Here is a 72,089-nt window from a genome sequence, read left to right as displayed (position 1 = left end):
TTTCAAGCTTCAACTGAGAACTGTTTTCTTCCAAATTCGTTCCGATTACTCTGAAAACCAAAACCAACGATTTACATAAGTCATAACACATCACACAAGGCAAATCATGCCCAAGAACTGGCGAGCAAAGTGCAAAAGCTTAAAACGACAGGTCGGGCCGTTACATCCTCCCCCACTTAAACATACGTTCGTCCTCGAGCGTGCCTAGAGTTGTTCCAAAAGCCAACCAATTGCTGAATAACCTCACCATGCACATACTCAGGGGAGATCCCACGTTACCCTATCTCACATAGGTTCGATAACACAATATAACTGAAATTTCACAATACATCCTAGTCTATAAACCATAGAACCACATTTCCTCTTCTAAAATCATCAACACGATCAGAATCTCACATTTATGCTGTGAATAAGTTCGAACAAGCTGTAACAAACCATATATGCTATCTCCGGTGCAATCACATGATGTACCACATAACTCAACACTTGTAGTGATAACTTCTAACCACAACAGCTGCACACAACATCCACATACCGATAGAAAAACTCTTATCAACTAAAGTCTCATCCCAACAATTTCATATACTGCCAATGATCACTAAGACATGCGGTAAGCCATAACCATTTCCCAGATCAACCATTCATGAAACCACTCCTTCCTTGGCAAATACCACAGCAAATTTCCGAACCGAAGCTCGATACTATCCTTCCAACATGCTGAAATCGCATCCGTTTGTATTTATTAATGATCCCCAACGATCTCCTCTAATCCAACACATTACTCTGGTGACATGACACATCCATGCAGACCTAAGCCACAACTTGCACAATACACACATCAATACGTAACAGTCCGAACATACTCAAATCATGAAAATGACTCAAGTGAAAGAGTTGAACCTCAAGTTCACTAGTACCACCACAACACAAGACTGAGAACCCGTCTCACATCATAGGAATAGAACACACGAATCTAACTTGTAAGGTCATACTTCCACATAACTTCGCTGCGAGGTGCGATCCTATCCAACACTGCTCCACATGAGCCACCTTAGTCACATTGCTCGAAATCGACAACCACGCACAATTCGATGTCTGGAACCAAAACAAATCATCATACCCACTGTGAAACAATTGACATACATTACACATACCCGAAAGGACATAAGCAACACACCATCCAGCGAGCGATACCCAGTACATTTCCCGCTCGAACTCCACTATGAAACCCCAATGGAACCGCAGCACATGTGCCTATAACCAACAAATCATAACATCTCGCAACACAGAAAGGTAGCTCATGGATATCCCTAGATTACTAATAAGCTCAATAACAATCGAATCAACACACCCCTCAATAGTACAATTCAGAGCCAACCAAACCGGCTCAAATTAGAACATGCATCCATATTGACCTGCCAACGAGCTCCTTATCACAAAAAGCCTGGAGTTGCTCTTCAACTCCTTTAACTCTGCCGGTGCCATACGATACAGTGCCCGACATCAAATCAATACCGAAATTAATAAAATTACCCTACGACATGCCCGGCCACAAGAAACATATCTGAAAAGTCCCTCACCACTGGAACTAAATCAATGGTAGGAGCCTCTACACTGACATCTATCACGAAAACCCAACTAAAAAAAACAATCCTTCCCAGCCGTCCGTTGGGTCTTCAAAATATAAAACCACTTCAATAGGACATAATCCGTCGAACCTCGTCACTCAATCCGTGGCATTTTCGGCATAGCCAACAGCGCCGCCTTAGTGCAATAGTCCAAAATGACACAACATGGAGACAACCAGTATGAACCCAATATCACATCCAAAATCTAACATACCAAGTAACGAAAGATCCGCTCGGGTCAGCAAATCCCCAATAATCACTAAACAATGTCGATACACACGAGTCACAATTACAACATAGCCTAAATGTGAGAACTTCCCTGACTCTAAGTCCATATGGCACATGACTCAACACACCTGATCCCAATTCCGCCGTCTGAATGCATACCGCACCTCAAATACCCAATCATTCCACGAAAGATACTCTAAAATTCCTCTGTGTCACCAAGCAAACTCGAATATCAACAGTCGATCTAACAAGAAAGCGCCGCAATTCCACCGAAGTAACATCAACTTAATCACATTGCCTTTTCTGAAACATATACCCTCGTCAAATCACTCCTATTTAGCAATACCATTTCCTTAATCACCTGGAGATCATCCCCCTAATCATCTGAAGTTCATTTCTCTAATCATCTGAAACTGCCCGTGCTGCCTAAGAATTTTATGACTTTCCGTTCAAAATTGAATCGTAACCTTACACACGCAAATCTCAATCCTCCACAACATACTGCATATACCATACCATCCTAGGATAATATGAGAACTTCATCTCCATTCCGAGCCACAAACATCTACGAACTCAACTAGTCAAGAACTTTTCATTGATCCCATTTAGAAGAAAATCACTATGCATCCCATGTTCCTCATGCCCATAGAAAATATACATCTCCAATCGAAGTAGAAACCATCAAGAACTCTCTGAGTCCCCCTTGCACAAGCCAGACCTGCCAGAACTGAATCCTTCTAACTCGACCAAGCTACGCAAGCCATCAAAACCTAAGAGCATTGCCACCAAATACCTGTAGTAACTCATTACCCCGTACACACCCAAGGAACTAATCATATCCTTACCATACCGATCCGGCCTACTACCCAGCTATCCCATCTATCCGAGTTTCCTTTTGATTTATCTTCAACTTGATATCCCCTCTTGCTGTAGCACCACAATTCCTCAACCTAGACTTACCACACGAGACCCAAGCATAAAACTACACTGTCTAAGGCTCATAAGCCGTTGAGTACTCTCTTAAATGTTTCCAAAAGCACCAGGTTCAAAATACCTACCCCGAAGGGACTTACTGCGAATCTGGAACCACTACCTTCCTAATACTGACATATAGAATCCCATAGTTAATGTAGAAAGTACCACAAGTCTTGACATCTTCCAAATGAAAACTCAGTTTCTAGCCATAAGTACAACTTGAAAGCTTCCAATTATTGCATGTAGAGTTTTGAACACAATAGGACCATACTCTAGAGTCATCCACTCTACTCAAACCGCAGTTAGATTGATTAAACGAACCAAACAACCTGTGCTTCACTAGCACTCCGACACTGCAGAGTGTGACCTCATTCCAATATAACCAAGAAACTTCCTGCCCTATGCACCGAGCATTCCTTACTACCACAACTCAAGTCATTCCCCAATTCTCGTACACCCATAAAGCATAACATAGGCTTTATTGAAATTTCCTTTACTTGAGCCATAACTGATTCACAAATACGCCTCGAGCTGGAACCATTAGAGCACATAACCGTACAATCAACTATTCAATAGCAGACTCCCCCACTTGGCTCGAAGCCATAGATCAAAACACGCACCATAACTCATAACACATACACTTTATTGCTACCATAACACCATAGTGAGATTAACTCAATCCTTCATAAGCTCGTGGCACACAAACCATCTGGTACTTCATATCTTTTACAAATCCCGCATTTACCCTTGTAACAATTAAACCCACTCTCTTAAGCGACCCAAATTAAATTCACACATATGTTTCACTTGTAAATGGGATCTTCTAACAGACAACATAAAGATCACACAACTCTAGAACACTTCGCAGGAGATAACCCACCTGCTTCGCTTTAAACTAACTTTTATGTATACCTTCCACCGTCATAACCATTACGCAGTCACTTAGTCTTCCTTAGTCTGAACTCATACCTCAACATGAAATCTATTCCACTCCCAACAAGGAGACATGAAAAGATTCTTCACATGCCCATAACTCGGGCTATAACTCAAATCAAGACGGAAATCAAGCACCTAATAGTTCTTCTATCCTCCAGCAGACCTTTCTCGTCACTTCCAAATCATACAAATACATCTCGCAACACTAACATTCTCATTACATAGCCATCCAGCTGTCACTTCCACTAATAGGAAAAAATACCGAACATATAAATTCAAAAGCACTTGCTCACACAATCAGCACCTCAATGCTCAAGCTATAGGCAAAAATCCGGCCTCAAGTCCTCCAGACTGGCCCAACATCAACACACAGAGATCGTATCTCGCCCCTCGATCAGGGAATCACAAGCCATAAAGGCACATTTGATACTGAGTGCTCATGCGCACATACGAACACGTGGAAGGAATTCAAAGAGTTACATTTCAAGGTGAATAAAGGACGCACGATAAGAATTCAAGAATGTGAAGTTTTCCTAAAGGTTCTGCAGCCTCTCGAGAATAAATACAGATGTCTCCGTACTGATCCGCGAGACTCTACTAAATCTGCTCATGACTCGTGAGACCTATGTAACCTAGGCTCTGATACTAACTTGTCATGACCCTAACCCCGAACCCGGTCGTGATGGCGCCTCTCGTGAAGACAAGGCCAGCCAATTAAACCCAATTCAACTTTTAAAGCAGTTAATCAACATAAAAATAGTCTAAACATGATTTAATAATACTGAATAACGGAAATATCGATAACAATGCGAAAAGAAAATCCAACCCGACACAGCCCTAACCGGGGTGTCACAAGTCACGAGCATCTACTAAGGTATAAATACAACGGAAAGTCTAAAGTGTACAAATATAGACTAATGACTGAAGAGAGAGATAAGCAGTGCTGCGAACGCCGGCAGCTACCTTGCTAAACTCTGATGACTCTGCCTCTGATCAGCCAAAACCCGCTACCGGGTGTACAAATACCTGAATCTGCACACAAGTTACAGGGAGTAAAGTGAGTACTCCAACTGAGTGAATAATAAATATAAATAATGGCTGAAAGCAAGAAAACATGTAAAAGCACAAAACATTCTATACCAAAGCAGAAAAATCACTTAAAATAGTAAATCAGTGAAGAAGGCAAGTAAAATCCCTTTTTAACAAGTAAAACAGGTAATTGGCAGGTAAATAACAAGTAGAAATCCTCCCCTCGGGCAAAGTATTAATCACTCGGAACAGTACCAACCCCTCGGGCTCACTCTCAGAACAATATCAGCCCCTCGGGCTCACTCTCAGAATAATATCAGCCCCTTGGGCTCACTCTCAGAACAATATCAGCCCCTCGGGCTCACTCTCAGAACAATATTAGCCCCTTGGGCTCACTCTCAGATCACAATGGGTACCCGCGCTCACTAGGGGTGTGCAGACTCCGGAGGAACCCTTACGGCCCAAGTGCAATATCAAGCCATCTCATGGCATCTCTCGGCTCTCGTTCTGACATCACTCAAGCCACCTCATGATGTATAAATGTATCTCAGGCCCTCGGCCTCATATCACTCAGTGTATCCTCACATCTGTCCCTCGGCCACACTTAGTTAGAAAATCATCACAAGCCCCTCGGGCATTTGTAAAACAGTAGTGCTCAGCCCAAAACATCGTTTAGAAATATCATTTAAGTCTCAAAACTGAGTAAAAGTGGCTGAACTGTAAAATAGTGGAAAACAACAGGACTGAGTTCAAGTAATAAATCAATACAGTGAGGAAATAGTGATAAAAATCCCTGGAGGGTTCAAATAGTTGGCACGAAGCCCAAATATGACAATCAACCCAAACTGTGATGATACCAAACAAGTTTCAGTCAAATGCGCTATAAAATCATCAATCGGGATGGACCAAGTCACAATCCCCAATAGTAAACGACCCCACGCTCATCATCAAGCATGTGTCTCACCTCAATATAGCGCTACGATATGCAATCCGGGGTTTCAAACCCTCAGGACATCATTTACAATCATTACTCACCTCGAACTGGCTAATTCTCTAGTCCGCGACGCTTTTGCCCCTCGAATTGGCCTCCACGCGCGTTGAATCTATCCAAAATCAGAACAAATACATCACAATATGCTAAGGGAACAAAGCCCAAGTGAAAACAATCGAATTACCACAAAATTCCAGAAATTGGTCAAACCCGACCCTCGAGCCCACATCTCGAAATTTGACAAAATTCACAAAACTAGAATCCTTATACTCTCCCGAGTCTAACCATACGAAAATTATCCAATTCCGATACCATTTGGTCTTTCAAATCATCATTTTATATTTTTGAAAGATTTCACAATTTTCTTCCCAAATTCCATCCCAAATCACGAATTAAATTATGAATTCAATGATAGATTCATATACTCTAGCCAAATCTAAGTTAGAATCACTTACCCCGATAAATTTCTTGAAAAACCTTCGAAAAATCGCCAAAATCCGAGCTGTCTAGGTTAAAATATCAAACAAAACCCAAAACCTCGTATTTATAGGGTACCCCACAGATTTTCACCTCCGCAGACCGCACAAAATCGACCGCGGTCCGCACAAAACCAGTGCGGTCCTCACAAAAACGACCGCGGCCGCACAGGCTTTCCTCTGCAGTGACAAGCTTTAGTATTTTGGCCATAACTTTTGCTACAGATGTCCAAATTACGATATCTTTACCTTTCCTGAAACTAGACACGAAGGGCTACAACTTTTATTTTAAATTATCTCAAAATTCCTTGTATATCAAAAGACATGAGCTTTCGAAATAGTACCAGCGGAATGTTCTTCACCGTGGCCGAACACCATTTTATGCGGTCCGCACAATACCTACCGCGGCCGCACACCATTTTGTGCGGTCCGCACAGCAATCACCGCAGACGCACACCATTTTGTGCGTTCCGCACAACACTCACCGCAGACGCACTTCATTTTGTGCGGACCGTGCGGGTGAGTTTTGAGGCCTGCAACCCTTCTGGACCTGCTACAGCTATGATTTTCGGCCTAAAACATCCCGGAACCTACCCGAAACTCCATACCAATTGTACCAATACATCCCATGACATCGTTCAAACTTGTTCAAAACTTCAGAACGCTCACAACATTATCAAATCACCAATTTAACATAGGATTGAAGCCTAAGAACTCCAAGAACTCTTAAATTATGCTTTCGATAAAAAAATCTATCAAATCTCGTCCGAATGACCTGAAATTTTGCACACACATCCCAAATGACACAACGAAGCTAATGAAACTCTTAGAATTCCATTCCGACCCCTATATCAAAAATCTCGCCTATCAACTGGAAAACGACGAAATCTTAATTTCGCCAATTCAAGCCTAAATCTTCTCTACAACTCCAAAACCCATTTCGATCGCGCTCATAAGTCAAAAATCACCTAACGGATCTAACCAAATCATAAAAGTTCCGACCCGAGATCATATACAAACAAGTCAAATCTTGGTCAAACCTTTCAAATTTCAAGCTTCAACTGAGAACTGTTTTCTTCCAAATTCGTTCTGATTACTCTGAAAACCAAAACCAATGATTTACATAAGTCATAACACATCACACAGGGCAAATCATGCCCGAGAACTGGTGAGCAAAGTGCAAAAGCTCAAAACAACTGGTCGAGCCGTTACAAAGGATAAATAGGAATTTTTCGAGCTTGGTAGAATCTTTAATTCTTTAAATCGTGGCCGGGGGCCGGTAGGTGTTATTCATGCTTGGTCGAACTTATCTTTTATTAATCTCAACCGAGGGCCGGTGGGTGTTGTTCGAACTTAGCCGAACGTGACCTTGTCTTAGTCGTGGCCGGTGGCCGATAGGTGTTGTTCGAGAGGAGTCAAACATAACCTTTTCATAGTCGTGGTCGAGGGCCGATATGTATTATTTGAGCAGAGTCGAACATAACCTTTTCGTAGTCATGTACGAGGGCCGATAGGTGTTGCTCGAGCGTGGTCAAACATAACCTTTTATTAAATTGTAGTCGAGCGCCGATACGTGTTGTTCGAGTGTGGTCGATCACAACCTTTTGTTAAATCATGGCTGAGGGCCGATAGGTGTTGTTCGAGCATAGTCGAACATAACCTTTTATTAAACTATGCCCGAGGGCCGATAGGTATCGTTCGAGCGTGGTCGAACATAACCTTTTGTTAAATTGTGGCCAAGGGTCGATAGGTGTCATTCAAGCATGGTCGAACATAACCTTTTGTTAACCTGTGGCGGAGAGCCGATAGGTATTGTTCGGGTGTGGTCAAACATAATCTTAACACAAAAAATGTGTCATGATAAACGTAAGTTTCTTATTACTTCGATGTTGTTGCTTTAGTTACATACTTAGAGAGAGTTACAGATTTTGGGTATTGACTAGCGTCCCAGTCTACCTAGTCCCTTCATTGTTTGACTTGGAGATTATCGAGGAGTCGGCCAATGAAAGAGTAAAACCAGTCCTCCCTTGCGTACTTTGACTCGAAGTGTTCCTTTCACCGCCTCAATAAAAAACTCTTTGAGGAAACCCAAATAGGGCAAAACTCAAGTGAGGGAAAAAAGTACGACTTGGGGGACACTTTTTCTCTTAGAAGTTGAAGTATTTGATATGGTTGTCGTTCCAATTGTTTGGTAATTGCTTTCCTTCCATTGCCTATAATTGGAATGAACCCTTGTTTGCTTTGGCTGTGATTTTGTATGGACCGTCCCAGTTTGTTACCAGCTTGCCTTCCCGTTGGTCTTTGCTCGCTTGAGTTTTGGCTTTGAGCATGTAGTCCCCAACTTTAAGCAGCCGGACCTTTGCTTTCTTGTTGTAATAGCGTTCCGCTTGCTGTTTTTTGGCGACCATTCATATGTACACCATTTCTCTTCGTTCATCGATTTCGCGAGAAGTAACTTAGGCTGGGTTCTCTGACTTCGACCAGTATTATTACCTAGGCCCCATAGACCAAATAATAGGGTGTCTCTCCTATGCTCGTCTTCAGAGTTGTTCGGTACGCCCATAATACTTCTAATTAGTATTTCTGGCCACAGTCCCTTGGCGTCTTCGAGCATTTTCTTCATGATGTTTAGTATAGACTTGTTGGAGGACTCTGCTTGTCCGTTACCCACTAGGTGATATGGGGTTGAAAGTATCCTCTTGATATGCCATTTCTCGAAGAATTCAACGGTTTTCTTTCCCATGAACTGGGTCCGTTGTCACAGCTGATCTCCTTGGGTAGGCGGAATCGACAGATGATGTTCTGCCATATAAAGGTGATTACCTCTTGTTCCTGTATTTGGGCGAATGCTTCTGCTTCCACCCATTTAGATAAATAGTCAGTTAAAACCAAAAGGAATTGTACGTTACCTCGTCCTGCTAGGAGGGGGGCCACGATGTCCGTTTCCCATTTGGTGAATGGCCATAGGGAGGTGACCGAGTGGAGGTTTTCTCCTGCTTGGTGAATCATTGGGGCATACTTTTTGCATTGTTCGCATTTCCCCATGAAGTCAGAAGCATCCTTTTTCATGGTAGACCAATAGTATCCCACCCGTATGAGGCATCTCACGAATGCTCAATTGCTGGAGTGAGCACTGCAATGGTCTCATGGACTTCTTCAAGAATATATTGGGTCTGGTTTGGGCCCAAGCATTTTGCCAGAGGGCCACCGTAAGTTCTCTTATACAGGTCGCTATGGAGGAGACTGGATTTGGCTACTTACATTCTTAGTTTCTTGGCTTCTTTTTTGTTGTTTGAGAGTGTGACGTCCTGTAAATAGGCAATAATACAATTGCGCCAATCCCAATTTAAGCTTACGGTTCTTACCTCGATTTGGTCTAGTGATGAGTTGAGGAGGTGGACTACACTTTTATCCCCGATCGTGATGCTTTTGGTAGCTACGGCTAGTTTGGCGAGGTCGTCCGCTTCGACATTCTACACACGTGGGATCTGGTCGAGCTGACATTCGTCAAACTCAGACAATAGCTTTCAGATCTAGGTCTGCTATTTTTGCAACCTTTGTTTCTTGATTTTGAAAGTCTTTGTGACTTGGTTGACTACGAGCAGGGAATCACAGTGGAGTTTCAACCGCTTCTCCCTATACTTAAGTTCTAGCCTCAACCTTGCAATTATGGCCTCATACTCGGCCTCGTTGTTAGTCATATCTGGGCACCTTATGGACTGGCGAATTACTTCGCCTGTACGGACCTCGAGTACAAGTCCCAGTCCAGATCCTAATGCATTGGATGCGCTATCGGTGTATAGGACCCGGAGGTCTTGTGTTTGGAGGGAAGCTTGGACGACTTCCTTTTTTATTTTAGGCATTATCTTTGCACTGAAGTCTGCGATGAAGTCAATGAGAACCTGTGACTTTATCACCATTCGTGGCTATGATATTGTGCTCGCTTAGCTCGATGACCCACTTGACCAGTCTCCCCGGTATCTCGGGTTTATGCAAAATGTTCCTCAGGGAAAAGGTTGTAACGACCTAGATAGGGTGGCATTGGAAATAAGGTCTAACCTTTCGTAAAGCTACGACCAATGCCAGAGCCAGTTTTTAGAGGTGAGGGTACCTCATCTCGGTGTCGACGAGTGTTTTGCTAATGTAATAACTGCACTTACTACTACTTCTGAGATGACTAGATAGACGAGGAAGTGTTCCCCAAGTTCGGGCTTTGAAAGCAGAGGCGGTGATGATAGGTATGCCTTCGGTTCTTGTAGAGCTTGGTGCACTCGGGAGTCCATTTGAGACCGTCATCCTTTTTGAGCACGCTAAAAAATTTATGACATCTATCAGACGACCGTGAGATAAATCTCGATAGGGTGGAGATTCGATCAGTCAACCTTTGGACGTGCTTCTTGGTAGTCAAGAGTTCCGGTATCCCCTCGATAACTTTGATTTGGTCTGGGTTGACCTCAATCCCCCGCTGTGACTCTAAAAGCCCAAGAACTTGCCGGAGGCTATGCAAACATGCATTTCTCCGGGTTTAGTTTCATTCTGTACCGTCTTAGTATGTCAAAAACTTCCTTCAAATGATCGATATGGTCCTCTACCTTTATGGACTTGACCAACATGTCATCTATATCTACTTCCATGGTCTTGCCGAACTGGTCTTTGAACATCTTCATGACCAATCTTTGATATATAGCCCTGCATTCTTTAGCCCAAACGACATGACCCTATAACAATACGTTCCTTGGTGAGTGATGAACAATTTTCATCCATAAGTATTTTGTTATAGCTTGAGTATGCGTCCAAGAAACTTAATAACTCGTGCCTGGTCGTTGCATCAGTGAGTTGGTTGATGTATGGTAACAGGATTGAATCATTCAGAGATGCTTTGTTCAAGTCAGTGAAATCCACGCACATCCTCCATTTCCCATTTTTTTCTTTTTGACCATCACTATGTTGGTGATGCACTTAGGGTACTTTGACTCCCTGATGGAGCCATTTTCAATAATTTCTCCACCTCATCGCAGATGGCATCATTGTTGACGAGGTTGAATTTATGCCTGACCTCCCTTACTGGGGAGGGGGAAGGGGTAGAATAGGTCGACGTTTAATTTATGTGTGGCAATCTCCCCGTGGATGCCCGACATATTTGCATGGCTGAAGGCAAATAAATCTGCATTAGTTATTAAGAATTGACTAAATTACCTAGTTTTCGGAGTTTGCAGCCGATGTAGGCCTTTTTGCTATAATCACTGAGGTCCAATTGAACGGGGTCGAGGTCTTCTATGGTCAAATCCTCAGCCTCAACCATTTTGGGATCCACGATGATGTCCCTGGTCTCTTCTTGCGCCGACCTTGGTCTTGGTGATTTCTATGCCTCTTTTTCCTTGTCTTTTTTCTGTTGGGTTGTTATGCTGTCTAACGCAATGCGATAGCACTCCCGAGACACATGTTGTTCTCCGCGTATGCTGAATATTCCCCATTGTGTTAGGAATTTAAATACTTGGTATAGGTTGGAGGGGATGGCTCTCATGGGATGTATCCACTGTCGTCCCACTATAGCATTGTACGCGGTGGCTTGGTCCATGATGTGGAATGTCCTCTCCAGCGTCACGCCGCTGACCAAGACATGGAGTGTAATTTCTCCTAATGTCCGCTCGACTGCACTATTAAAATTGGTTAGTGTGATGCAGTGTGTCACTATATTATCCTCGCGTTTTATTGGGTGAGGACTCGGGGATGGATAATGCATGCTCTACTTCCATCGTCCACTGACGAGCATAAAACACAACACAAAAAATATTGCTTGCTAGTCAAAGATAGTATAGTAAAATATCGTCTCCACATGGATTGGATTAAAACAATATTCAAGTATTTTTCGGTTTAATTGCTAGAAGGATCAACACTTGAGTTAAATGATTATGAACTATGTTTAACTACTAAAATAAAGCAATTGACAATTGACTACAAATAACTAGAGATTAACAGAGTTGGTTTCTTATCAATGTGAGGAATAAGAGTTTGACAAGATAGGTGCAATATAGATATTTGGGATTTAACTTTAGTTTAATTCACTCTAATGTTCTAATGATTCTCATGAATTCACTCGATGATTAGTTCAAATGTGTAGTCAAGACTCCTCTCTCGATTAAATCTTAACTCTACGAGGTGAATTAATATAAGCACTGTGAAAGTATGCAAGCATTCGTTAATGGATTAGTCTTTAGGAAAATGTATCTCGACTATTCTCCTAACTTGATTTAATCAACAATTCAACAAAGCTCTTTCGATTACTTAAGAGAATCAATGAATTAAATCAAACAAAAAAATGCAAAGATAATCACCAAAAAATTCTCTTTCGATTAAATAGACCGGTGAATAAAGTTGATACAATTCAAAACTCCATAAACGAATTCAAGCAAGAACTAGAGTTAAAATCTACAAATATTTATCAAACTACCATATCCGTGAAACCCAAAGGTAAAATACTTCATAATCATGGAGGAAGTCATCGCAATTATAATTAAAGAGTAAGGAAGCATAAATCTAACGTTACAATCCAAACTCCCATATTGAATTGATAGAAATATGATGATATCATGTGTCTTGTAGCCTCCAATGTCTCCCAAAGCTTCCAAGGTCCAAAGTCCCTTAAAAAATATCTTTTTGGTATATTTATACCATGTTGGAGTGGGCCCGGACGAATCTATCCTTTCCAAGCCGAAATAGGAAAAATACTCTAAGAAATTTGTACACGCGTGCCACCCCATGCGGGGTGCTAGTGGGAAAGTTCAGAGAGCAACTTCTGATGGACATCGATACAAAAGCACTGTCGTGCCGCCCCATGAGTCACCCCATGCGCCGCCCCATGCGGTGCGGATGTGCTATATCCAAACTTGGCTCCCAACTCCCGAATACGATCCCGGTTTAATTTTTTGGGCTTTTACTTAGACATCAAAGCTCCATATTGTTCGAATTAGTTCCAAATTATCGTTTTTACTCGAAATCACTTCATGCAAGACATAAAACATATAATAAGTGCAATAAACTAACATTTAAGCTCAAACACAAGTAAAATACAATAATTGGAGTGCAAACTAGGACTAAAACACATGGTTCTAGCCTACCATCAACACCCCACACGTAAACCATTGCTCGCTCTCGAGCAATCAAACTATACTTCACATAGAGACGACCTTCTTCTCAGACAACTCCCTAACACATCATGCCAAGAATATTTAAAGCAGACTAAATACCCTATCATGACATTCTAGCCTCAAGACTTGACTCAAAAACACCACGTATTTTTCAAAAACCCGCTCACTTATTTTAACATAGAGGCCAAAGACATTACCTTTCCTTCGCAAATCATGTTCCCTCATACCAACGATAGAGAGTAGTTCCACACACACTAAATTTCAAGAACAAATAGGAACTCAAGATAAAAAGGGTTAACTTACTCTTAGAAATCAAATTCACGCGCCACAAAGAATGCACCATATACTTTGTCACGACCCAAATTTCATTAAAGGTCGTTATGGCGCCGGACACCACTGTCAGGAAAGCCAACACTAAATAATCAATTTAGTTCTCATTTTAGTATTTTTGAAATCATGATTTTTCTTCAATTTAACTAGTAAAAGATGGACTTTATAGAATAAATAATAATGTTTTAACAATTTCAATACTGAATAACCCGTAATCATCCCAAAACCCGGTGTCACAAGTGCATAAGCGTTTACTAAGAAATAAAATAAAATACAATAGCTGTCCGGAATACAATTTGGACAGAAAGGGAAATACCAATACTTCGAAGGAAACTCTACTAGCTGCGGGTCGTCTCGAGAGATGGAGCTCACCTAAATCTCCATATAAACCATGTCGTTGCGCCCACTAGGCCACTAGACATGCATGTGCCTGTGCAACAAAAATGCACAGCAAGTGTAGTATGAGTACGAAAACAACACGTACCCAGCCTAACCTTGAAAAAGTAGTGATGAGAGATCGACTTTGACACTTACTAGTGGTTCAATAATATCATAATATGAAGTTCTAATTTAACATGATATGTAGAGATAACAACAAAACACAGAACAAGAAGAGAGCTGAACAATTCTTTCATTTTTATTAAGGAATCCCAAAACACTTCCTACATTTATAACAAATGATCTCTCAACGATGAATTTATACAAATTATAAAAAGGGTTTCGAGTAATATTATCATACATAATTTCCACCGAGGACTTTCGGCCCGATTCAATATAAATATAAACTGTGCACTGTCGAGGGTCGAACAACGCGAATCATAGATGCATCTATTTCCCCGCTTGCGAATCATACATGCGACGCGGTCCCCGCTCGCGAATCATACATGTGACACGATCAAATACAAATTTAAGAAATTACCCCGCTCGTGAATCATACCTGCGACGCGGTCGAATATAAATTTAACATTTAAAATCATATCTCTTTTTTAATTCTTTTAAAAAATGAGAAAAATTCAGCTTGCAGCTTTTTAAGGAAATTACCCCGCTCACGAAACATACATGTGACGCAGATACACATAGATTTCTTAAGCTATTATAATATTCCTCAATTCTTTCGAAAAATATTAAATTCTTCAATTTCAACTCCTTTTAAGATATTTAATAAGCAAAATCAATCTCGCTCCCTCTCAAGGCAAACAATGAGCATAAATCAATAACAATATCAACAAGGCATGATGTAAGCCTAAAACTACCCAGACATAGGCATAGCTAGTAGCTACGTACGGACTCTCGTCACCTCGTGTGTACGTAGCCCTTACAAATAAAATCACATAATAATTTAGTTCACCTATGGGGTTAATTCCCTCTCACAAGGTTAGAAAGGAGACTTACCTTGCTCCGAAGTTCCATAACAGTCTCCCAAGCCCTTTCGACGACTCAAACCGATGCTCAACACTCCAAAACTATCCAATAATTATGAAAACCCATTAATATACGCTCGAATACTCATTATAATCCAATTTATAACAATTTCTAACCCCGATCGAAAAGTTGATTAAAATCACCCATGGGCCCACATGCCCAGATTTCAAAATTTTTTGAAGATAAACTTTACCCATAATCCCACAAACTCAAATATATAATTTGTCTTCAATTCCATGCCCAATTTCGTGGTCAACATCCGAAAATACCAATTTCTAAAATCCCAAATTTCCACTAATTCCCCATGATTTTTATGTTAATCTCCAGATATAATCCAAGTATTTAACTTACAATAGGTGGGATTAACTTACCTCCAAGTTGCTAGGTGGAAGCCCCTCTCATGAAGCTCCAAAAAGCGGCCAAGAATGGAGAAAATGAGCAAGAATGGCCGCTAATTAATGCATTCTTCCCAGCGACTTCCGCACCTGCAGACTCCTTGCCGCTTCTACGCGTCTGTTTTTGTGGTTCTGCTTCGCACCTGCACCCATTCCCGCTTCTGCAACCTTTTCGCTTCTGCGCTTGTGCACATGAGGTCAAGGCTCCGCACCTGCAGTCCTTCACCTGGGCGGCCCTGCTCCGCTTCTGCGACTTCTAGGCCGCTTCTACGGCTCTACACCTGCGTCCAAAGGCTCGTAGGTGCAGTTACACCAGATGCCAACACCTCACTTCTTCTTCAAACTCCAAATTCGATCTGTTAATCACCCGGAATCTACCCGAGGCCCCCAGGACCTCATCCAATTATACCAATACTTCCCAAAACACATTACGAACTTAGTCAAGCCTTCAAATCCCATCAAAAAACATCAAAATCATGAATCACAACCCAATTCAAATTTAATGAACTTTAGAATTTCAAACTTCAACATTCAATGCCGAAACCTATCAAATCTCGTCCGATTGACCTCAAATTTTGCACACAAGCCATATTCGACATTATGGACCTACTTCAACTTCTGAAATCAGAATCCGATCTCGATATCAAAAGGTCTACTTTCGGTCAACTTCTCAAAAACCTTCAAATTTCTAACTTTTGCCAAACGACTCCAAAATGACCTACGAACCACCAAATCCACTTCCGGATGCACCCCCAGTACTAGAATTACCATACGGAGCTATTCCCAAACTCGGAATCCCAGACGGACATCGATAACACTAAAATGCACTGCAACCCAAATTTATGAAATTCTTCCAAAATACTAACTTCCACAATAGGCGCCGAAACACTCCAGGTTCATCTAAAACCCGATCCAAACATACGCCTAAGTCCAAAATCGTCATACGAACCTGCTAAAACCTTCAAATCATGACTCCGAGGTCGTTTACTCAAAAATTCAATCTTAGTCAATTCTTTCCACTTTAAGCTTTTGAAATGGGAATTTTCTTTCCAAATCAAATCCAAACTTTCCGAATTTCAATTCCGACCATGCGTACAAGTCATAAAACCTGAAGAGAAGCTACTCATGGCCTCAAACTGTCGAACAACGCGCTAGAGCTCAAAACGACCAATCGGGTCATTACATGCTTGCCCGTAGTGTAATACTCAACTAATTTCGCTCATTTAGTCAAGGATCAAGTAGGATTGTATTTCGATTGTAATGTAGGTTGTAGGACGGATAGGATACATTTTGATATAGTGACTACACCTTCCTAAGCACTTTAATACATATACATTAACAATTTAAACCCTACACTTATGTTGAACCAAACCTCAACCTTCACAACATATTAACACCAAGCTCCCAATTTCTTTTTTTTGTTGAGCAAACAGGAATAATATATATTAATAACTAGTTGTTGCGTACATAGCCTTCATAGTTTGTGTCATTAAGGACACTTTGATTTCCTAAGCTTGCTAGGATATTACAAGCATCATAAGATAAAGACTTAATACAAACATAGAGTTCTTTTTTGTCACTTTCTACTAGAGAGTTTACATAGCAAGGTGGTAATTCAAAAAGTTGCTTTCCTTTCTGCCTTGCCTTCTTTGCCAAGTGATGTGCAATCCTATTCCCTTGCCTGAAGATGTGCTAGAGGATCACCTTCTGTTGGTGCATGAACAACCTGCATTTATCAATAATGTTATTATATAGCCTGTTCCCTTGATGTAGTGAATGAATGACCTCCGTGGAGTTCGTCTCTATTTCCAGCGGGAACATTCCCCATTCTTGTGCTATTTTTAACCCCTCCATGTGTGCTTTTATTTCTGCATGTAGTGATCCAGTAGACAGAGTAGTCTTATCAAATCCAACCATCCAATTCCCATAGGTATCTCTGATTATTCCTCCAATGCCAGTTCTATCATTGTGATTTTTAAAACTAGCATCGATATTTAGGTTAAACCACCCTCTAGGTGGCTTGTTCCATTTAATCTGAATGGGAATTTTTGTCAAGTGGTAGGGCCTTTTTCAGTGAGAAAAATAAATTCAGTTGCTTTTTGGATGATATGGTTAATATTGATAGGAAAGTCCGTGTTATTTTTATTGTTATTATTTCTATTGATCCAAATTTGCCAAATGGCAAAAGGGAAAAAGAAGTTCTAGTTTAGAAGGTTATTGGAGAGGGTGAAGTCTATGCTTTTTATTTGAAGGAGCCAATGCTTAATGGACTTGTTTTTCAAATTATCCCACCCTAGTTTTTCCCAAAAATATTTAACCGCCTGACAGTGAAGAAAAATGTGGCTTATAGTCTCTTCTTCGTGGCACTAACAAATAGGGCACAAAGGGTCAATATTCATGCTAATTTGTGAGAGGTATTTCCGGCATGGAAATCTATTATGGATACATTACCACATGAAGAATTTAATTTTATTAGGACAATTTAGGTTCCAGATCCAGGAGAAATCGAGTTCATTGGGTGAAGGAGGTTCTATTAAGGCATAACACGATTTAAAGGTAAAACAACCTTTTGTGGTTAAGGACCATATGTGGATATCTTTGTTAGGTCCTTTCTTACGAATTTTTGTATTAAAGATATTATCTTTGATATTGTTAGGAAGGTCTAGGCTTATCTTATCAAAATACCATGATTTTTTGTCCCAAATATCTCTTATTTTTATTGAAAGATCAGTTGTGGATAGAGGACCCGTTACTTCCCTTCTAAGGTTTTCTATATTAGTTATCCAGTTAGTTTCTCAAATATTCATGTTGCTGAGATAGTGAGGGGATCAAGTGATACCTTTAGAGCATATATCCCAGCCTTTTTGGATACCTTTCCAGATGAAGGCTTTTATATTATTGGATTTGTTTAGACAGTAGGAGGATATGATTAGTCGGGCCCAAGGGGTTATAGAATTTGTCAGGAGTCTCCATCAAGACTTGCTAATGTACATAAATTCTTTGATCTGGCACTGTGAATGCCTAAGCCACCATTATTTTTAGGTTGACACACAACAGACCAATTTATAAGGTGAATTTTCCTTTTTTCAATAGTGCTACCCCATATAAAGTCCCTCTGAGTTTTGTCAATCTTATTGAGGGTATTTTTTGGGAGAAGGGTGTACTGCATATAGTGATTGGGAATATAGTTAAGGCACGAGTTAGCTAGGGTAGTTCTGCCTGCCATGTTAATGAATTTTAATTTCCACGAAGCTAGCTTAGATCTCATTTTGTCAATAATAAATTAGAAATCTCTAGGTCTTGGACAATTATTAAGAATTAGGAAACCTAGATAAGTACCGAAGTTATCACAAATCTTTATTCCTAGTGTATTAGAAGTATATTTGATAAGGGAAGGGGGGCAATTTTTAGAAAAGAGAATTTTTGATTTGGTGTTGTTAATACATTGCCCAGAAAGGCTACAAAAAAGGTCTAGGCCATTTTTAATAGCATGACATGATTTGTTATTTACATTGGCCATTAGAGTAAGATCATCAACAAAAAAAAGGTGCAAAAAACTTGGGTTGTTCTTCCCTAAGGTAATTGGGTCCCAATTTCTAGTGTCGACTTGGTGATTGATATGTCTAGTTAGCATTTCTAGGCATAGAATGAAAATATAAGGTGAATGGAATCACCTTGCCTGATGCCACGACTAGGCTCAAAGAACCTTGTGACATATCCATTTATTAGAATAGCTATACTACTTGTTGAGATGCAATTAAGTAGAAGCTTACAGAATTTAGGAGGGAAGTTGAAATATTTTAGAGTGTGGTGAACAAATGACCCTTCCAATCGGTCAAAGGCATTTTCTAAGTCAATTTTTAGAATCATTTGGCCTTGTTTCCCATTCATTTTTTTTTAATTTAGAAACCATTTCATGTATGATGACTGCATTATCAGCAACTCTTCTGTTTTCATAAAGCTAGCTTGGTAGGGGATTATTAAGAGATCCAGGAAAGGCTTTAGTCTATTAGAAAGAATTTTTGTAACAATTTTGTAGATGGTGTTACATAAACCAATTGGTCGGAAATTCCTAATATTATTGGCATTAGGAATCTTTGGTATAAGGCATAGATAGGTCTTGTTGATCTCTTTTGGGACTACTTGTGTATTGAATATATTGTGACAAAGATTTGTTACAGAGTGCCCCACGATTTTCCAATATTTTTGAAAGAAGAATGGATGTAGACCATCCGGTCCTGGGGCCATAAAAGATTTTAAAGAGTATATAGCCCTTTTGATTTCAATAACTAATAAGGGTGCATATAAGGATACAAGGTCTATCTTTAGATATGAGGAAGTGCTACCTAGAGGGGTATTCCACTTATTAGAGGAGTGAGAGGTTGTGAAGGAATTTGTAAAGTAGTTGAGGACATGAGACATAATATGGTCATGATCATTAATCCAGTTTCCATTGTCACCTTTAAAGAAATTAATCTTGTTTCTTCTTTTTCTATTAGTAGCAGTGATATGGAAAAACCTAGTGTTTGCATTACCTTTGTTTAGCCATAAAATCCTAGACCTTAATTTCCAGTAGTCTTCCTCGATTTTTAGGATATCATTATACTCCCTTTTTAAGTCTTTTTCTAATTGTTGAAGAAAAATACTAGTAGTGTAATTGATGGAATTTTGGATCCATTGAAGTCTAACCACTAATTTTCTTTTTTTCCCCATTATGTTGCCAAAAGTACTATTCTTCCAAGGCTTGATTTTGTCTATAAAATTTTGACTGCCTTTCAAATAGTTATTCCTTAGCCAATTGTTTTCTACAATAGTTTGAAATTCTGGATGCTTGCACCAGAACGTTTCCAATCTAAAGGGTGCATTGTGGTGTAACCTATTTTTAGGAATTAATTCAAGAAGTAAGGGGTTATGGTCCGAGCGTATTTTGGGTAGATGAATTATAGAGCTTTTTGGGAATAAATCTATCTAGTCTTCATTTTCTAAAATTTTGTCTAAACGTTCCATGATGAGACCCTTGTTTCTATGTCTAAGGTTCGACCATGTATACTTACACCCTTTGAAACCTAAATCTATTAGATTACAAGAATTTATCTTAGACCAAATAAAATTAGCTCTACTATCTTTGATAGGTCTACCACCAAAATTTTCATTTGAAGCTAAGATATCATTGAAGTCACCTCGAACTATCCAAGGTCCTTTGTAAGTCTTGCTAATGTGCTCTAAGTTATCCCACATCAAATTTATATTATGAATATTAGTGCTATCATAAATTGAAGAAAAAGCCACTTTTTACGGATAGGAATTACCTCTATTGTTGCATGGATTTCCTGGTTTCTACGAACTGCATTATGGACACTAACTATTTCGTGGTTCCACATCATAACTATGCCACCTAATTGTCCCTCCGCTGGAACCTCTATCAATTCCGTAAATCCAAATTCATTAGCAACTCTGCATGGTTCACCATTCTTGTTTCAAGAAGAGTAACTAAACAAGGTCTATGAGTATCAACCATCTCCCTAAAATTCCTTCTAAAGTTGCCATTGTTTACTCTCCTTATATTCCATATAATAATGTTGGTTGGGCGATTCATGGCTTGATTAATGGTTGAGTTGGCTGGTTCCCCGTTCTCCCTGATCCCTCCTGAAAATACAGGATTCCTTCTCAGTGATGGTACTAGGATCATGTCTCTGTTTCCCACTGTTGGATCCTGAGATAGTCTGATATCCATAGAGCACTTGAAGAGTGCTAGTGGGTAACTGAGCACATGTCTCTTCTCTTGCATCTCCCTGAAGAGAAATACCTTTATCCCGTCTAGACTTGAGAACTCTAGGACTCGCTCTAAGATTAGGTTGATGGGTTCTTGTTCCTCCTCCATTGCTACTTCTACTGGACCTGGTATTTGGTTTTCTTATTCCTGAGGTGGTGGAGCTTGTTGCTGCATGGGAGGGTGTGGTTGTTCTTGGGGAGCTGGGTTGATCTCCCATGGCAGAAAAATGGGGTTCAGGTAAGTGTACATTTCCGTTGGAAAGAAGGGCATGTCTAATGGAGCATTTTGTGGGTGAATTGGGTTGAATTGTGGAGGCATGTTCCATTGATACATCATTGTATGGACCATTTGAGGGTTTAAGGATGACATCAATGGTTGAAGGATATTGTTCAACCACATTTGGTTTAGATAATTGTTCATGGCAAGCCTCATCCCTTCTGTTACTAGCTGTGCTAGGTACTGAGTGTTGTGAAGTATCACAATCGCTTATTGTCCATTGATTTGAACATTGAAGGAGATTGCATGGCCCATTAGACCTAGTTTCATCCATGCGGCAGGTTGATAATCCTGTGCATGTGGGTGTTGTGCATACACAATTTGCGGGTTCTCGAGTGGTGGAAAGAGTGGAAGGTTCTCCATGGATTGTGTTCTGTGTTGTCGTAGTATTTGGATAAGTCTATTCCTTCTTCTTAGGGTTGAAGGAAGTCTTGGCATCTTTAATGGTGGATTGAGAGTTTAAGGAAGTGGTAGTAGGCGTGGGGTTGAGGCTACTGTCAGTAGACAAGTGATTGGGGATTAGGGGAAAGGGAGGTGATGATTGCAAGACCTTTGGTTGCCCAATGCTTTGTTTCATACGAATATCTTCCATGGATATAGTATCCATGTGACGACTCGGCTGGTCGTCTTAAATATTTACGCCCCGATCCCCTATTAATTGCTTTCCCCAAGTTTATTTCTACTATTTTGATTTGTCGGGATGTTCGGTTTTGAGTTTCGGAGAGTTTTGGGAAACTTAGTCCCTAAATGAGACCTTAAGTTTTGGAAGTTGACCGTAGTCGGAACAGTGTGAAGACGACCTTAAAATGGAAATTGGATGGTTCTGTTAGCTCCGTTGGGTGATTTCGGGCTTAGGGGCGTGTTCGGATGGTGATATGGAGGTCCATAGCTAATTTAGGCTTGAAATGCCGAAAGGTCGAATTTTGAAGTTTCCGGTTCGATAGTGAGTTTTTTATCCGAGGGTCAGAATGGAATTCCAAGAGTTACAGTAGTTCCATTGTGTCATTTGGGATGTGTTTGCAAAATTTCAGGTCATTCGAACGTGGTTTGATTGGGTTTTTGATCAAAAGCGGAATTCGAAAGATTTTAGAAAACTTAGGCTTGAATCCGATGTGTTTTGGTTGTTTTGATGTTGTTTGAAGTGTTTTGAAGATTGGTACAAGTTTGAATAAGGTTTTAGGATATGTTGATGCCTTTGGTTGAGGTCTCATGGGCCTCGGGGTGATTTCGGATGGTTAATGAGAAGTTGAGGAAATGTTGCAGCTGCTGTATTTTTGCTGCTTCTGGTATTTTCGCATCTGCGGTTTGGGGACCGCAGATGCGGTGCTGCAGAAGCGGATTTAGGTCTTTTCTTCAGGTTCCGCAGATGCGGAAGGAATACCGCAGAAGCGGTGGCGCATCTGCGAATGGGTAATCGCAGATGCGGTTTCTGGTCATTTAAATGAAAGTCATAGATGCGACGTAGTTTCCGCAGAAGCGGGACCGCAAGGTCGCAAATGCAGAAATCGCTGTGCAGAACATATAAATAGTTGCCTTTGCGAATTTGAGCTTTTCTTTTACCATTTTCATCCGGGTTTGAAGTTTTTGAGAGAGATTTTGAGGAAAACAAAGGGGAATGACTTGAAGGTAACATCCTTGACTTCATAACTCGTATGTATGTGATTACGGATATAATTAGTGGTGAAAAATTTGGGAAAAATGGGTAATTAGGGCTTGAGTTTAAGAGACCTTTGAATAAGGATTTGAGGGGTCATTTTGACTCTGATTTCAGTGTTCTTGTTATGTATAGACTCGTGAGAGTATGGGGTTTCTAAAAATGTAAATTTCACCCGATTCTGAGACGTGGGACTGAGGGATGTTTTGGTCATTTTACATAATTTCGCGTATTAGCTTAGAATTTAAATGTAGAATCAGTTACTTGAAGTGTTATTTACATTATGCAATTGAATTGAATAGATTTGGACCATTTGGAGTCGAGTACTCGTGGCAAAGACGTGGTGTTGGGTTGATTTTGAGCCGGGTCGAGGTAAGTGGCTTGTCTAACCTTGTGTGGGGGACCTTCCCCTTAGGATCGATATGTTTGGTAATTGAAATACCTTGTACGTGAGGTGACGAGTGTGTACTTGTGCTAATTATTGGAAATCCGGTTTTCTTTAAGTAATTACTAGTATGTTTCCTTTCCTATTTCTATTACTTGAACTATTAAGCCTGTTGTTAGCTTAGGAAAGCATGTCTAAGTGACTTAATTGTTTTATTTGATTCAACCTACCTTACTTGAATTCTGTGAAGCATGCTATGCTAGAATATCTTATTGCCTCAATATGAAATTTTTGCCATTTCTGTATATTTTCCTGCTGCTGCTGTGTATTTATTTTGGGACTACAGATGTGGGTTTCCTGTAGCACCCCCATGTTTGTTTACTTTGGGATTACGGGTTAGATTCCCGGTAGATCATCCTGCACATTTACTTTGGGACTACGGGTTAGATTCCCGGTAGATCCCTCCTACACAGTTATATGGAACTATGGGAATGCACCCGGTAGATTCCCCTAGTACTGGGTATTTACATTTGGGACTACGGAATGGGATTTCGGTAGATCCCTGCGCACTATGAGTTAGACTACGGGACGGGATCCCGGGAGCTCTACTGGATATGTACATATGAGACTACAGGACGGTATCCAGGGAGATCCCCGATTGTTATTATTGGTAATGAGCTGTAATTCTTTTCCATGTTTACCTTGTTTTCTGTATAGTTGTTGCTGTCATGTACATCCTGTGTTACTTTACTACCGTACTTATTTATACTGTTCTATTCTATACTGTTGATCTTTATATTTTACTTGACCTTAGTAGGGCCCTGACCTTCCTCGTCACTACCCAACCGAGGTTAGGCTTGGCACTTACTGAGTATCGCTGTGGTGTACTCATGCCCCTTCTGCGCATGTTTTTCATGTGCAGATCCATGTATCGCTACTCAGGCCTACCATCCTTGAGAAAGGCAACTGTTTAGAGACTTCGAGGTACATCTGCTGCGTTTGCATACCGAGAAGTCCCTTTCTAATCATGCTTTTAGTCTTTAGCCCTTATGTAATTCTGTTCTTATTTGACAAAATTCCGGAGTTAGAGCTATGTAGTATTTCTTTTTCTTAGCTTGTGATTTGTTAGTTTTCGGGTCTTGGATTTAGATAATGGGTTTGAGATCTATATAAATATGGTGTATGCCGAGTAGCACATTTAACACTATTATTGCCTTATTTCTATTTTTAAATTATTTTACTTCCGCAAGTTTTGGTTATCTTCCGCAAGTTTAGGCTTACCTAGTCATAGAGACTAGGTGCCATCACGATGGTTCACGGAGGGTGAACCGGGGTCGTGACAAGTTGGTATCGGAGCTCTAGGTTCATATGAGTCACGGATCACAAGCCAGTTTATTAGAGTCTTGCTGATCGGTACGGAGACGTCTGTACTTATCTACGAGAGGCTATGTAACTGTTAGGAAAATTTCCACTTCATTTGATTTCCTTGTAGTGCGATATTTTGACATCACAATTCTAAACTTCTTTCTTCTATTCTCTCACAGATGGTGAGGACACGTGCTACTCGAGATGATCAGGCACCCACGCCCCCTACTGCAGCCGTTAGAGGCTGGGGCCGGGGTAGAGGCCGAGGACGCGCACATGGTGCAGCCAGAGCACCTGCACGAGCTGCCGCCGAGGTACCACTAGCGGATCCAGCCGAAGTCCAAGCACCTGACACGCCTATTGCTACTACCACTCCAGCTCTTCAAGAGACTTTGGCATAATTCATGAGCATGTACACCACCTTGGCTCAGGCAAGGTTGCTATCCCTTGCTGTAGTTACGTCTCAGGACGGAGGAGGAGCATAGACTCCCGCCGCCCGCACTTCTGAGCAGCAAGTGCATGTTGAGCAGGTCCCTGAGATTATTCCTGTGCCGCTTGCAGTGCCAGTTCAGCCCGAGGACAAGGCAGCGACCTCCGAGGATGAGCAGTTGAGGCTTGAGAGGTTCAAGAAGTAAAAGCCCCCCGTATTTAGTGGTCTAGCATCGGAGGATGCTCTAGGATTTCTTGATGAGTGTTACCGCATTCTCCGTACCATGGGTATCTCAGGATCGAGCGGGGTTTCTTTCACTACCTTCTAGCTTCAAGGAGCCGCTATGAGTGGTGGCGCAATTATGAGTTAGACAGTCCAGATGAGGTTGCTTCACTAACTTGGACTCAGTTTTCAGATCTGTTCCCGAGAGAGTATGTTCCTTAGAGCCTCAAGGATACATAGTGCGTAGAGTTTGAGCATTTGCGCCAGGGTGCTATGACTGTCTTAGAGTATGCTATCCGTTACACCAGTTTGGCTAGGCATGTGCCAGCCTTGGTTTCTACTATCCGCGAGAGGGTTCGCCGGTTTATAGAGGGCCTTATTCCCAACATCAGATCTAGTATGGCTCATGAGTTAGAGATGGATATTTCTTATCAGCAGGTGATGAGCATTGCTAGGAGGATCGAGGGTATGCATGCTAAGGAGAGAGAGGAGAGGGAAGCCAAGAGGTCTCGGGACTCAGGCTATTATTCTGGTGCTCGTACCCTAGCTGCAGGTCGTCATGGTAAGGGTTATATGAGTCGCCATGTTCATTCAGCTCTTCTAGCAGCCAGTAGTGCTCCAACTCCTTCTAGACCTCAGGAGCCTTATTATGCACCACCGGTATCTAGCGGGCCTCATACGCGAGGTACTTTCAGAGGTCAGTCCAGCAGACCTGGCCCTAGCCAATAAAAACCACCACGTCCTCCCAGAGCTTGTTTTGAGTATGGTGACACACATCATATGGTAAGGGATTGCCCCAGACTTGGGAGGGGTGCACCTCCACAGACTTCTCAACCACAGCGTGCCCTGCAGAGTTCTCAAGCTATGGTTACAACTCCAGTTGCTACCCCACCTCCTCAGCCAGCTAGAGGTGGAGGTCGGGGAGGTAGAGGTCGCCCTAGAGGGAGAGGCCAGGCCAGATACTATGCCCTTCCTGCCCGTACCGAGGCTATTGCCTCCAATTTTATCATCACATGTATTATATTGGTTTGCCACAGAGATGCATCAGTTCTATTCGATCTAGGCTCTACTTACTCTTATGTGTCTTCTTATTTTGCTCCATATTTGGGTGTATCTCGGGATTCTTTAAGTTCCCTTGTGTATGTTTATACTCCTGTAGGAGATTCTCTTGTTGTGGATCGCGTTTATCGGTCGTGTTTGGTTGCTCTTAGTGGTTTTGAGACCAGAGTCGATTTATTGTTACTTAGTATGGTTGACTTTGATATTATCTTGGGCATGGACTGGTTGTTGCCCCATTATGCTATTCTTGATTGTCACGCCAAAACTATGACGCTGGCTATGCCAGGTATGCCACGTGTTGAGTGGAGGGGTACTTTAGATCACACTCCCAGTAGAGTAATTTTTTTCTTAAAGCTCAACGTATGGTTGAGAAGGGGTGTGACGCGTATTTAACTTATGTGAGAGATGTCAGTATTGATACCCCTTCAGTTGATTAAGTTCCAATAGTACGAGATTTTCCCGATGTGTTTCCAGCTGATCTTCCAGGCATGCCGCCGATAGAGATATTGATTTTGGCATTAATCTGTTGCCGGGCACTCAGCCCATTTTTATTCCTCCATATCGTATGGCTCCTCCTGAGTTGAAGGATCAGTTACAAGAATTGCTTGATAAGGGTATTATTAGGCCCAGTGTATCACCTTGGGGTGCTCCTATCTTGTTTGTGAAGAAAAAAGATGGTTCTATGTGTATATGTATTGATTATTGCCAATTGAACAAGGTTACAATGAAGAACCGTTATCCTTTGCCTCGTATTGATGATCCGTTTGACCAGCTTCAGGGCGCACAAGTGTTTTCTAAGACTGATTTGCGCTCAGGTTACCATCAGTTGAAGATTCGGGAGCCAGATATCCTGAAGACTGCTTTTAGGACTCGGTATGGTCATTACAAGTTCCTTGTTATATTATTTGGGCTGGCCAATGCCCTAGTAGCCTTTATGCATTTGATGCACAGTGTATTCCGGCCGTATCTTGACTCATTCGTCATTGTCTTTATTGATACTATTTTGGTGTATTCCTGGAGTCGGGAAGATCATGAGCAGCACCTGAGGACTATGCTTTAGACTTTGAGAAAGAAGAAGTTATATGCTAAATTCTCGAAATGTGAGTTTTGGTTGGATTCAGTGGCATTCTTAGGCCACGTGGTATCGAGTGAGGGTATTTAGGTCGATCCAAAGAAGATAGAGGCGGTGTAGAGTTGGCCCAGACCATCTTCAGCTACCGAGATCCGCAGATTCCTTGGTTTGGCTGGCTACTACCGTCGTTTTGTGGAGGGGTTTTCATTGATTGCAGCCCCTATGACCAGGTTGACCCAGAAGGGTGCTCCGTTTCAGTGGACGGAGGAGTGTGATGCGAGCTTTCAGAAGCTCAAGACAACTTTGACCATAGCCCCAATTTTGATACTACCTACAGGTTCAGGGTCTTATGCTATCTATTGTGATGCCTCGAGGGTTGACCTTAGAGCGGTGTTGATGTAGGACGATAGGGTGATTGCCTACGCGTCCAGACAGTTGAAGATACATGAGAAGAACTACCCTGTTCACGACCTTGAGTTAGCTTCCATTGTTCACGCCCTGAAGATTTGGCGCCATTACTTATATGGTGTTCCATGTGAGATTTATACTGACTATCGGAGCTTGCAGCACTTGTTCAAGCAAAATGATCTAAATTTGTGCCAGATGAGGTGGTTAGAGTTGCTAAAGGACTATGATATCACTATTTTATATCACTCGGGCAAGACCAATGTGGTGGACGATGCTTTGAGTCGTCGGGCAGAGAGTTTGGCTTATTTACCAGCATCGGAGAGGCCTATGGCGATGGATGTTCAGGCCTTAGCCAACCAGTTTGTGATACTGGATCTTTCGGAGACCAGTCAGGTTCTAGCTTGCGTGGTTTCTCGGTCGTCTTTATTTGATCGTATCAGGGAGTGGCAGTATGATGACCCTCATTTGCTTGTCCTCAAGGACAAGGTTCAGCACGGTGATGCCAGAAAGGTGACTATTGGTGATGATAGGGTATTGAGGATGCAGGGTCGGATTTGTGTACCCAATGTTGATGGGCTTCGGGAGTTGATTCTGGAGGAGGCCCATAGCTCGCGGTATTCCATTCATCCGGGTGCTGCGAAGATGTATCAGGATTTGAGGCAGCACTACTGGTGGAGGCGTATGAAGAAGGATATAGTTGGATTTGTAGCTCGGTGCCTCAACTGTCAGCATATGAAGTATGAGCACTAGAGACCGGGTGGGTTGCTTCAGCAGATAGAGATCCCTGAGTGGAAGTAGGAGCGAATCACTATGGACTTTGTAGTAGGGCTCCCATGGACTTTGAAGAAGTTTGATGCTATTTGGGTAATTGTGGATCGGCTGGCCAAGTTCACTCATTTTATTCCTGTGTGTACTACTTATTCTTCGGAGCGGTTGACAGAGATTTATATCTGGGAGATTGTTCATTTGCATGGTATTCCAGTGTCCATCATCTCAGATAGGGGTAGTCAATTTACATCACGGTTCTGGAGTGCCGTTCAACATGAGTTGGGTACTCGGGTGGAGTTGAGTACAACATTTCACCCTCAGGCGGATGTGCAGTCCGAGCGCACTATCCAGATTCTTGAGGATATGCTCCGTGCATGTGTGATTGAGTTTGGAGGGTCTTGGGATCAGTTCTTGCCATTGGCGGAGTTTGCTTACAATAACAACTATCAGTCCAGCATTCAGATGGCACCGTATGAGGCTTTATATGGGAGACGATGTAGATCTCTGGTGGGCTGGTTTGAGCCAGGTGAGGCTAGATTATTGGGCACGGACTTAGTTCAGGATGCTTTGGAGAAGGTTAAGGTGATTCAGGATAGGCTTCGTACAGCCCAGTTCAGGCAGAAGAGTTACGCGGATCGGAAGGTTCGTGATGTTTCCTATATGGTTGGAGAGCAGGTTCTGCTTTGGGTTTCGCCTATGAAGGCCATTATGAGATTCGGGAAGAAAGGGAAGTTGAGTCCGAGGTTTATTAGCCCTTTTGAGATATTGAGGCATGTTGGGGAGGTTGCTTATGAGCTTGCCTTACTTCCCAGCTTGGCAGGAGTTCATCTAGTATTTTATGTTTCGATGCTCCGGAGGTATCACGACGATCTATCTCACGTGTTGGATTTCAGTTCAGTCCAGTTGGACAAGGATCTATCTTATATTGAGGAGCCAGTGGAAATATTGGACATGCAGGTTAGAAAGCTGAGGTCAAACAACATTACATCAGTGAAGGTCCAATGGTGGGGTCAGCCGGTCGAGGAGGCGACCTGGGAGACCGAGCAGGATATGCGCAGCCGTTACCCTCATCTTTTCCCTACTTCAGGTATGTCTCTATGCTCGTTCGAGGACGAATGCATGTTTAAGTGTAGGAGGATGTGATAACCCGGCTGGTCGTGTTAAGAATTTACGCCCCAATCCCCTATTAACTGCTTTCCCACAGTTTATTTCTGCTATTTTGATTTGCCAGGATGTTCGGTTTTGAGTTTCTGAGAGTTTTGGGACACATAGTCCCTAAATGAGAGCTTAAGTATTGGAAGTTGACCGTAGTCGGAACAGTGTGAAGACGACCTCGAAATGGAAATCCGATGGTTCCGTTAGCTCCGTTGGGTGATTTTGGACTTAGGGGCGTGTTCGGATGGTGATTTGGAGGTCCGTAGCTAATTTAGGTTTGAAATGCCGAAAGGTCGAATTTTGAAGTTTCTGGTTCGATAGTGAGATTTTTATCCGAGGGTCGGAATGGAATTTCGAGAGTTAAAGTAGTTCCTTTGTGTCATTTGGGACGTGTGTGCAAAATTTCAGGTCATTCAGACATGGTTTGGTTGGGTTTTTGATCAAAAGCAGAATTCGAAAGATTTTAGAAAACTTAGGCTTGAATCCGATGTGTTTTGGTTGTTTTGATGTTGTTTGAAGTATTTTGAAGATTGGTACAAGTTTGAATAAGGTTTTAGGATATGTTGATGCCTTTGGTTGAGGTCCCGGGGCCTCAGGGTGATTTCGGATAATTAACGAGAAGTTGAGGAAATGTTGTAGCTGTTGTATTTTTGCTGCTTCTGGTATTTTCGCATCTGCGGTTTGGGGACCGTAGATGCGGTGACGCAGAAGCGGCTAAGGAGACCGCAAAAGCGAATTTAGGTCTTTTCTTCAGGTTCCGTAGATACGGAAGGAATATTGCAGAAACGGTGGCACATCTGCAAAAGGGTAATCACAGATGCAGTTTCTGGTTATTTAAATGAATGTTGCAGATGCGACGTAGAAGCGGGACCGCATATGCGGTCCCAGGGTCGCAAATGCGAAAATCGCTGGGCAGAACATATAAATAGTTGCCTTCGCGAATTTGAGCTTTTCTTACACCATTTTCATCCGGGTTTGAAGCTTTTGATAGAGATTTTGAGGAAAACAAAGGGGAATAACTTGGAGGTAACATCCTTGACTTCATAATTCGTATTTATGTGATTAAGGACCTAATTAGTGGTGAACAATTTGAAAAAAATGGGTAATTAGAGCTTGAGTTTAAGAGACCTTTGAATAAGGATTTGAGGGGCCATTTGGACTCCGATTTCAGTGTTCTTGTCACGTATAGACTCATGAGAGTACGAGGTTTTTGAAAATATAAATTTCACCCGATTCCAAGACGTGGGACCGAGGAGCGTTTTGGTCATTTTACATAATTTCGTGTATTAGCTTAGAATTTAATTGTAGAATCAGTTACTTAAAGTATTATTTACATTATGCAATTGAATTGAATAGATTTGGGCCATTTGGAGTCGAGTACTTGTGTCAAAGACATGGTGTTGGGTTGATTTTGAGACGGTTCGATCTAAGTGGCTTGTCTAACCTTGTGTGGGAGACCTTCCCCTTAGGATTGGTATGTTTGGTAATTGAAATGCCTTGTACGTGAGGTGACGAGTGCGTACTTGTGCTAATTGTTGGAAATCCGATTTTCTTTAAGTAATTGCTAGTATGTTTCCTTTCCTGTTTCTATTACTTACACTATTAAGCCTGTTGTTAGCTTAGGAAAGCATGTTTAAGTGACTTAATTATTTTATTTGATTCAACTTGCCTTACTTGAATTTTGTGCAGCATGCTTGGCTAGAATCACTTATTGCCTCAATATGAAATTTTTGTCATTTCTGTATATCTTCCTGCTGCTGTGTATTTATTTTGGGACTACAGATGTGGGATTCTGTTAGCCCCCCCTTGTCTGTTTACTTTGGGACTACGGGTTAGATTCTCGGTAGATCCCCCTATACATTTACTTTGGGACGACGGGTTAGATTTTCGGTAGATCTCCCTGCACAGTTATATGGAACTACGGGAATCCACCCGGTAGATTCCCCCAGTACTGGGTATTTACATTTGGGACTACAGAATGGGATTCCGATAGATCCCCGCGCACTATAAGTTGGACTACGGGACGGGATCCTGGGAGCTCCACTAGATATGTACATATGGGACTATAGGACGGTATCCTGGGAGATCCCCGATTGTTATTATTGGTACTGAGCTGTAATTCCTTTCCATGTTTACCTTGTTTTCTGTATAGTTGTTGCTGTCCTATACATCCTGTGTTACTTTACTGCCATACTTATTTATACTATTCTATTCTATACTATTGATCTTTATATTTTATTTGACCTTGGTAGGGCCCTGACCTTCCTCGTCACTACCCAACCGAGGTTAGGCTTGGCACTTTCTGAGTACCGCTATGGTGCACTCATGCCCCTTCTGCGCATGTTTTTCATGTGCAGATCCAGGTACCGCTACTCAGGCCTACTATCCTTGAGAGAGGCGACTGCTTAGAGACTTCGAGGTACATCTGCCGCGTCCACAGACCGAGAAGTCCCTTTCTAATCATGCTTTTAGTATTTAGCCCTTCTGTAATTCTATTCTTATTTGACAAAATTCCGGAGTTAGAGCTATGTAGTATTTCTTTTTCTTAGCTTGTGATTCGTGGGTTTCCAGGTCTTGGATTTAGATGTTGGGTTTGAGATCTATATAAATATGGTGTATGCCGAGTGACACATTTAACACTGTTATTGCCTTATTTCTGTTTTTAAATTATTTTACTTCCGCAAGTTTTGGTTATCTTCTGCAAGTTTAGGCTTACCTTGTCTTAGAGACTAGGTGCCGTCACGATGGTTCACGGAGGGCGAACCAGAGTCGTGACAATCTATCTCTTCCTCAAGGGCATAGGACATTTGTCCATTGTCAATGGTGTGAGTTGCCATTTGGCTTACATGCCCAGAAGTAGATATGTTTCCATATCTAATGGAGAGATTTTGTTCAATTTTTTGTCCAAGGAAGGATTATTACCGGAATTGTGGTTTTGTCTCTTAATAGTGTTAGTAGGCTTATCATTAGTAGGAGGGTTATTCTCGTCCATTTGTGTGTCATTTTGCATGGTCTTTTTTTTTTTTTAATTATTTTCGTTAGTGATACTAGTTGCCAAGTTTGTATCCAACATGGCCGGGTCCTTGTGCTGAAGGGACAAGTGTTCACAAGTATTTAGATTAACATTTTTTAATTTGTTGTTAATTAGAGGATCAGTGGTATCTCCCAAAACCATTTGCTCTCCTTCCAGAAGAGAAAAATGGTTTTCCATAGACAAAGTGGTTTGATCTGTGTTTGTTGTGACCAGATTCTTACTAGGGTGTTGATAACTAGAGGATTCTTTAGGTTCGTAGTGAAGTAATTAAGTATTTAAGAACTTACCTGTATTAGCATTGAAGAGATTTACAGAGATACCTGGGCTCTTGGAATAATTGGTTGGATTTGTGAGAACTGGACGAGTATTTCTTGTACCATATTTTCTTCCTTTGCTAAATGAGACTGTTTTCCATCCTTCATCCAAGTTTTCTTTTGTTTGAATAACCTGATCTCTGGATGAAGTTGTATTTTCTGGGGATTTTAGGACATAGTTACAGTGTTCCATCGTGTGACCAAATCTTCTACATTTTTTGCATAAATTTTTTTCTCCTACATAGTAAATATATTGTTTATGAAGGCCAATATAGAGAAAAGATTGCACTGGTATCTCGAATGGGATTTCTACATAAATTCTTGCATAACGTCCCCTTAGAGTGGTTGATGTACAAACATCAATTTTTAATAAATGTCCAATTGCATTTCCAATCTTTTCTAGAATTTTTGAATCTTAAAATTCTGTTGGTAAATGGGGCAGCCTAATCCATACTGCTGAGGTGGTTAGTCTCTCTTTTGTAGCCACAAAATTAGGTTTCCATTTAGATAACAGGAAGTGGCCATTGATGAACCAAGGGCCTTGGTTGATAGCTTTCTCCATATTTTCCCTTTTTTGAAATTTGATAATGTAGTAATCCTCTCCACGATCTATTAGGGAAAGATCTTCTGTTGGATGCCAATGTTTCTGATTTTTTTTTAAATATTGGTGTAACATTCGCTTTCCCATCAATTTAACAATTATTGAGCATTTCCATGGCTCATAAATACGCTGCCCATCTTCTTCCGTTAAAGGAATCTGCTTGATGCCTCGTGCAGTAGAGCTTGATAAGTGCATGGACGTTTCCTCTTCTATGGAGATTTTTGTCAGATCCATGTTGGTCTGTCCTAGGTTTGGGGCGAAGCTCATTGGGTCAGAAGCAACTAGCATGTCCTTGAATGAAGATTTGGCTATTAATACGTTTGGAGAAGTTTTGTCAAGTTTATGGTCTGGGGGTTTTGGTGGTATTGAGGATTGATATTCATAGGGTTGAGGATCCATGGTGAGTTAGTTTAGAGAGAGAAACAACTGCTTGCAAGAGTAAATCAGGCTTAATGTTGATTGAGCAAGCTGATCTTAAACTCAAGCTCCCAATTTCTTTAAGCACATACAAAGAAAGATTTACCACTAGCAAGGAATAATTTATTTATTTTTATAATATACAAAAAACTAATTTTTTTCTTTTTCTAGATTCCGATTTTCTCTTCTTCTTTTTTCCAGTTCCCTATAAGTGTTTCTCACAATTTATTTTTCAAACAGTGCACCTTTCTCCTTTTCTATAGTTCCACTCAAAAACTTAACCACACATCTACATAGCTTTTAACAAGCTCATAACAAATTCAAAAGAAGTAGAAGGTTCAAACAAATGGTCAATTCAAACAAAATGGATCAAACTTGTAGTGTGTTTACCAAAGAAATAGGAATACAGGCTCAATGAGGCTAACTAAGATACACATTAGTTTGGAGGGTAAAAGTATATATCTGGATCAACAAAGAAATGCCTATATCACTTCCTAGATTGAACAAGACTACTATTTTGCTTTGCAAACATACAGGACAAGTTCTAGACATCAATCGACATGCACATAATATCATAAAACCTCACACACACATGGCACATAACTCACTTAGGATCGGATCTATCTTGACTCTCTAGTCAAAACAGTTAAGCAACATTACATTCAACTAATTTAAGGCACTTATACATGAGTCAATGACTGAGCCTAGGCATCACAACTAAGGCACTCACCACTCTCAAGGCATAACAAAGTCAAGAAATGTCATCTCTATTATTACATAGCACAAGACTTCACTAATCCTAATATAAAAAAACTAACTACACCCGGTTTGAACAAAAACTCTTGGAAAAAAACCACAACATAAAGAAAAATCAAGGGAGAATTGTTACACTACTTGAGAAAAATAAAATATTTTTTCTTCAACTTTGATCCTTCAAGAAGATAATCGAGGAAATCCATCATCGGGAAAAGTCAAAAAAAAAATCAATTAAAAGAAACAAAAACAAACACACATATACATATATACATCTCCCACCCCACACTTTAAATTGTGGCATGTCCCCATAACACACAAATAAAAAGCAAGAGGTAAAAGAAACTTTCCTGATTCATCTAGTCGGGGTCCTAATCAAAGTCGGGATTGTCGCACCGTGTTTTCTTGCGAAAGCGGGTTTCGACGTGTGACAACTCTTTTAAGAGAAGAGTCTTCACCTAACGAATTTAAGGTGCGTTAGGGCACCTAGTTTTGCGAATATATCTTTTTAACTAGTCCGTGTCACCAAAGATCGGGTAAAGGCTCAAATTACCTCAAAGATAAGGTATTAAGCACTCTTCGAAGTCCACAACTGTGAGTCATGGCCGAACTTTAAACTATGTGGATTGTGTAATTAGGCTAGGTGACCAAATAAATAAAGGAAAGTTTAGAAGTTGAAGAATCTTATTAAAACATATGAGAATCAGTATAATATTAATGATTACAAGGATACAACTACATAGATCCATGTTAAATGTTTATGTGTAAATAACAAATACATAAATAAAGGAGGGGGGGATCCTAAGTTTTTTAACCTAAAGGATCACCCCATACAACATAAATAATACTTCGCAACTACCTTGAGGTAGGGGTTGCTTATATTATTCAGCGGGCACAGACTATCATCTGCTGCTACCCAATTACTATGTTGAAGTTGTTTACTTAAAGGCGATCTAATTCAATTCTAAGCTGCGTCTTATGCGTACATTACCCGTCCCATGCCTACGGTCCAGGAGGCTTTGGACCTCTATTTGGGTGGTTCTAGACTTACTTAGGATGCTCAAAATGATAAAAACTAGGCGACATTCAAAACAATTAGGACTGCACATAATAGCAATGAAAGGCTAAAGTTAACCTCCACACATAAGCACAAAAAAGGCACGCGATCAGTCACAGATTTTCAAGTTAGGCAGTGCACGTTATTAATCGTTAAGTCCTATAGGCAGGATCTCTATGCGATTCTGATTTCCAGTATTATATATAAACAATGTTCAGGCAGATTAAAACATAACAAATCTTATAGGCATGATTTTTAATTATTTGTGCAACAAAGTAGTGAAATAATCTCAGAATCCCGAATTACTATTGCTGGTTTTATAAGCATGCTTCTCAGATAGATGAGAGTGTCCTATAGACGTGATTTCTAACAGTTGAAATTGATTTTATATATATATATATATATATATATATATATATATATATATATATATATATATATATATAATCCCTATAGCCATGTCATCTAAGTGCGATGAAGTAACAAAGTGATCGATTAATAGATTAAAATCCTATAGTCATGATATCTAAGGAGCGGTGTATTAAGAGCAATATAAATAATTGACTGATTGGTTAATTGAGACCCTATAGACATGGTATCTAGATGGGCAGTAATGAAACATGTTAGGGCTAGGCATATATCGGGTATAACCGATAGCCTGAACCAACAAAATGCTATTGGGTTATCGATATCGTGTTGTTGGGTAAATAGTTTGATAACAGTTTAATATTTTTTGACTATTGGGTTATTGGTTCGGGTCACGGTTTTCCCATAACCGATAATCCAATAAACTTTAATAAAATTATAATTTTACCCACTAAGTAAATAAAGCCACCTTATTGCTTCATTCTCTCAATTCTCTCGGCAGTTACTCTTCATCTTCCTTAGAGTAAGATTTAGTTTTAAACTTTAAGGAATTAAAGTTTAGATTTTTAGTTTTTCTATTTGTTTCTTTTGTTGCACTGATTCTTTAGTATTTATAAGATTAGGATTTTATTATTTTTCTGTGAGTTATGCCCGCCACAGTGAGATAGTTAATAAGATTATATTGTTGAATATTTTATTCCTTACTCCTACTAACTTATAAATTTGAAAATTGAGATCATTCATTGGGATTTTCAAATACAAAGATAGTTTTCTTTTCTAAAGTTGAAGTTTAATCTCTCTTTTTTTAAGAGCAAAATTTCAATTTCTTTCTCTTAACATTATGATCACGATTTTTATACTAAAAACATAAATGTTTTGGATATATTTTATTCTTATCGGGTAAACCGATAGCCGAACCGATAAAGATTGATAACCGATATCTTATTGGTTTGGTTATCGGTTTAGCATTTTTATAAACCAATAACCGATATGACGAACCGATAGCATTCACAACCGAACTGAATCGACCGATGCCCACCTCTAAAATATGTGTTATTTATCCTATAGGCATGTTTTTTATAGATGAAACCAAATAACATATAAGGTATGTTGAACAAATAACAAATAAACCACATAGATCCTATAGGCAGATTTTCTACCCTTTCATGCAAATATTAAAATGTACCCCTTTCCACCAATTTCACTAAATTTCCCCATTATTCAGTTTACAAGTTATTACAGCCTAAAGTGGAATAATACGAACTTAAGGTGATCGAAATATAGACTGAAATAAATACAGGCCCTATCAAACAATATAGGGCTCTACAAAATAACCTAGTAAATTTCTGGTCCTTCAGCAACCTCATCAACCAATAGACTCAAATCTCAGGCTCCTAAAGGCAGTAGAGTCTTCCCAGGTCCAACAACACATATAGCCCAACATCAGGCCCAATGAATAGCTTACTTGGTCAAATGGAGGCCAAACATAACCATACAGGTGACAAACCACTCATGTAATTGATTAATAACTTTTTACCCTTCACTCCTAAAGTTATAACTAACAACAGTTCTAACCAAAACACATATAAAAGAGTATAGGAAATACAGACAAGTTCACAAGACAGATTCATGCTTGCATTTTCAGAAACAAAGCTAAAGTAAGAGAATTGACCATCATAGGATAGTAGACTATTCCAAAAAGAGTTTCAAAAGTAAACTGACTCAAAATTAGCATAGAGAACTTTAGACACAAGATTTAAACATGAAAACCTAATAGAGTCATATATAAGAGAGCATAGCCTTCACATGAAAGTTTAACATGAAGCTTAATAATAGAAAAGGTTCATATTTGAGCAATCACTTAGTTGAGAGTAACAAACTTTAACATGCTGAGTATCAGTTACTGCCGCGCCCCCTTTTTTCTCGCGGAGTTCGGGTTTCGACATTTATTGGGAACAACTTATTTTCTTTTGGGAATTGGGTATGGAATTTGAAGAGTCGCCACCTAATGAATTTAAGGTGCATTAGGGCACCTAAAGCAAGTAACTCATAAAATCGGTTTGCATTACTAGAGACTTGGGTAAGGGCTCGAAAACATCTTGAGGAGAAGGTGTTAGGCATTCCTTGCAGCCCACAACGGTGGGTCCCGACCAAACTCAAATTATGTGAATTAGTATCATAAACAGATAAAGCAAATTAGACAAATTGATATTATATTTAAAACAAGGGGTGAAAGGGGTCCTAGGTTTTTTAGCCTACATGATCACATTTGTACAATACCCGGTAAACCTTCCTCAACTAGAGGGCTACACGTGGCATTAGCGCACAGGTCATCATATCCTTTTACTACCCAATTACCCTCTTCTTAGTGGTTATATAATCAATTTTAATTAAACGAACTTTATGCGTGCATTATCCGTCCCTTCCTTATGGCCATGGAGGTGTTAGGACCTCTAATTTAGGCAGTTCTAGACTTTCCTAAGGTACTTAAAGGAGAAAAATCTAGGCGACAAGCAAGAACAAATAGGACATTCACATAAAGGCAATTAAAGGCTCACTTTTACCTCCTCATATAAGCAGATAATAGCATGTCTCTAATAGTAGAATTTCAGATATCTCAAAGGATCCTAGAGCAGAATATCTACGTGAGCATGGCAAACAAAATATGCAGCATTGTGTTAAAGCGAGGCGATAAAGACCTAATCAGTTTGCCTACTGATTTTAGGATTTGCTGAATCTGGACCATTCACAAATAGCAAAAGTATAATTGTCATGACCCTAACCCCGAACCCGGTCGTGATGGCGCCTCTCGTGAAGACAAGGCCAGCCAATTAGACCCAATTCACTTTTCTTTTAAAAACAGTTAAACAATATAAGAGCAGTCTAAACATGATTTAATGGTAATAAACAGCGGATATACAACCCAACATAGCCCTAACCGGGGTGTCACAAGTCACGAGCATCTGCTAGGGTATTAATACAACTGAAGGTCTGAAGTGTACAAATACAGTCTAATGAAATGAAGAGAGAGAAAAGCAATGCTGCGAACGCCAGCAACTACCTTGCTAAACTCTGATGACTCTGCCTCCGATCAGAGTAATATGAGTACTCCGACTCAGTGAGTAATAATAATAAATAAAGACCGAAGGTAAGAAATCACGTAAAACATATCAAGATACTGTATAGAAGCAGTCCAAAACTAGTAAGAAAGTAGTGAAGCTGTAAAAATCTCTTTAAAATATTTTGGCTCAGTTTAAACTTCTTTGAAAATGACTTTTCTAACAGTTACGCAAATGAATGCCAAAAATAGTTAGTGCAGATAAGCACATAAATCCGCCTCTTGGGCACAAATACCATAGTTTAACAGGTAAAATGACAAGTAAATATGAAAGATAAACATATAAAGGTTCGCCCCTCGGGCACAATGTCAACAACTTCGCCCCTCGGGCAATATCTCAAAACAATACCAGCCCCTCGGGCAATCACATAGAACGATACCAGCCCCTCGGGCAATCACATAGAACAATACCAGCTCCTCGGGCTATCACATAGTACAATATCAGCCCCTCGGACTATATCTCACATACAATGGGTACCCGCGCTCACTGGGGGTGTACAAACTCCGGAAGGGGCACCATACGGCCCAAGAGTAATATCAAGCCATCTCGTGGCATCAAATCTATGCCCTTGGCCTCATATCAGTCAAGCCACCTCGTGGCATATATATCTCAGGCCCTCAACCTCATAAACAATATCAAATAGCCACCTCGTGGTGTACATATCTCAAGCCCTCAGCCTCAAATCAGTATCAGTGTTTCCTCACAACTAGGCCCTCGGCCTTACTCAGTCAAAAATACTCACAAGCCCCTCGGGCATTGGTAAAATAGTGTTTCTCAGCCCAAAACAGCATTTAAAATATCATTTAAGTCTCAAAATGGAGTAAAAATGGTTGAGTAGTAAAACAGTGGAAAATAACATGACTGAGTTCAATTAATAAGTCAAAACAGTGAGGAAATAGTAATAAAAATCCCCGAAGGGTTCAAATAGTTGGCACAAAGCCCAAATATGACAATCAACCCAAATCATGATGATAACAAATAAGTTTCAGTCAAATACGCGGTAAAATCATCAATCGGGATGGACCAAGTCACAATCCCCAATAGTACACGACCCCACGCTCGTCATCAAGCGTGTGCCTCACCTCAATATAGCACTACGATGTGCAATCCGGGGTTTTAAACCCTCAGAACATCATTTACAATCATTACTCACCTCGAACCCGCTAATTCTCTAGTTCGCGACGTCTTTGCCCCTCGAATTGGCCTCCACGCGCATCGAATCTATCCAAAATCAGAACGAATACGTCACAATATTCTAAGGGAACAAAGCCCAAGCAAATACAATCAAAAAATGTCAAAAATCCCGAAATTAGCAAAAACCTGAGCCATGGGCCCACTTCTCAAAAACTCAAAATTTTTTACATCAACGGATTCCTTATCTCCACATGAGTCTAACCATACCAAAATTATCCAAATCCCATCACATTTCGACCCTCAAATCCGCGATTCTATCCAAGAGGGTTTTCTAAACTTTTCTAACAAAAAAACGGATTAAATGCCAAAACTAATAACAGATTCGAGTTATCTAACCAAAAATTAAGTTAAGAACACTTACGCCGTTATTTCCCTCTAAAAATCTCCCAAAAATCACCTCTCCCTGAGCTCCAATTTGGTAAAAATGGAAAATGGAACGAAGTCCCATTTTCCGAACTTGAAACTAATCTGTCCAGCAATTTTCGCATCTGCGGTACTATTCACCGTAGGTGCGGTTTTATTGTTCACCGCAGATGCGGTACTGTCCATCGCAGGTGCGGGATTACCGTTCACCACAGATGCGGTATTATTCACTGGTTACTGTTCTGTACTTCCCTTCATAGGGGAGGTAGGAAAAAGAAATAGATTAGATAACTATAGAGCAGATTCAGATCCAACCAGCAAGGCATACGGTCTTGGACACTTAACCAAGCTCTTGATGAGCGGTATCCACCTTCACCTTATTCTGCTCTCCTTAGCCTCCGGCTTGGGTGTGGTGAAGCAACCGTAGATGCGGTTACTGTTCACCGCATATGCGGTCGCGCAGGTGCGGTTAATGTTCACGCACCTGCAAAAATTGCAGAAGTTGAAATTTCAGCAGCTTTCTTCAAGTCCGAATTGATCCGTTAACCTTCCGAAATCCACCTGAGGCCCTCGGGACCTCAATAAAATACACCAGCCAATCCTAAAACATCATTTGAACTTGTTCCAATTTTAAGAACTCTCAAAATAACATCAAAACACAAATTTTTCATCGGATTCGACCTTAAAATTTTCAAAAACTCTAAAAACACATTTTTGATCAAAAAGTCTACCAAACCTCGTCCGAATGACCTGAAACTTTGCACACACATCCCAAATGACATAACAGAGCTATTGCAACTCTCAGAATTCCATTCCGACCCCTATATCAAAATCTGGCCTATCAACCAGAAATCGCCAAAATATCAACTTCGCCAATTCAAGCCTAAATCTTCTCTACAACTCCAAAACCCATTTCGATAGTGCTCATAAGTCACAAATCACCTAACGGAGCTTACCAAATCATAAAAATTCTGATCCGAGATCATATACAAACTAGTCAAACCTTGGTTAAATCTTTCAAATTTTAAGCTCTCAACTGAGATTGTTCTTCCAAATTCATTCTGATTAACCTGAAACCCAACACTAACGATTTACATAAGTCATAACACACTATACGAGGCAAGTCATGCCCGAGAACTGGCGAGCAAAGTGCAAAACTCAAAACGACCGGTCGGGTCGTTACAATAATTTTACAGTTTGTAGGATTTTAGTCGCCCTACAGGCTTGCCTAGGCATGTAATAGTGATGTCCTATGAACATGGTATCTAGTCATTAATTAGGAGTGCAGTAAACCAGTAAATGATTTTAAACAGGCAGTTCGGATCCTATAGACATGCTATCTAGGTGTAATGACTGATTTTAGACTTGTAGATACTGGTAGCAAAATGCAAAAATTGGTTTAAGATTCTATAGGCATGACATCTAAATGAAGCAATTAGTTTTAAAACCTTATTGACATGCAAAAATTGATCTAAACTTTGTCGGCATATAGAGACTGATTTACATGCATGGTGTCTAAAGTGCAAGATTGGTTTTTAAACCCTATAGGCATAGCATCTAAATGAACAAATATTCGATAACCTATAAGCATGATATCTAAATAACAAACATTGCAATAACCTATAGGCATGGTTTCTAAAAACAAATATTGCAATACCTATGGGCATTGTACCTAAGTAAACAAATATTGCAATACATATGGGCGTGGTATCTAATGCAAGTAAATAGCCCTAAGAACATGGTCTATAATGCAAGCAAATAGTTATAATAAACCTAAGGACGTGATTTCTATCCCAATTTCCCAAAAGTTATATAAGAATCTCTCCCCTTTTACTAATTTCCCCAATATCTATTTACAAGAATTATTATTACAGACCATATGAATTATAGAAGGAACAAACTATGCTATAGGGAGCCTAAATAGAGGCCCAAAGAATAAACCTAGCATGGTATGCTCCTTACTTCCTGAGCAGACACTAATCAAGGGCATGGCATGCTGAGATCACTCAGATAGTCACATTCAAAGGGGTAGTAAGTATGGGGAGCCATATTGGTCAGGAGTCTGTGAGAGGTAAACACTTTAAAAACATGCGAGTGGAGAAGTAAACAAACATAGGTCCAGTTTAGACATGAGCAAGTATACAGACTTGCTGAAAACAAAAGCACATAGGTCTGGCTAAAACAGGAGTAAACATGTTGAAAACAAGACACATAGGTTCAATCAAACAGAAGTAGACATGCTATTGCAGTAACATATAGGTTGAACAGAAGTAGACATGCTTATTGTAGTAAACACATAGGTTTTGCTTAAGCAAAAGAAAAGCATGCTGATTATGAGGAAACAAACAGGTCAAATTGAATAGCAATAAGCATAGAGTCAGTGAACATGCTGATTAGGAATAATAATCATGAAGCACATGATCTAATGAAATAAGTAGACATGCTGAGAACAAGGCACATAGTTGAATTAAATAACAGTAGACATGCTGAGTAGGAAAGCATACAAGTTTAGAAGAAAGACATGCTGATTATAAGAAAAACATATAGGTTTAATTGAATGACAATAGTGGGAGCATACCAGTTAAGGAAGCAGAAATAGAAGGTAAAGTAGGCAGGATTCGACAGCCTAGCCTTGGCTTTCAGCTGGCTAGACAAGCAATGAACACAAGTAGCAAAGAGAGAGAAAGAGAGATGAGAGAAAGTTTATGTGTGTGTATTTTGAACTATTATTCGTGTCTAAGAATTAGAATGAGAGTGTATATATAGCACTTAGGGAGATGAAACAAATAAGGTAAAAAAATGATTTGGAGTTCATAAATAAAGTAGGTAGATATAATCAATCAGTTAATTGGGGCTAATCCCCATTAATTTGCACAAACAGATCCGGGAAAGTCATCAATACAAAGAAAATCCATTACCAGCCCTGATTGGGGCTTAAATAAGGTAACAAATCATAAATTAACTAATCAGCTGGAATAAGGAAAGTAACACTAATTACAGGCCACAAATAAGGAAAGCAAGTAAAAATCCCAAAGAATACTGATTTTAACGGAAAAATTGTTCAAAACTAAGAATAGAATCAGTCAATACAAGTGGTTCACAGAAATAAACACAATAACAAAAAAATTGAAGAAATCAGTGTCACAACAGGAACATCTAGGGTTTAAACATATACACAAAAATTAATCAAACATGTAAAGAAACCATTAGTTTAAACACTGAAAGGTTTAGAAAATCTTTGAAGAAAAATCTCGTATAAACCCTAATTTCAGAAAGATTAAACGAAGTCGAAACAATTAATTAAACCAAGAGATTTTTAAAGAAAAACATCCAATGATACTCGAATAACTTCAGATCTACAAAGATCCGAGAAGATTCGAATAGTAGTGAATCTAGGGTTTTCAAAAAATAGTAGAGATAAAGAGAATCAATCGAAAACCCATAGATTCGTACTAGACGCTAGAGGAAATCCATACTCACAAACGAAAGTGGCTTGAGACAGGACGATAAACAACTTTCAAGCTAGAAAAAGTTGGATTTCCATGAGATCTTCTCAAGGACTCATGAAATCAAGTAGCCAGAGAGTATAGGAGACCGGTGGTGGTCAGAGAATGCACAAAAACACCATGGAAGGGAGGTCCCCACCGGTGACGGCAATTAGGGTTAGGGGCGAGTTGAGAGAGAGTTGGAGAGGTTAGGGAACGAAGGCGGTGGAAATGAAAGAGTGAAGGGGGGAGGGGGTTAGGGGGTCATTTGGGATTAATATGGTAAGGTTAATTGTGGACCGTTGATCTTTGCCGTTGATCTAAAAGATCAACGACCACGATTAGACAGGTTTATTGGGTCGGGAAGGTATATGTTGGGCCTAGGGGGTGAATTTGGCTGGTTTTAAAAGGATTTGAGCTAATATTTAGGGGTTAGGTCTGAAAAATTAAAGAAATTAAAGAGGCTATTTGTTAAATATCCAATTAATTAATAAAATAATTTGTAAAATAAGACATATTATAAAAATGATTTTTGTGCATGAAAATATTTTAAGACAATGACTCGTTATTTTAAAAATGCAAAAAGCTATTTTCTGGTGAGATAATGTAATAATGCATACATAGGCTATTTTTGCAAAATATGCAATTATAGTCTTAAAAATGCAATTAAAATATTTGAACACTCATATAAACATAAATGATGAATTTAGATGATTAAATCATCATAAACTAATATGAGGGATAGTTTTGAACATTTATGTAATTAAAAATGCAGAAATAAATGGATTTAGGGTCTTGAAAAATTGTAGAAAAATTGTAAAACACTTGTGCATGTTTGTAAGTGCATGTACAATATTTTGAAAGTGTTTATGCATATTTAAAATATATGAAAAAAATTGGGTATCAACAGTTACAATACCAGAAAGCTTACAGTAAGCAAAAACATGTCAACTTCACATCAATAGGACAGACAAACATCAAACCTTATACTAGTTGGACACATATAGGAGAGAATGCTCTAAAGGTATCAACTAATATTTGAGGAACACAGGATTTATTGAGTCAAAAACACACTAGAATTGCAAATAGCATGTGAACATGTCATAGCTTAATAGTAGAACAGGCTGAGCATAAATTTCTCAACAGGGATTAACACACATTCTAGGTATGAGTTGGTTATTCGTAATAGTACTTGGCAAGGGAAGAAACCAAACTCCGAATGAGCAACAATAATAAACATTCAAGCATATACTTTAGCAGGCAACCTTAGAATATAGAATCAAAGTAACAAATAGGCAAGTTTAACTACTAGAAGGCATGGAGCCTCAAGAAGAGCTTCAAAACATATACTGGCATGTTGATTCATACAAATTCTTAGAGACATAGATGTGCAGAGCAGGAATACAAATGGAAAGAAATGAAATTGCAAGAGTCATAGATACATTACCAATTACAGAAGAACAAGTAAACAAGAGAAGTAATTTTAGCAACACCTTAGTGTTAAAGCGAAACGAATAGTAGAACCCAAGAATCTCAGTGCGTTAGAGTTTCCAAGGGTTTTGAATGAACCCCGGGCAGTGCCTCACACTGAGAAAGGTTCGAGAAATGAATTTCGGCGGCCTTGGCTTTCAGCCAGCCAAAAGACGGAGCCTCAGAATAGTATAAGACAAGAAAGAATAAGAGAACAATAGTAGCTTTTTGCGATTGGAGTCTCTCCTAAGGGGAAATTAGGGAGGGGTTTATATAACATCAAAATCAAGTACCTAAACAAGGAAAGGCAGTCGATTAAACACAGATAAGGAAAATATATCATGCAAAATCAATTAGAATCAATTTAGGGAAATCAGGCAAACCCTAGTTTAAAACGAAGAATAAAAATAGTAAAAATCTCACTAAATCGGACCCATAGGGCCTGGTAGTAGGTGTATAAAGATGAAATATCATCTAAATCTCGAAGGTCTGGAGATGGTTCTTGATTTAGGACCGTATACTTGCCAAAGATAGGCAAGTTGTCGCGCCCCCATTTTCCTCATGGATTCCGGATTTCAACATTCATGGGGGAACAACTCATTTCTTTTTGGGAATTGGGTATTTGAATTTGAAGAGTTGCCACCTAACGGATTAAGGTGCGTTAGGGTACCTAGAGCGATTAACTCATGTAACTAGTTTGCATTACCAGAGATTAGGGTAAGGGCTCAAAACAACCTTGAGGGGAAGGTGTTAGGCACCCCTTGCGGTCCACAATGGTGGGTCCCGGTCGAACTTAAACTATGTGAATTAGTCATTTTAACAAGTAAACAGTCTTAATACATATTTGCAAATAAAGGTAGTTTTCACAGTCTAAATACATATATGATCAAGGAAATTTAGATAATGAAAGTAAAAGAGGTTTGGACAGCTTAAACGCACATATATGTAAAGAAAAAGGAAGTTTAGATAATTTAAACACATATAGGAATTGGGAAAGAGAAGTCCTAAGTTGATTAGCCTACAAGATCAATCTGTGCAATGCCCGATAATCCTCCTCAACTAGAGGGGCTACACGTGACATTAGCGTGCAGATCATCAAATCCTTTTACTACCCATTACCCCCCCTTAATGGTTATATAAGCGAGTTTGATTAACGACCTCTAAGCGTGCTGCTACTCGTCCCTTCTATGAAGCCCCAGAGGAATTTAGGACCTCTAGACTTAGGCAGTTCTAGACAATCCTAAGGTGTTTAAAAGGGAAAAGTCTAGGCGAAAACGAATAACATATAAGACTGTCAATTAAGGAAGCAGGTAAAAGGCTCATGTTTACCTCCACATATACATAGGCAAATAAACATCACGTCTCAAATAACTAATTTTTGAAGAAGTTCAGAAATTCTAAGAACATGATATCTAGATGAATGTTACAGATACAGGATATGCAGGGTTCGTTTTAAGGGAAGTGGCAGAATCCTAACCAGTTTGTCTACTGGTTTTCAAAATCTGTTAGACTTAAGTAGTTTGAAAACAATCAGAACACAGTTTTCAGTTTTACACAAGGATATTAACCACCTAAGGCTTGCCTAGGTGTGAGATTCTACACAATCACAGTCGCAGGAGATCTTTAAATAGTTTGAGATTATTCAACCTATAGGCATGTTGGATCTAAGTGATACAGATTATAACATGCGATTTATCAATTTGTACTTAGAGACATGATACCTATGCGTGAGCTTGTTTTAAACCTTTTCATGGATAGCTATCGATTTAATCGAAATAAACATGGTTCAAACAGAGTTCCTAAGAACATGGTATCTAATGCATACAGGAATGATAGTTTTATCATTTAATAGCAGGATGTCTATGTGACAGTACTTGCGAAGAACCAGAAATTAAGCATGCAACATGCTGAAGCAGTAAACATGAAGGCCCTAAAACATGATACCTAATGCACAAGTTCAACATGGTTTAAATGTAAATGAACATATCAATCCTAGAACATGGATTCTAATGCAGATTCACAGAATATAAAGCCTATAACATGTTTTCTACCCAGTTTTAACCATAGTATCATACAACTACCTCTCCTTTTATTAGTTACCCCGATATTTGTTTACAAATAATTATTACAGACCAGAATTGCATAAATTATACAGACGAAATGTAAAGTAATACTATAGGGAGCCTAAAACAGGACCAAAATAAACCCGAGAGCACCAGGCCTTCAATGTAGTCTCAAATGCCCAGAAATCTCATAGCCAACAAGTGTCTAGGTGTGTTAGAGTTCCCTAAGGACCTCAAGGATCCCGGGCAGTGCTCACACCAAGACTTTTCTCAAGTAGGGACTGGTTATGTGCAGTGTGGAAAAGGCAGCCCTGATATGCCAGAGTTTAGAGAGATCTCAAGGATCCCTAAGTAGTACACATACCAGAAGGGCAGAACTTAGTAACCTAAGAGTAAGTGAGAGTGCTTGAAAAGACTTAGTGAAAATAATTTCTTAGGAGTAAAAAGATTTTTTGGAATAGACTAGTTTTAGGAAAACACTAGGAATTAAAACTAGTTTTTAGAAGAATACAGATAACATTTTGAAAATAGTTCAATTATAGCAAAATTCAGTAGGCAGCCAGTCAATCGTAGAAGGTTCAGATTCACAGGCACTTTAGCAGGCAGGTTTGCACACAAGGGTGAAAGGGGTTGGGAACATATCGGAATCTCATTGAGGGTACATGAATCGGGGTAGGGAGGCATGTAGACAATATAGAATACTTAGGAGCTTCATAGTCTTAATGAATTAACCAGGATAGCAGGCAACTAAAACATGGAGCAAAGATGTAGAAGACAGAATTAGACACACAAAGTAGGGTCATAACATGATCACATAGCTAAAGGATTAATCATAAATCAACACACAGGCTGGTCAAGCATCAAATAAACATGTAAAGTGTAGACATACTAGTTGTACATTGAATAGGGCAGAATTTAGGCATGCTTGAACAAAGAAGTCAAATGCATAATGAACTAATGCAGGAATGAAACACATAGAGCTTCGATTTCAATTGTAACTAGAGACATACTAGTTGAGAAAAAAGAATGCAGAATATAAAGCAAGTATAGTCTCACTATCTAGCCTTGGCTTTCAGTCGGCTAGACCTATAATAGCACTAGTAGCACAAGTAGCAAAGAAGGAGAATAGTTTGAGTGTGTGTGTGTGTGTGTGTATTGTGAGCTAATATCTGTCTGAGAACCACAACAATTGGGGGGGGGGTTATAGTATGCAATAAAGTAGGACACATAAGGTAATGAGCCAATCACATGCACATAAGGTATGAGAAATCAATTAACAATCAGTCATGAATCAATTAAGGGGACATAATCACCTAAGTGATACTTAATTTAAGGAAATCTCACACAGAATCCATCAGTAAATCAGAGCAAGGTTAATAAGGTAAGAAATAATTCCCGGAATCAATCACACAATCAACCCAAAAATAAAGACATATAAATAGGGTAAGAACAAGTAAAGCTTAAATAAGGAAATATGGATACTAAATTCAAGCCCTTATTTAGGTAAGTAAATCATTTAGCAACTTAATTGACAGAAATAAAGGTAACGGGCAAAACAACAGGATAAATAGCCAGAGAATTAGAACCCTAGGGTATGCCAAAGGCAAAGAGATGAAACTCAAAAAGGATCAGTCAAAACATCAAAGAAGAAAGCCATCGTTGAAGACACTTAAATGTCTGAGCCATTTTTACAGAAAATGGTAGGGGTCAAAACCCTAGAGTGAAGAGTATAGTCATGCGAGTCAATCGAACATATAAAGAAATTGAGTCTAAACACTTAGTGTTTCTTAGAAACTTAAAAAGGGCGAAACCCTAGTTTTGAGAAGACGAGAGAAATCAGTTAACAATAAGAAATATAGAATTTTTTTAAAGAAAAATAACAAGATAAACTTAAAAATATCTCATATCCAAAAAGATCTGAATGAATTTGAGCATCAAGAGACTATGGTTTCAAGAGAATGGCAGAGATGAAACAAAACCTAGCCTGAAACCAGAGATTCGAACCATAATCACGAGATAGCAGTACTCATAAATGGAGAGTAGCCGTAGGTAAATTCAAAAACTATTTCGAACAGATCGGGGTTGGATATTCTTCGAGATTCCTTCACAAACCAACAAAATCGAACAACCAGAACAGGTAAGAGACAAGATAAGACGATGAATCTCCAGATGATCCCATACCCGGTTGGGAATCAAAGGGGTTTTAGGGATTTTTTGAGTGACGACGCCCTATGGTTTGGGTGGTCTTAGAGAGAAGAGAGAAGATAGGGATTCAGGGGGCGGCGGATTAGGATTATGAGGGTAGGGTTTGGGGTTTGGTACATTAAAAAGGGGCGGTTAATTTAGGGCCGTTGATCTTCTGAGATCAACGACCAGGATTAGATTTAGGCAGGGCAGGTACGAGTATTTGGGTTTGGGTATCGGTTGGACGAGTGTGGATAATGGGCTAGGATAGGTCCGAAATTGAGTATTTTCTAGGGGCTAGATTTTAAATACCCAATTAATTTAATAAAATAATTTATAAATGATAAAAATGTGATTTGTGCATGAAAATGCTTTAAAATACTTACTTAATATTGTAAAAATATGAAAAGTCTTTTTCTGTATAGATAATATAATTTGTGCATATATATAGGCTATTGTTGCAAAAATATGCAATTATAGCATAAAAATACAAATGTGATGGTAAAAAATACAATTAAATATTTAAACATTATATGGGCATATATGATGAATTTAGATGATTAGATCATCATAAAAATAATATGAGGAATAATTATTGTATATTTGTATAAATAAAAATACAGAAATAAATTGATTTAAGGCTTTTAAAAAATTATAAAAATACTTGTGCATGTTTGTAAATGCGTACACAATATTTTGAAAGTATGTAGGCATATTTAAATATATATGAAGAAAAAATTGGGTATCAACAGCTGCCTCTCTTTACCCGGGAAGGATGAAAGAGTTTTCGGGTAAAGAAATGATGGCCAATTTTGACCGAATGGTATGTCTTGAAAGATAGAGGCCGAACTTTGGTTTTTGAGCTGCCTACATATCCCTAGTTTTACCAGAATCAGGCTGTGTGTAGTTCCAGATCCATCAGCGGAATGTACTGATGAAGTAATTATAAGAATGGACACGATATTTTGGGATGGATGAAGGAATGGTTACGGTGAACGGTCAAGTTTGAGACGGTTGAAGGAACTGGAGCGAGGTCGTTCCTGCTGGGATAACGGTTGCTTACTGGTCACCTGCAGATAAAGAGATGCTACGAACATGTATTTGCGCAAAAATTTAAACATGATGCAGATTCCCTTTGGACCATGAAAGTTGTCTTCGGACGATGAGGATGTTGTCCTTAGACCATGACGTCCTGGTCCATGAAGCGTATGATAAGGGATTCGCAGGCCATGAAATGATGTTCTCAGGCCATGAAAATGGTGCCTTCGAAACATGATGCCTTTGAATAATGATATGCAAATTTGAGAGATCCTCAGGCCATGACATGGTGTCTTCCGGCTATGAGGATGATGCCTTTAGACTATGATGACTTTGGACAGATTGGCGATATTTCAGCCCATGAGATGCAATAATAAGATGTTAACAAGACAAGGCTTAGTCTTGTGAAATGGAGGGTAGGGCTTAGCCCGACAGAAGAGCTAATAGATAGTACTAGAATAAAGCAACATTTATGCACGGAAGGACAATGCTTAGTCCCATGAGAAGGCAATGCTTTGGCTCATGAAAAATTGGAGACAGAGCCTAGTCTCATAATAGATGCGGGATAGGGCTTAGTCCCATGCAAATAGAAGGCATTGCTTAGCCTTATGCAAATATGGAGGCAGCTTAGCCTCATGCAAAGAAAAGGCAGTGATTAGCCTTATGCAAATATGGAGGCGGGGCTTAGCCTCATGCAAGATGCGGGACAAGGCTTGATCCCATGCAAATGGAAGTGCTTAGCCTTATGCAAATATGGAGGCAGGTCTTAACCTCATGCAAGATGCGGGATAGGGCTTAGTCCCATGCAAATGGAAGGCGGTGCTTAGCCTTATGCAAATATGGAGGCAGAGCTTAGCCTCATGCAAGATGCGGGACATGGCTTAGTCCCATGCAAATGGAAGGGAGTGCTTATCCTTATGAAAATATGGAGGCAGGGCTTAGCCTCATGCAAGATACGGGACATGGCTTAGTCCCATGCAAATGGAAGGCAGTGCTTAGCCTTATGCAAATATAAAGGCAGGGCTTAGCCTCATGCAAGATGCAGGACAAGGCTTAGTCCCATGCAAATGGAGGGTAGTGCTTAGCCTTATGCAAATATGGAGGTAGGCTTAGCCTCATGCAAGATGCGGGACATGGCTTAGTCCCATACGAATGGAAGGCAGTGCTTAGCCTTATACAAATATAAAGGCAAGGCTTAGCTTCATGCAATATGCGGGACAGGGCTTAGTCCCATGCAAATGGAAGGCAGTGGTTAGCCTTATGAAAATATGGAGGCAGGGCTTAGCCTCATGCAAGATACGGGACATGGCTTAGTTCCATGCAAATAAAAGGCAGTGCTTATCCTTATACAAATATGGAGGCCGGGCTTAGCCTCATGCAAGATGCAGGATAGGGCTTAGTCCCATGTGAATGGAAGGCAATGCTTAGCCTTATGCAAATATAGAGGCATGGCTTAGCCTTATGCAAGATGCAGGACTGGGCTTAGTCCCATGCAAATGGAAGGCAATGCTTAGCCTTATGCAAATATGGAGGCAAATCTTAGTCTCATGCAAGATGCAGGACAAGGCTTAGTCCATGCAAATGGAAGGCAGTGCTTAGCCTTATGCAAATATGGAGGCAGGGCTTAGCATCATGCAAGATGCGGACAGGGCTTAGTCCCATGCAAATGGAATAGCAAAGAAGGGTAGAATGTTTCTTAGTTGGGGATACATTCAGTGTTTGGTGGCCCGTTTGATAGTGATTTTGCTTCGTGTATATATATTTGTGAATGCTATTGCTATGTCAGATGTGCTTGTGTTTAAAGAATAATTGTAAGTTTTGTAAAGGGGAGGTTGGTTCGTTCCTTTGACCGCTGGCCTTGCTTTTTTATGCTGGATGCCTTGTTTGAGTTTCCCTGGGTAACACTTAGCTATTACGGAAATAGAGTTTTCGAAAATGTGCAATTATTGATAAAAATAGAGTTATTTTTTAGAAATATGGTGAAATTATCAAATAATTTTAGATGAACTAGTGACTATAACACATCTTAGAGACATCGCAGCTTTCTCGTGTTAGAATTTTGAGGGTCCTCCTCAAAATTCTGCCCTAGTTTGGTAGATGATCCTTTAGCCATTTACGAGCAACGAACTCATTGAACCTTCTTCAAAATTTTGAAAATCCTTCTCAAAATTCTACCCCAGTTTCTTAACCAATTTCTGATTATCTGGCACATGCTGGCGTTGGCTGGACTTGCTCCGGAATTTTGAGGGTCCTCCTCAAAATTCTGCCCCAGTTTCTAGTTCTGGGGGAAAAGAAAATTTTATTGTGTATGATCAAACCCACAGGACTGCCTACGTATCCCTTCTTAAACGGGAATCAGGTCAAGCGTAGTTCAATTATATCAGATGAAGAAATGTAAGTAGTCTAAACATAGTATCTCTTGGACCTTGCCAGTTGGGAGAGAATTTTCCTTTGGCTTCATCTTGATGTGTGAAGATCTTCTTCAGCACCAACTGTCCAAGTGCAAACTGTCTAGGCTTGACCCTCTTGTTGAAAGCTCTGGACATTCTATTCTAATAAAGCTGACCGTGACATATTGCGTCCATTCTTTTCCATCTATAAGGTCCAATTGCTCATAGCGGCTCCTTATCCATTCTACATCACTGAGTTCGTCTTCCTGTATGATTCTTAAAGAAGGAATCTCTACCTCGGCTGAGATGACAGCTTCGATACCATAAACCAGTAAGTAAGGATTTGCCCCAGTTGATTTGCGAACTATAGTGCGGTATCCTAACAAAGCAAATGGTAGCTTCTCGTGCCATTGTTTGTGGTTTTCTAACATCTTTCTTAGTATCTTCTTGATGTTTTTGTTGGCGGCTTCTAAGGCTCCATTCATCTGAGGTCTGTACGCTGTGGAGTTGTTGTGCTTGATTTTGAAAGTTTCACATATGGCTTTCATTAGATCACTATTGAGATTGGTGGCATTATCAGTGACAATAGAATCAGGAACTCCGAATCGGCAAACAATATGATCCTTGACAAATTCTGTGACGACTTTCTTGGTTATAGCTTTGTAGGATGTAGCCTTTACCCATTTTGTGAAGTAGTCAATGGCTACTAGAATAAACATGTGCCCGTTTGAAGTAGTGGGCTCGATAGGATCGATGACATCCATTCCCCAGGAGACGAATGACCAAGGTGAGCTTGTGGCATTGAGATCATTTGGCGGCACTTTTATCATATCGGCATGCACTTGACATTGGTAGCATTTGCGGACATACTGGACGCAATCTGTCTCCATAGTCATCCAGAAATAACCGGCCCTAAGTATCTTCTTGGCCAGGACAACACCGTTCATATGTGAGCCGCAGGTCCCCGCATGTATATCCTCAAGTAGCTTAGAAGCCTCTTTTGCGTCGACACATCTTAGCAATCCCAAATCAAGAGTTCTTCTATACAAGTTTCCTCCGCTGTGGAAGAAGTGATAGGACAATCTCCGGAGTGTGCATTTTTGAGTGTGGTTTGCATGCTTCGGGTATTCTCATTTCGCCAAATACTCCTTGATGTCATGGAACCAAGGTTTTCCATCCGTCTCTTCCTCGACGTGAGCACAATAAGCCGGTTGATTATGGATTCTCACTGGGATGGGATTAATGAAATTCTTATTCGGATGCTGTATCATGGATGACAATGTGGCCAAAGCATCAACAAACTCGTTCTGAATTTTGGGAACATGCCGAAACTCTATCTTCATGAACCTTTTTCTCAATTCCTGTACATGGTGCATATATGGCAATATCTTAGAATTCTTGGTGGCCCACTCTCCTTGTACCTGGTGCACAAGAAAATTCGAATCACCGATTACTAGCAGCTCCTGAATATTCATGTCGATTGCCATGTTGAGTCCTAGTATGCAGGCTTCATACTCTGCCATGTTGTTAGTGTACAAAAATCTAAGTTTAGTAGATACTGGATACTATTGACCTATTTCTGATACCAAAATCGCTCCAATGCCCACTCCCTTGAAATTTGCATCTCCATCAAAGAACATTCTCTAGCCGTCGTATACTTCAGTAATGTCCTCTCCTATGAATGACACTTCTTCATCAGGAAAATACGTTTTTAAGGGTTCATATTCTCCTCCTACCGGATTTTCAGCAGGATGGTCTGCCAATGCCTGCCCTTTGACCACCTTTTGAGTTACATAGACGATATCGAACTCACTTAGCAGTGTCTGCCACTTGGCTAACTTCCCCGTTAGTATGCGTTTCTGAAATATGTACTTCAGAGGGTCCATCCTGGATAAAAGGTATGTAGTGTAGGCACATAAGTAATGCATCAATTTCTGAGCTGTCCAGGTTAAGGCACAATAAGTGCATTCCAGTAGAGAGTATCGTGCTTCATAATGTGTGAATTTCTTACTTAGGTAGTATATGGATTGCTCCTTTCTCCCTGTCTCATCATGTTGTCCCAGAACACATCCGCAGGCTCCATCCAATATAGATAGATAGAGTAGCAAAGGCCATCCTAGCTCTGGCGGGACCAAGACTGGTGGTGTGGATATGTACTCCTTGATTTTGTCAAAAGCTTTTTGACAACTTGTTTCGGCATCTTTCCTCAACATCTTGAAGATGGGTTCACATATGACTATGGACTGTGTTATGAAGTGACTGATATAGTTGAGACGTCCTAGGAAGCTCATCACGTCCTTTTTACTTCTAGGCAGCGGTAACTCCTGAATAGCCTTAACCTTGGATGGGTCTAGCTCGATCCCTTGATGACTGACAATTTATCCTAGTAACTTTCCTGCGGGAACCCCGAATGCACACTTTGCGGGGTTAAGTTTTAAGTTGTACCTCCTTAACCTGACAAAGAACTTTCTCAAGTCCGTTATTTGATCTGCGACCCTCTTGGATTTGATAATGACGTCGTCCACATACACCTCTATTTCTTTGTGTATCATATCATGGAATATGGTTGTAATGGCTCTCATGTAAGTAGCCCCAACATTCTTTAGACCAAATGGCATCATTTTTGTAACAGTATACCTCCCACGGTGTAACAAAAGCTATTTTCTCTGCGTCTTCTTCATCCATCCAGATCTAGTGATAACCCGCGAAGCAATCTATGAAGGATTGGAGTTTATGCTTGGCGCAATTGTCGATCAGGATGTGTATATTTGGTAGTGGGAAGTCATCCTTGGGACTTGCTTTGTTTAAGTCTCGATAGTCAACACATACTTTGACTTTCCCATCTTTCTTTGAAACTGGCACAATGTTGGCTAACCAGGTTGGGTACTCAACCACCCTGAGGACTTTGGCTTTGATCTGCTTAGTGACTTCCTCCTTGATTTTCAGGCTCATATCTGGTTTGAATTTTCTGAGTTTCTGCTTCACCGGCGGACATATGGGATTGGTAGACAACTTGTGAGCCACTATAGACATGCTCAAACCGGTCATGTTATCATATGACCATGCGAAAATGTCCTCATACCCCTTTAAGAAATGGATGTACTCCTCTTTCTCTGTCGGTGACAAGTGAATGCTGATACGAGTCTCCTTGATGGTCTCGATGTCCCCCAAATTTACCGCTTCAGTTTCGTCCAGGTTGAACTTAGGCTTATTCTCAAAGTTCTCGACCTCCCTGACAACTTCCTCAGGTATTTCATCTTCTTCATCCGAATCACTATCCTCACATTGCATTGACTCATTACATGTCATGGTCACCGGTTCATCAGGAAAAGTAATAATAGTACTGTAGAAAGAAAAAGTGTGGAAGATAATAATAAATAAATAAGAGCAATGCATTTGATTAAAATTGAAAACATCCAAACAAGTACGGCTCGATGAATCGAGCATTTATTTTGAAACAAGTAAGTCTTTAAAACAAAATTACTGAAAATCTTAGATGCCTCGAATGACAATAAAAATAAAATCTGCCAAGCTACCTAGGGACTCAACGGGCCCGGGATGGTGTGGTAGTCTAGTTCCTGAGAACAACTCCCTTTTTCCATAGTCTAAGTAGTGAGGCCTTCTTCTTTCTCCTCCTCCTCCTCAATTATTGCATTGCGATCCATGTATTCATCGTCCAAGAACAGATTTCTCAACCCAGCTAATGCTTCTTCTTTTGCAGTTCCCCATATTGTATCAGCTTGGTGAAATATTTGACTCAGATGTGGCACTGGTTGCTCGAGAGGGTAATAGGGTCTACATTATGGAGGAGACCAATCATCGTACTCTTGCCATGTATACTGGTATCCAAGACCGCAGGTAGTACCATGATGTTTTAGCTGTATCGGTTTGGTAATACCCTGGATATTCTTCCCAAGCCCTTTGTTGGGTTCATACCCAGACCATGCCAGTATGCTTTCTATTTTGTTACTCCACCATCTGTCTTTCTCAAAGGCATTAACGCGTTCGATGTGATGATACATTTCCCCTCCTAGCCTTCTTCTGTTCCCGATAACCGGGATGGTTTGACTGGTGTAAACGGGATTACTCCCATCTCCATGAATGATCACCTCCTAATGGTTCCATTCGAATTTCACGGCTTGATGTAGTGTAGAAGCCACAGCCCCAGCGGCATGTATCCATGGTCAGCCCAATAGAAGATTGTACGAGGCTGATATGTCGAGCACCTGGAATTCAACATTGAACCAAGTTGGCCCCATCTGCAGGCAAAGATTAATCTCCCCAATTATGGCCCTTTGAGACCCATCGAAGTCTTTCACGTTCATGCTTCCTGCCCGTATTTCATGGAAACATTTGCCCAAGCTTTTTAGAGTATCCAACGGACAAATATTGAGGCTTGAACCTCCATCAATCAAGACCATGACAATGAATTTGTCTTCAAATTGCACCGTGATATGTAATGCTCGGTTGTGATTCAACCTTTCAGGCGGTAGCTCATCCTCGTGGAAGATTATTTTATGACTTTCCAGCACCTGCCCTACCATGTTGGCCATCTCTCCGCAGGTGATATTGTTGGGTACATAAGCTTCACTCAATACCTTCATCGAAGCATTCTTGTGCGCCTCTAAATTTTTCAACAGTGATAGTATGGATATCTGAGCTGGGGTTTTGTTCAAATGATCAATGACGGAGTATTCCTTTGCTTGTACTTTCCTCTAAAGGTCTTCCAGTCCCATTTCAATGACAGGCTACTTGGTAGTGGTATCCTTACTTGGACCTCCCAAGTGTTTAGGTGTATATATTCTTCTGGTCCTAGTCATTCCTTGTGCAACATCAGATTCCTCCATCTTTGCCTTTCCTTTTCGCCTAGCTTCAGCAACGTAATTCCAAGTATTGCTTTTGAATTGAAAGGAGGTATGATTGATACTATCACTGTGAAAGGTGTGGTCACTTCCACTTCAAATGGAACAGGGGTGGCCGTAGGTGGAGCTACCTCTACCTCAAATGGAACTAATGCAGTTACCTATTCGATCGATGACTGAGTTTGTACTATAATAGGAGTAAGTGTCACTACGGGTTTAAAGTCATCGCCTTCTCGAATAAGGCCGATTGACCCCTCAGGATCCCATTTTTCGTCCATCTCTATCACATGTATCCCACCACCCCTACGGTCCGGGAGAGGGTTGTTGCGGACATTGGGTGCAGCTTCTTTCGCCTGTATGACCTTGTTGTCAATCAGTGTTTGGATTTTATCTTTCAATGTTTGGCACTCGTCAATGGTATGCCCTTTCATACCGGAATGGTATGCACAAGTTTTGTTTAGGCTGACCTATTAGGACAGGTTTTCTACTTCCACAACGAGATTGGAAGTGACGTAGCTAGTGGCTTTCAACCTTTCATACAGCTGGTCGATGGGTTCAATAATAGCGGTGTATTGTCTAGGTGGCTTGCGGTCAAAATTGGGTCGTGGTCTTGGATAATTTTGGCGAGTTAGAGGTGACTGGAAATGAGATGGTTGAGAATTATAGGTATGATAGACAGTGGCTGATTGGAAATATCTGGGAGATGAGGGTTGATATGTCGATGGAGGTGTTTGATATGTAATTGTAGATTTCGAGCCCTGAGCCACCATTACTGCCCCAACGTCTTTCTTCTTTGATATGCCACCTGATTGTAATGCCTTGCATGTAATGCCTCAACGTTTGTTACCATCCCACTTTTGATGCCTTCTTCGATCCTTTCCCCAAGTTTGATGATATCAGAGAATTTATGGTTTTCAATAACCATCAGCCTTTCATAGTATTGCGGATCCTGTGCTCTGATGAAAAATTTGTTCATCTGTTCCTCTTCCAAAGATGGCCTGACATTGGCTGCTTCCGACCTCCAATAAGTATCATACTCGCAAAAAGTCTAAGTGGGCTTCTTCTTAAGGTTCTGAATATAGAAAACATCTGGTGCATTTTCTGTGTTAAACCTGAATCGGTCCATAAAATCAGACGCCATACTCACCCAGTTGGACCATTTCTTAGGATCCTGGCTGATGTACCAGGACAAAGAGTCTCCTATAAGACTCCTCATGAAAAGCTTCATCTGGATTTTTTCATCCTTTCCGACCCCGACGAGTTTGTCACAATAGGTCCTTAGATGAACCCTAGGATCACGTGTACCGTCAAACTCTCGAAATTGGGAGGTTTGTACCCTTCCGGTAGTTCGACATCCGGCTGTATGCACAAGTTTTCATAATTCAAACCTTCTATCCCTTTGCCTCCTTTGACACCCTGAACCTGACTTGTCAATTTCTTGAGTTCCTCAGGCATGTTCTTGATGAGCAGGTCCTTCTCAGTGGATTCTGGTGTATAGGAGGTTAGTTGAGTAGAGTGAGGTACGATTTCCACATATATAGGGTTGTTTTGGTGAGTACTGGGAATTTGGGCGTAGTGGTGATCACTGGTTGAGTTTTGGGGATCGGTAATGGGATGTGATGTGTTCTGGAGAGTATGATAAGTAGCGGTTGGTGGGTACTAGGTTTTTGGTGTTTTGTTGGTTGACATCAGGTACATTCAGGGTGAGGGATAGGTTTGCTAAGTTGCGAACCTGCTCAAGCTTTCCCTGTAGCTCCAGTATATTTTGTTCTAACCTCAAAGCTAAATCATTTGGTGCAGGAGTACTCCGTCCATCTGAAGTCTCTGCATTTTCCTTTCGAATACCACTTAAGTTGTCCATTTTATCTTTCCCTTTGCTCTTTGTATTACTTGGAGGATGAGGTGGTGGAGGGCCTCTAGATCTAGTGTGATACACTGATGATGCCAGTATGTGCGAACCAACCTTAGGGGATGAGAATAAAGAATAAAGAAAAACAAAAGGTAAACAAGTCAGTAAGGGTTATGAAATATTTGCAGTATTTAAACACGTATTGCGGGAATGTAAATTCACATCCTAATTTGGGAGCCTCGTTGTGCCCGAGGTAGGCCTAGCGACAAATAAATTTGGAGAAATTCAGTGCCAATAATTGCCTCATTTCATTAATGTAAAAGTAAACGACCCAAAATGACACTAAATAAGATAATGTTGCTAATGGCACTTGACCTTATTACATTTAAAAGGAAAGCAAGTAAATCTAATCTACTTGGTCCCAGAAGGACCCTCTCTAGACCGGATGCTGTTGTCGATCAACTCTCCCAGCTCGCGCATGTTTAGCAGTAGGAATGCCCTTGCCAAATGCCCTCCTTCATTTCCTTCAACGTTCTGGCAGTCGGTGACCCTCTTCCTTATCTTCCCTTCCAATTCCATTAAACTGTACTCCAGATATTCCAGCCTCTCGGTGGATTTAACAGCTCTTTCTTTCCACTCGTTAATCATTTCCATATCGATGTTATGCTGAGCCATATGCTTGGCTTCAAACTCTCGAACTCTTTTGCGCAGCTTGTTGTACTTCACCTCTGCTTCGGCAAACTCATCTATGACCCTATTTCCTGGACCAACCCTTGGCTCGAAGACTCCTAATAGATTATCGTTCAACCACGAGGGGTAAAGTATGAATGGCCCGCATGATATCGGTCTGGTTCGATAGTATCCTTGTCTACAACAATCTTCAAAGTCCACATATATTGTGCTTCATTCTTATATGGGATGGCGTTACCCTAGAAATCAGCTATGAAGTGACTCATTTTAGCAATATGTGGTATGACCTGTCTCCTGCCTTCCTGTCTTATAACCCTGAGGGGAGCATAAGGGTATATCCCTCTTAACCCAATCAGCACCAAATGTGGGACGTCTCTGGATCTTATGATGAACTCGTCGGTGGGGAACCATTCGAACATCCACTAAACCTGGTCCTTAGTCAACTTGTTGAAAAACTGCACCCATCCTACATCATCCTTAGGTTGAGCAAACATGCCTAGAATGTAAGTCAGTCTCTTAGGGTGATGGAAGGCTATGTGGTCATTCCACGGCCTTCGTGGAAACTCTTGGCGGTATTGACCCCTCTGGAGATGTTCTAACAGCCAGAATTGTAACAGCAAATTGCAATCCTCAAAGAATCTTGACCCCTTCTGACAGCGTTCTAAGGCCCGGTACATATCCGCAATGATCATAAGGACAATATTATATGTCTGCCCCTCGATCCCATCCATCAGAGTCTTGGCCACCATGGCCAGCCTAGTATGGATTCTATCCCCTTGGATTGGGAATACTAGTATGCCCAAGAACCATACGATGAACCCAACCCAAGTATTTGATTGAGAACTCATCATCAAAAATACGGTAAGAGCTGCTGTGACCGTATCTTTCATAAAAGAAGTCAAAAGGTACGTAAGAGTTTTTTAGGCACTCCAAATCATCATTTTTATTCAGCCCCATCATCTTAAGGAACCCTCTGGTGGTGCGATTTTCAGGTGCTAACAGACCAGGGCTATCCCAAGGCAACCCAGCAAATCCTCATATTTCTTCTAGGAGGGGAGTCATTTCTATATCCCCAAAACGGAACACAAACCTTTCCTTATCCCAAAACAGAGAGGCGACCTCGATTAACATTTTGTTCGGTTGAAGATCCAACAGTGATGGCAAATTCCATAAGATCTTTTCACATGATTTTGGTCTCTTTAGGGAAGGTCCTTCCACCAATCTATCAAAAGTGGAGGTATGCTACCGACCATATCGAATCTGGGGACTTCGTGCCTCATTTTCTGCAAAACAAAAGATAGTTAGACCTTTTCCCCCTCTAGGTTCGCCTATTTATACAGTAATGATTAGCATATTGGCACTTATTTCTCTAAATTAATGCACACAATCGTGATTACGTCCGTTGGTATTGTGAAAAACCCGATGGACTTTGGACGAGGCTTGTCTTAAAAGGTTATAATGCGGATAACATATTAACCCGGCTAGGTTTGACCATGATGCATGTACAATTAATCAGAGTAAGGCTGCTACAGAGGTCTAGACTGGGACCCTCAAACGGACAACTTGAGGGGAAAAGGCACGGAACCGTTGAATGTACCGCTGATCAACTAGTTTTACCACAAATACGCCTTTCCGAATTTAAAGGGTGATATATAGGAAGAGCGCAAACACTCATCAAGCATTTCTATGGGATTTATTATACACGAGTGGAATATGATGTTAAGCATGATTTATGCAACAATAAACAGTATGTTGTCAAGTATTTGCACATAAAAAATGATAAATGCAGTATTGAAAGACAATTACGAAAAAAGAAAACAAAGTGACAAGTCAGTTTCAGGAAAATAAAGAAATCATAAATAAGCAGTTAAATCCAAATAAACGGGAAAGGGTACCCGGGATAAAGCATGCTTAGACTAATTCACAAAAATAAGTTCGTTATGGTAAGAGCCTAAAATATCCCTAACAGAGTCGCCATGCTGTCGCGCCCCCTTTTTCCTCGTAGAGTCCGAGTTTCGACGTTCATGTGGAAACAATTCGTTTCCTTTTGGGAATTGGGTATTTGAATTTGAAGAGTTGTCACCTAACGGATTAAGGTGCATTAGGGCACCTAGAGCGATTAACTCAAATAACTAGTTTGCATTACCAGAGATTAGGGTAAGGGCTCAAAACAACCTTAAAGGGAATATGTTAGGCACCCCTCGCGGTCCACAATGGTGGGTCCCAGCCGAACTTTAACTATGTGAATTAGTCATTTTAACAAGTAAATAGTCTTAACACATATTTGCGAATAAAGGTAGTTTTCACAGTCTAAATACATATATGATCAAGGAAATTTAGATAATGAAAGTAAAGGAGGTTTGGACAGCTTAAACACACATATATGTAAAGAAAAAGGAAGTTTAGATAATTTAAACATATATAGGAATTGGGAAAGGAAAATCCTAAGTTGATTAGCCTACAAGATCAATCTGTGCAATGCCCGATAATCCTCCTCAACTAGAGGGGCTACATGTGACATTAGCGCGCAGATCATCAAATCCTTTTACTACCCATTACCCCCCCTTAATGGTTATATAAACGAGTTTGATTAACGACCTCTAAGCGTGCTGCTACTCTTCCCTTCTATGAAGCCCCAGAGGAATTTAGGACCTCTAGACTTAGGCAGTTCTAGACAATCCTAAGGTGTTTAAAAGGGAAAAGTCTAGGCAACAACGAATAACATATAGGACTGTCAATTAAGGAAGCAGGTAAAAGGCTCATGTTTACCTCCACATATACATAGGCAAATAAACAGCACGTCTCAAACAACTAATTTTTGAAGAAGTTCAGAAATCCTAAGAGCATGATATCTAGATGAATGTTACAAATACAGGATATGCAGGGTTCGTTTTAAGGGAAGTGGAAGAATCCTAACTAGTTTGCCGACTGGTTTTCAAAATATGTTAGACTTAAGCAGTTTGTAAACAATCAAAACACAATTTTCAGTTTTACACAAGGATATTAACCACCTAAGGCTTGCCTAGGCGCGAGATTCTGCACAATCACAGTCGCAGAAGCTGTTTAAACAGTTTGGGATTATTCAACCTATAGGCATATTGGATCTAAGTGATACAGATTATAACAAGCGATTTATCAATTTGTACTTAGAGACATGATACCTATGCGTGAGCTTGTTTTAAACCTTTTCATGGATAGCTATCGATTTAATCGAAATAGACATGGTTCAAACAGAGTTCCTAAGAACATGGTATCTAATGCATACAAGAATGATAGTTTTATCATTTAATAGCAGGATGTCTATGTGACAGTACTTGCGAAGAACCAGAAATTAAGCATGCAACATTCTGAAGTAGTAAACGTGAAGGCCCTAAAACAGGATACCTAATGCATAGGTTCAACATGGTTTAAATGTAAATGAACATATCAATCCTAGTACATGGATTCTAATGAAGATTCACAGAATATAAAGCCTATAGCATGTTTTCTACCCTATTTTACCCACAGTATCATACAACTACCTCCCCTTTTATTAGTTACCTCGATATTTGTTTACAAATAATTATTACAGACCAAAATTGCATAAATTACACAGAAAAAATGTAAAGTAATACTATATGGAGCCTGAAGTAGGCCCAAAATAAACACGGGAGCACCAGACCTTTAATGTAGTCTCAAATGCCCAGAAATCTCATAGCCAACACGTGTCTAGGTGTGTCAGAATTCCCTAAGGACCTCAAGGATCCCGGACAGTGCGCACACCAAGACTTTTCTCAAGTAGGGATTGGTTATGTGCAGTGTGGAAAAGCCAGCCCTGATATGCCAGAGTTCAGAGAGATCTCAAGGATCCCTAAGTAGTACACATACCAGAGGGGCAGAACTTAATAACCTAAGAGTAAGTGAGAGTGCTTGAAAAGACTTAGTGAAAACAATTTCTTAGGAGTAAAAAGATTTTCTAGAATAGACCAGTTTTAGGAAAATACTAGGAATTAAAGCTAGTTTTTTGAAGAATACAGATAACATTTTGAAAACAGTTCAGAAGATAGCAAAATTCAGTAGGTAGCCAGTCAATCATAGAAGGTTCAGATTCACAGGCACTTTAGCAGGCAAGTTTGCACACAAGGGTGAAAGGGATTGGGAACATATAGGAATCTTATTGAGGGTATATGAATAGGGGCAGGGAGGCATGTAGACAATATAGAATACTTAGGAGCTTCATAGTCTTAATGAATTAACCAGGATAGCAAGCAACTAAAACATGGATCAAAGATGTATAAGAAAGAATCAGACACACAAGTAGGGTCATAGCATGATCACATAGCTAAAGGATTAATCATAAATCAACACACAGGCTGGTCAAGCATCAAATAAATATGTAAAGTGTAGACATACTAGTTGTACATTGAATACAAAATTTAAGCATGCTTTAACAAAGAAGTCAAATTCATAATGAACTAATGCAGGAATGAAACACATAAAGCTTGGATTTCAATTGTAACTAGAGACATACCAGTTGAGAAAAAAGAATGCAGAATATAAAGCAAGTATAGTCTCACTATCTAGCCTTGGCTTGCAGCCGGCTAGACCCATAATAGCACTAGTAGCACAAGTAGCAAAGAAGGAGAATAGTTTGAGTGTGTGTGTGTATTGTGAGCTAATATCTGTTTGAGAACCAGAACAATGGGGGGGGGGGGTTATAGTATGCAATAGAGTAGGACTCATAAGGTACTGAGCCAATCACATGCACATAAGGTATGAGAAATTAATTAACAATCAGTCATGGATCAATTAAGGGGACAGAATCACATAAGTGATACTTAATTTAAGGAAATCTCACACGGAATCCATCAGTAAATCAGAGCAAGTTTAATAAGGTAAGAAATAATTTCCGGAATCAATCACGCAATCAACCCAAAGATACAGACATGTAAATAGGGTAAGAACAAGTAAAACATAAATAAGGAAATATGGATACTAAATTCAAGCTCTTATTTAGGTAAGTAAATCAATTAACAACTTAATTGACAGAAATAAAGGTAACGGGCAAAACAACAAGATAAATAGCCAGAGAATTAGAACCCTAGGGTATGCCAAAGACAAAGAGATGAAACTAAAAAAGGATCAGTCGAAATAGCAAAGAAGAAAGCCATCGTTGAAGACACTTAAATGTCTGAGCATTTTTTTTACAGAAAACGTTAGGGGTCAAAACCCTAGAGTGAAGAACATAGTCATGCGAGTCAATCGAACAGACAAAGAAATTGAGTCTAAACACTTAAAAGAAATAGTGTTTCTTAGAAACTTAGGAAGGGCGAAACCCTGGTTTTGAGAAGACGAGAGAAATCGGTTAACAATAAGAAACATAGAATTTTTTTAAAAGAAAAATAACAAGATAAACTTAAACATATCTCATATCCACAAAGATCTGAATGAATTTGAGAAGCAAGAGACTAGGGTTTCAAGAGAATGATAGAGATGAAAGAAAACCTAGCCTGAAACCAGAGATTAGAACCATAATCACGAGATAGCAGTACTCACAAACGGAGATAGCCGTAGGTAAATTCAAAAACAGTTTCGAACAGATCGGGGTTGGATCTTCTTCGAGATTCCTTCATAAACCAACAAAATCGAACACCCAGAAGAGGTAAGAGGCTAGATAAGATGACGAATCTCCAGAGGATCCCATACCAGATTGGGAATCGAAGGGGTTTTGGGGATTTTTTGAGTGACGACGCCCTAGGGTTTGGATTGTCTCAGAGAGAAGAGAGAAGATAGGGATTCAGGGGGCGGCGAACTAGGATTATGAGGGTAGGGTTTGGGGTTTGGTACATTAAAAAGGGTTGGTTGATTTAGGGCCATTGATCTTCTAAGATCAACGACCAAGATTAGATTTAGGCAGGGTGGGTATGGGTATTTGGGTTTGGGTCTGGGTTGGACGGGTGTGGATATTGGACTAGGCTATGTCCGAAATTGAGTATTTTCTAGGGAATAGATTTTAAATACCTAATTAATTTAATAAAACAATTTTATAAAATTTATAAATGGTAAAAATGTGATTTGTGCATGAAAATGCTTTAAAATACTTACTTAATATTGTAAAAATATGAAAAGTTTTTTTCTGTATAGATAATATAATTGTGCATATATATATATATATAGGCTATTATTGCAAAAATATGCAATTCTAGCCTAAAAATGCAAATGTGATTGTAAAAAATACAATTAAATATTTAAACATTATAGGGGCATAAATGGTAAATTTAAATGATTAGATCATCATAAAAATAATATAAAGAATAATTATTGTATATTTGGATAAGTAAAAATACAGAAATAAATTGATTTAAGGCTTTTAAAATTACAGAAAAATTATAAAAATACTTGTGCATGTTTGTAAATGCGTATACAATATTTTTGAAAGTATGTAGGCATATTTAAATATATATAAAGGAAAAATTGGGTATCATTACAAGTATTATGTGATACCAAATACTATATAAATAACAAAGAGATCGAACATATATGGAAGGGAAATCATAGGGAGATTCCATATTAGAACTAGAATTGGGGAAGATTGAGGAGGCGACTGCTAGGGTTTGAGAGGAGAAGAAGAGAGTAGAGAGGATTTTAGGGCGGCAGTCTTAGGGAAATGGGTGTTAGAGTTTTGGGTTGGGTAGTTTTAAAGTTGGGTGATGGCATGTGGGCCGTTAATCTCCGAGATCAATAGTTGAGATAGAAGGAAAGAGTTGGGCGAGTCGTTTAAAATGGGTACCGACCGAGTTAATTTAAAGAGGTTATTTGGTTTGGGCTGCTGATGCTGGGCTAAAGGGCATTGGGCCAAGGTTTTGGTCCGAAAATTAGCCCTATATTGGGCCAATAATTTAATACACAAAAATTATTTAAATAATAATTTGAAAAAAATAATTAATAGATAATAAAATATTATTTATGCAATAAAATAATTGAAAAATAATAACTTAAATATTATAAAAATATAAAAATATTAGTTAGCATGAATAATGTAATAAATATAATTATGCATAGCGTATAGACTATTGTTGCAAAATTATATAAATAGCCTAAAAGTACAAATATAATTATATAAATGAAGTAAAAATATTTTGAAAAATACATGTGGATGAAAAATAATAATTTTGGATGATTAAGTCATCATAAAATATTTTAAGGGATAATTAATAAATATTCAAGTAATTTAAATGGAAGAAAATTAATTTTAAAGCTCTAAAAATTATGTAAAATTATATAAAATGCTCATAAGGCTCTTGTAGACTAAGTAATGATGCAAAATAATATTATGAAAGTATATACTATTTGAAAAAATATGAGGGCAAAATTGAGTATCAACAACTGCCCCTCTTTACTTGGGAATGATGAAAGAGTTGTCAAGTAAAGAAAATGATGACCAATTTTGTCTGAAGTGCGTGAGGAATGATGTATTTTGAAAAAAAATGGGGGCCGAACCCTGGTTCTTGAGTTGCCTACATATCCTTGATTTTACGAAAATCAGGCCGTGTGTAGTTCTGGATCCAATGGCGGACAAAACCAATAGAGTTGTTATAAGAGTGGTTGTATGTTTCGAAAAAGGTTCTTTTGGGTAGGATAGTGTCGTAGGTAACATATATTTAGGTGGGGTCATGAATGTGAATTTGGATGTTACGGGCATATCACAAGGCAAATATCTGAACGATCATAAAGTAAAAGGTAGTCAATTACTGGTAGTCGGTTACGTTTGAGGTAGTCGAAGGATGTGAACATTGTGAATGGAAACTGGAGTGAAGATTGCTCCTATGTGTAGAATGTTTACCTCCCGAGTTACCTGTGAAACTAAAACACGGTGCATGCGAATATATATGGGTTATAGCAAAAATTTAAACATGATGCAAATTCCCTTTGGACCGTGAAGGTTATCTTTGGACGATGAGGATGATGTCCTTAGACCATGACGTCTTGGTCCATGAAGCGTTTGATAAGGGATTCGCAGGCATGAAATGGTGTCCTTAGGCTATGAGGATGATGCCTTTGGACTATAAGGCCTTTGAACAATGATGTGCAACTTTGAGGGATCCTCAGGCCATGGAATGGTGTCTTCAGGCTATGAAGATAGTGCCTTCGAGCTATGATGCCTTTGAACAATGCGGTGATATTCCAGCCTATAAAAATGCAAAGATATGGTGATATCGTTCATTTGATAGAGGAAATAGGTGATGCTTAGTCATATGCGAGGATGAGACAACACAAGGCTTAGTCTTGTATAAGATGAGGGTAGTGCTTAGCCCTATACGAAGAAAAGAGATAGTGCTTAGCCTTATGCAGTATATCAGAGACAGTGTTTAGTCTCATGCAAAGAGAGGCAATGTTTAGCCTTATGCAGTAATGGAGGCAATGCTTAGCCTCATGCAAGGAATGGAGACAGTGCTTAGTCTCAAAGAAAGGCAGTGTTTAGCCTTATGCAAGGTGAGGGCAGTGTCTAGCCCTATGCAAATGGTAGAGACGATTCTTAGTCTCATGTAGAAAAGGCAGTGCTTAGCCTTATGCAAAGGAAAGGTAATGCTTAGACTTATGTGATAATGGAGACATTGCTTAGTCCATATAAAGAAAGTTAGTGTTTAGCCTCATGCAGTAATGGAGGCGGTGCTTGGCCTCATGCAAGGAATGGAGACAATGCTTAGTCTCAAAGAAAGGTAGTGTTTAGACTTGTGCGATGATGAGGGCAGTGCTTAGCCCTATGTAAGAAAAGCAATGAATAGCTACGAAGGAGTAAAGTATTTCTTAGCTTGATGTGTTTGTGTTTGGAAACTTTGTCATTATGAATATAGCAGTTGCTGCGTGTATATATTTGCGAATATTCCTGTTATGTTCATTTTGCCTGCATTCAAAGAATTTTTTTGAGTTTTTCACAGGACGGTTGGTTCGTGCTCTCGATTTCCTTGCTTTGCCTTTTGCCTTTGAGACCCTACTTGAGTTACCCTGGGTAACGTCTGGCTGCCATAGAAACATTGTTTTTCAAAAAACATGCGTGTATTTGACAAATTACTATTTTCAGAAATGTAGTTATTTGAAATACATGATAATGCACGAGATTATATAATTTAGATGAGCTGTTGACTGTGACGCATTTCGAGACATCGCAATCTCCTTGCTTTAGAATTTTGAGGGTCCTCCTCAAAATTCTGCCCTAGTTTAAAACTTTAAATGCACACTTTTGCAACACATTCCTTGGCTGTTCCAAACATAATGAAATCAGGCAAACTCGAGATCTTGCCCCAGTTTTTGACCATAGGGAAATGAAGATTTTATTATGATGTGACCGAACCCATAGGTCCGCCTACATATCCCCTCTTAAACGGGAATCAGGTCAAGCATAGTTCAGTTACATCAAATAGAAAATGCAAAGAATTTAAACATAATATCTCTTAACTGCATCTAAATTGATAGCTTTCGGCAAAATCTCTCCATCCATTTCTGCAAGTATAATTGCTCCTCCTGTCAATACCCGGTGAACAATGTAAGGACCCTACTAGTTGGTTGAACATTTCCCCTTGGCTTCATCCTGGTGCGGCAAAATTTACTTTAGCACCAATTGCGCTGGTGCGAATTGCCTTGACCTAACCTTTTTGTTAAAATCTCTTGCAATTCTGTTCTGGTAGAGTTGACTGTTGTCGACGCCCCCTTTTTCTACGAGTCGAAATCGGGTATACGATATTGGGAGGACAACTCTATTCCCTTTCAAGAATTGGGTCTTAGAAGTTGAAGAGTTGCCACCTAATGATTATAGTGCATTAAGACACTTTTGAGAAAGGTTTGAGTTGGAAAACCAGAGTTCGGGTAAGGGCTAGAAATTATCTCGAGGGGAAGGTGTTAGACATCCCTTAATATCCACTAGTGTGGTCCCGGCCATGTTACAATTGTGACTTTACAAGTAAACAATCAAGGCTCAAATAAGGACTCGCATATAACATTGCAATTAGGTTGAAAACTTTTGAAGGCAAGTAGAGAGGGAGAAATTTATGAAAAAAAGGATTTGATTAGTTTTACAAGAAGAGATGAAAGCAAATAAAGGGAAGGGGGTCCTAGGTTTATGATTAATATGGATCACTTCAATGCAATATCCAGCAATCACTCCTCAGAAGAGGGGTCACACGTGATATTAGCGCACCGGTCATCATATCCATATTCTACCCTTCCTACCCCGTTAAGGTATTAAAGCATGGACTGGTATCGTTACTTATTGCATGCTATTATCCGCACCAATCCTATCAGTCTCGGAGGGCATTGAGACTACTAATCCTACAGGGTAAGGAGTAGGTTGAACCCTCAGGTTTAAAGGATAAAATGCTAAGCGACATACATAACAAATAGGACCGCACATAAGGGAGCATACAAAGACAAATAAAGGCTCACAGATCTCTCCACAAATGAACATGTAATCAGCACATCTCAAACGCATTTAAGGTCTAAAAGATGGGAGTTTTCAGAAAACAGGAATAGATAACATCAGTTGAGTTTAGTGACAGATAAAAAAATCGTTAAAGCATGGTTTTTGAAAATCAAGTAGTGACAGTAGCTTAACGAGGTGCTGGACAAGTATTCAAAATAGCACGATTTTGGGCAGAGAATGGTAACCCAGTAGTTTGAAAACATAATAGAACAAGAATCAGAAAATCAGTGAGAGTAAATAGATGCACAATTTCAAGATT

General features: G+C 39.8%; 2 protein-coding genes across 2 annotated transcripts; both read right to left on the bottom strand.

The window, feature by feature from the left end:
- Window positions 1-54,065: 54,065 nt before the first annotated feature.
- On the bottom strand, window positions 54,066-54,521 carry LOC138885220 (uncharacterized). The gene has a single exon (XM_070166134.1). The coding sequence runs from the start codon at window positions 54,519-54,521 to the stop codon at window positions 54,066-54,068; it is 456 nt and encodes a 151-aa protein (XP_070022235.1).
- Window positions 54,522-55,103: 582 nt separating this feature from the next.
- LOC138885219 (uncharacterized) lies at window positions 55,104-55,496 on the bottom strand. Its single transcript, XM_070166132.1, has one exon. The coding sequence runs from the start codon at window positions 55,494-55,496 to the stop codon at window positions 55,104-55,106; it is 393 nt and encodes a 130-aa protein (XP_070022233.1).
- Window positions 55,497-72,089: the final 16,593 nt, after the last annotated feature.

This window comes from Nicotiana sylvestris, chromosome 2, assembly GCF_000393655.2.
Source record: "Nicotiana sylvestris chromosome 2, ASM39365v2, whole genome shotgun sequence".
NCBI lineage: Eukaryota > Viridiplantae > Streptophyta > Magnoliopsida > Solanales > Solanaceae > Nicotiana > Nicotiana sylvestris.
The sequence above is the reverse complement of the archived record's forward strand: the minus strand, read 5'-3'. Positions and strand labels throughout refer to the sequence as shown.

Coding starts and splice junctions, on each gene's coding strand:
- LOC138885219 (XM_070166132.1), bottom strand. CDS start 55,496: ATGGCAGAGTATGAAGCCTGCATACTAGGACTCAACATGGCAATCGAC.
- LOC138885220 (XM_070166134.1), bottom strand. CDS start 54,521: ATGAAAGCCATATGTGAAACTTTCAAAATCAAGCACAACAACTCCACA.